The sequence below is a fragment of the Copadichromis virginalis genome, unplaced genomic scaffold, assembly GCF_057382275.1.
Source record: "Copadichromis virginalis isolate Kocher_CV1m ecotype Utaka unplaced genomic scaffold, C_Virginalis_male_GT1.1 unmapped_scaffold_1, whole genome shotgun sequence".
In the NCBI taxonomy this organism is placed as follows: Eukaryota; Metazoa; Chordata; class Actinopteri; order Cichliformes; family Cichlidae; genus Copadichromis; species Copadichromis virginalis.
The window spans coordinates 1437690-1509778 of NW_028188589.1; the positions used below are offsets into that span (position 1 = coordinate 1437690).

Sequence of the window (72089 nt, forward strand, 5' to 3'; positions counted from 1 at the left end):
TGTGCCAAGTGAGTTCTCCACATTTAAATGGACTCTGGAGAAAGCCACTTATTTGGGACAATTATTAAATGACAGTCCCAGTCCAAAAGGATTCAGCGATGTAATCCAAACTAAAGTTTTTCTTTTTCTTTTTGAAATGACGTCATTTTGCTGAGAGTGGAAACTAAATGCGACGATAGGTTCCACTATCAGCAAAGAAAGAAAGAATGAATCCACGAATGAGTGAGTGAAAGGAAAACAAACTGACTGACTGGTAAAAGCTGACAAGACTTTACTGATGTAACACGACTGTGTGAAGTTGACCCCTGCCTGGCAGGGGTGCAGATGAGTCTGTGTGTGCTTCCCTTTACAGAAGCAGTAAGATGACAGCAACACTCGAGGTTGCGTGATGATTTAACATTTTAAATGCCATTTTCTGTGTCTGTGAATTTACTATGTGTGTGTCATTCACTAGCTTGTGTGCTCACAGAGATAACTGTGACAAAGTATGCATACGCCTGCGCAAGCGCTAACATTTGCATTTTCCTTTTTACAGCATTACGGTTCTTCATGTGTTTGATCATGTGATTTATAGGAATACTGGCTAATGTTTCTCTACTACAAGATTTCTGGGTTTATGTGTGAAGAAAACTGTAGTTACAGGCTATATGTTGATGGAGAAATTAATATAGTTTGAGACATACTGTGATGAGACCAGTGTTACTTTTTCCACAGCGAGTGTTAACTTTATGGTGTTTTATGGCACCTCTGGAATGTGGATGGCCGACGCCTGCCCACCAGGATGGTCAATGTGTATTGCTAATGTTTGTTTTTCTGAGACTGCATTTAGAAGATTCAGCTGAAGCGGACAAGTAACATGAGTAAAACAAATAAGAGATTACGGTAATTATGGAATAGTTTATTATGGGCTCATTTGCTGGCCACTTTTGAGCCCATAGTAATATATAAGTGGAGTGACTTTGCTTAAGAGCAGTCACCGATTACATTAATGTTGCCTGAGTACATGGGATGATCCATGTCTGAGGCGACTTATGAAAATAATTGTAGTTTACTGATTTGAGAAAACCTGCACATGACACTTGTCTTGCTGATGTTGAATGCTTATTACTCTTATGATACAATTGTTTACAGGTATGAAGTTTGATTTCACTTCCAGATTTTGCTTTCCAGGCCGTGATGGTGTGTATGCAGGCTCCTGGGAGAGCCAGGTGTTAAGCAAACTTAATATGCAACACACGCTAACATCTTTTATTGCAGAGTTACGGAGCTACTCCGGAGGAGGTGCCCTGATGTTGCCTGGGACATGATCTAGCTAATCTTTTTCTTTAAGACAGGGATCCAGGTTTGGTGAGTTGACGCATGGGAATGTCCATGCGTCAAGAGGTGGAGTGCAAGGATTAACATTAAACAATGTTTACTATTATTGTTGCAGTGATTTGTGTGATTAGCCGTTTATTTACAAGTATTAAACCTATGCAAGTGGTGCACCCATGTTCAGATGAGGCTTTGATGGCCTATAAGTGAAGTTCACTGAACTAAAGAATGTGGTTTGATGATTGTTGACATGCTCTCCAAATAGAAGTTTTTCTTCTTAGCAAGGAAATACAGGTGCAGCAGTAATCTCCTGAGAAATCTTCAGAGGCCCAGTGAGAAGCGTGAACTATTCCAGGCATAGCTGACAGCCAGGCAGTGGTTGAGGTCAAAGGTCAAGCTGGTTGGGGCCCATCATGAGATCAGACCTTGGAGCCACAGCAAGGACCATGAAACTGCCTGCAAAATAGAGGAGAGGATCGTCCACAAGATGGGAGCTGAGGCCAGGAGAGAGGCTTCAGGAGGATCAGAGATCATCTTCAGCACAGCAGACATCACACAGAGAGCTGTGCTACTGAGCTTCCAGGAGATTTTAAATAAAATGAAAGATTCAATATTGACGCTGAGGAAGACAACTAAGGTGTACGACGTGCTCTGCCTTAAACCTTCAGCAGCGTTGGAACATGAAAACTCGTGGGATGAGGGGAGCGTGCCAAGCTCCATCGACAGCGCAGAAGGAGTTCGAGGATGACATCATGATTCTGTGAAAGCACAGGAACCAGAAGCTATGGTGGTGATGACAGCAGTTTCCTATGAACATCACCTAATGCTGTGCCACTATACTGTGCATACGATGACACTCTGAAGGCTGCTGGGATCATAACAGCAGTAAGACAACTGAACCCTGCACCCTTTCCACAGAGGTGTTTCTCTGCAGAGCGTGGACAATGAAGGAGTCATAAATATCCCCCTCGCAGGATGAAGGCCTGAAGTGAGGTGATGGGAGGCCATAAAACTAGAGTGCTGAGAGGTCTGCAGCTTTGGAAATAGCTGAGACCCATGTTGACAAACAACAAAACTAACTGGTATGTTTGAATGTTTATTCTACATACATTTGGACTCTGGTCCTATGGACAACGAAACAACTAGAAGAGACATTCATGACGCCCTGCAGAACTCAAACCACTCTGCAGAGAGACATGTGATTTGCACACCCGGAGGAAGCACCACCAAGCTGAGATGGTTTTGAAAATGTTATCTTCTTATTTTCACTATTAAATTAACAATTTGTTTGTTTGTTTGTAGGATGCAGTTTGCCATGAGATGAGATCAATGAGGAATGGGATAACCGCTAATACATTTGTTAAACTGTGTATTTTTTCAGTAATTTAGGGTGATTTGACATATGCTGAGTATAAAAAGGTTTGCATTGAAACTGTCAGACATGAGGTATTCATACCTGGGAACTTTTCAAGCATAAAGGTCAAAAAGGGGGGAAATGTTAGATTTGTATTGTTGATTGTCATTTATGCTTAGAAATATTTACTTATATATGCTTAGAGTTTTGTAATTAGTTGTAGATTGGTAGAGGTTTTGATCCTTGATAGTCTGCAAACTTTGTGTGTATTAGACAGCACTTTGGGAGCATGAGAGGTCATACCGTGTCTTATTGTTTTATGGTAGGATTAACGTAGTTGCGTCTGTTCTAGTCTAAGTGCTCTTTGTTTAGATGAACTGCAGGACTTCCTCACCGTGTTATCTAGGATGAACCATCTAGGGTGAGGGGGAGGCTACCCTCTTCCTGACCAAGGATGTTTGACCCTTTGATCAGCAGTCCACACACACACACACACACACACACACACACACACACAGGCAAGGTACTCTTTGTTTGTATGTAGACGTCGTATGTTAATTAACCTATGCATATTCATGTAACCTCAATAAAAGGACAGTGTTACGGGAGGATGGACGAGAGCTACTGGGGTCAAGCGAAGGAACGGCGTTTGTCTGGTTCTCTCCCGTGCACGAGTACCATGAAGAACTTTGCCTATTTGTGTCTTGCTTAGCAGTGTAATTATATTGTTTTCAACGTTCCAGCGGATGGGTTCAAGCTACAAACCTATCACGCCCGACGGGTGATCGACGTAGTGCGGAGAAAAGGATCCCAGGCTCGGCTCTGATCGCCGCTCTCTGCGAGGTGGATCTTTCACAGGAGCTGCAGCTTATGTGATGCACTGCCAGATGTTCTCCATCAGACTCACAGGTCAGCACTCACAGGAAAGCAAATTATGACTCACCCAGAAGAAGCTTACACCTTTCAATATTCAATTGTCCAATCCACTTACAGAGTGGAAACATGAGCGCTGGCTCATCTATTTGGTTTTGCGTTTTCACATCAAAGGTTTTCACAGAGACGATTTTCGATTTTATTTTATTGCTTTATACAAACAAAGATGTTCCAAACAGCAGAACATGGCAGAGTTTCAGCAGGTTTCAGGACTGAAGTGCTCCAGAAATTAGGTCTTGAGTCAAACCTGAACAGTGAGCTCTGTGAAAAAGTCCAACAGAAACCAACAGATTAATGGAAATTTTGGTTGCTTTCATGTTGTTGAAGTAAAACGTGTCAGAGAGCAGAGGATCGGACTGTTTTGTGTGTTTCTTTCTGTAACTCTGATCAACGTGAAAATAAAAGATGAGTTCAGTGTTGGGTAAGTTACTTTAAAATAGTAACTTAGTTACATTACTAGTTACTTCTCTCAAAAGTAACTCAGTTACTTCAAGTTACTCGTTACTTTCAAAGTAACTAGTTACTAGGGAAAGTAACTTTGGTTTTACTCAGAATTCTCTTGTTAATGTGTTGCTTCCATAACTTTGCCAGTCTTCTAGCTTGTTTACTTGCCACAAGTGCACTGTGCCACCTACCAATAGACAGGAAAAGATAATGTGCATATTTCCACGAGAGAAATCCCACACCTGGACCGTCATTGACTGCTGCCATGATTGTAGCCTACGTCAAAGCGTCATGTGCTCCTTTTACATCCAACACAAAAACTGCAGTCGTGGTGCTTTCGATTGTACTCAGAACTCGGAAATTCTGCCTTCTGAATAGGAAGATGTAGGTAACACCAGACTGCAGATGAGCTGCATACATGGCTGGACTGGGACAGAAAATTGGCCCGGGCATTTTGACTAGAGACCGGCCGCCATTATAGGAAAAATTATAAAGCCTTTGAATGAAAACAAACACTGTTGTGACAGTGATGTTCACTGTTTTGATGGTATATATGCATTAATCTATCAATCGTTTGTTGTAAGATTCAGATAATTATTTATTAAAAGTGAGACATTTTAAATGAGAACAAGAAAGAAAAGTATTTCTTTGTGCCCCCCTCTCCCTGTTAATGCCCTACCTGCCCCCCTGGCAACACTTTGCTAGACCCGCCCCTGCACAGTTACCAGCTGTCAGCTACACAAAAAAGGATCCTGGTGTTATTTGTCTCTCAGAAACAGTTCATAACTTCAACTCATTTTTGTTTTGTCATGTTTTGTTCTTTACATTGTCTTTCTTCTATATAATTGTTAAACATTTAATAAATATGTCTACAAAAAGATTTTAAAAATCAGACATTTCACACAGACACCCAAATGATTTCTGACTGATGAAGGGGGCTGAAGGTGCCCTGCTCTTGCCCAGCTTCTGCTGCTCTCTCCCTGCTCACTGTCAGCAGCTGGCAGCCTCGGTCCTGCCTGAGACTCTTCATCTATCAGTGCCAAAGAATATGGGAAATAGCAACGCACAACATGCACATTACAAAACAAGCACATGAATCAGCATTACATTCATTAGTGAAGTGCTGACGTTCGTTCCTAAACTTTGGGCCTTAATTAACATCACTGTGAACTAATGTTTGCTTTGCTTCTTAACCAGTGAAGCAGCGAGGGGCTTTCTGAGGTTCCTGCTCGTAAATGCCCAAAATGAGTCGAGTATTTCTCTGCAACTACAAACTCTGTTTTCATCAGAGGTGTAAATATTACAGCACTGTGTCAGAGTCACTGAGGCTGGAACACAGAAAAAGGAAGTAGATGTATTTATTTTTAGACTTTATTGCCTGGAACCACTTTAAAAATACGCTTTGGGTCACAATTAACTGCAGAAAACCAGGAATCCACATATGAACATTATCTGTGCAGAGATTTATGCTTCTGAAGGTAAACAGTGAAAACTTGCAGCACTAAATGCACAGATAGCCAGGCGTTTCACATTTTGGGACCATCTGCCAGTTTTCATTTCTTAGGTATTGAAGAGCAGAAATGATTGAATTTTATTTACATGCTTAAAAATGTTTGCTTTTGAATATTATTTGAAGAATTACCCACACACTCAGGCACTGTGGGCCTGTTTCCCTTTGCACAACCGAGTGTTGGAAACGGGCCTTTTCTCTTTAAACTCTGAGGGGCTGTAACTTTGGCTTCTATTGGCAGATTTGCATGATTGACCCTCTTTTTAAAATAGTTTTAGCCAAGAGAATCAAGCTAACATCACTGTTTTTACGTCAGCTCACGTCACACGAGCTGTTTCAAGAAAAGTCCTCCTGTCACACAGCAATGCCTACATGAATCACACCACTCTGCTTAAATAATAATAATAATGTTTAGTGAAGCAGGTGAAGCAAAGGGCTGCTTTTAATAGGCTGGGAGACCCAGGTGTGCTGCTTTAGCTGCTGAGCCTCTCATGCTAGCCTCCATCTATAAGCTGGGATCACAGGAGCACTGCAGTCCTGACTAGATCAAGGATTGTTATTCATGCAGGTGACAAAAGTTTACATTCACAGAGTCATAGGATTGAGCCTGGTTTGAAAAGCAGCTGTTTAATGCAGCTGCTTAGAGTTCACACACAGTAGAAGAATCAGACTTGAGTCACATTTCAAACACTGGAAAAATACTCAGCAAGTAACAATGAAAACAGCACAGACTCAGTATATCCTGTTCAGTCCTGTGTTTGATATGAATGTGCTGTTCAGAGAGGATCTCATGTCCTCTTTTACAAAGCCTTTGTTTCATGATGTTTGTGTATAAATGAATGTAGGTGTGTTTCTAAGTGTGAAGGAGCCCTGGGAGAAAAGACTGAAGCTTGTGCCAAAGAACAAACAGGAAAGAAAGATCAGCATTAATGAAGACGAGCACAGAAGGAGCCCAAGCACGTGTTGCTTTTTCAGATTTCTCTAAAAGTGTGTGTTCATTTGTTCCATCCTTCACAACAAACAACAGCTGACAGACACACATGCACTCTGTGTCACTTCACAGGGGCTGATGAAAGTGGACACAGTAAAGGGAGAGCTGGACCTGCTCTACACATCCTGCACTCTGTTAACAGACTTTATTCTGCAGCATCAACAGATAAAAATATATGAAGATATAGAAACGTTTAACATTGTGACTGTTCACATTAGTGAAGCTGTTACTTTGCTGCCAGGTGGGAAAAGAAGCCTAAAGCTGAGTCTGATTAAACATCTGCTGCACCAGAGAGTTTCATGGCCCTGCTTTATCCTGTGCTTGCTGACCACCTCGTCCTGAAACCTCTTCATCATCCTCACAGTTGTGTGAAGAAAGAGGGAAGCAGGTGGAAACCATCTGTGCTGCTGTGTTCACTTGTGTGTGTGCGTCTATGGTCATATCTAATGTGTACCTACAGACAAACACAAACACCTGGCATTGCACAAGAGTCTCTATGGAGCAACCTGCAGATGTCAGAGATGTGATTAGAGGGTAAAGTGGACTAGTGAGAGCATCTATGTTGTTGTTGTCTGCTGGGGGACAGCATCAGCTCCAGAGATGCATCAGGATCAGCAAACTAATCTGCAAGGCTGCAAGTGTCACTGAAGGAGTTTGAGTCAGTGAGGGACTCAAACTCACACAGCTGGTCAAGAAGGCTCAGCAGCTGCTGTATTTCCTGAGGAGGCTGAGGAAATTTGGTATGTTGGCCAAGATCCTCAGCAGGTTCTACAGCTGCACTGTGGAGAGCAGCCTGACAGCTGCATCACTGCATGGTACGGCAGCACTACTGCAAACCGCAAACGCCTGCAGAGAGTGATAACAACTGTGGAGAAGATCATCAGGACCCCGCTGCCCTCTCTGCAGAGCAGCTACCATCACAGAGTCCAGAGGAGAGACACACCTCTGCCCTCGAGACGAAGGTTCAGAAGTGTGAAATGTAGAACATCCAGACTCAACAACTCCATCTTCCCCACTGCTATCAGACTCCTGAACAGCTGACCGACCTCAAACTGCAGTTTGCACATCAGGTCACTTTGCACACTAAGTTCATTTTGCACATTAAACTCCATGTACATCCATGTACATCGACATCTGCAGACCACACGTGTCTTCAGTTACTTATTTGTACTTATTTGCAGTTATTTATCTTTTTATTTTATTTTTTAAGTTATTTCTTATCCTTATTTTATCTTTTTATTTATTCTTATCTTGTTCTTTTAACCCTTATCTAACTTGGCATTGTGCACGGTGTGTTTAGATTCAGTTTAAATTCAGGGACACGGAGCCCCTGTTGATCCTCTACCTAATCACACGAGCCACGGTGTGAGAACGGGTGTGGGTCTCAATCAGCCAAGGTTTTGGGTGAACCCATTGTGAGATCTAGCCCCACACTATCATGTGATTTCCTGTGATCAAATGTCCCAGGATGTGAGTGGGTGTTAAGACGTCCATGTCCCTCTTCAAGCAACTTAAAGAAGTCCAGACGCTTTTCTTTCCAAGCTCCTTCAACAACATCATTCATAGAACAGCTTCCAGCTTCTTTTGCTCGGCTACAGTTTGGATGGATTTGCAGATGCAACAAGACTAAAATGGTTAGGGTCAGGAGGTCAAAGGTCAGAGCTCCTGTGGGTCTGAGGGCGGCCTCACGCTGGAGAAGGATGAAGGAGTCTGACCTGAGCCAGTGTTTGACATGAACACATCAGCACTGCTGTCAGTGAGCCTAACGACAGCCGTTAGCATCATTTCAGTGTTTCAGTCATAAAAACACTTCCTGTCTCTGTGGTGGTTACAGTGACATCATGCAGTTTGTGCTTTGACCTCCAGAGGGCGACAAATCAGCACAGACAGAGAGCTCCATTCAAACTTTGCTGCCATCAGGAATAATTCTTCAAATATAATCATCAGTGTTTGAGCAGTTATGATATCAGGGACAATCTAGACATGTGTGACAATACTGAACATGTCACATGACACACCTCAAACATCATGTGATCCACTCTCAGTCTGCACTTTCATTCATGACTTCAACAGGTTGAAATGAGCTTTGAAGAAACATTCAGTGAAATAAATCTTTCATGGATTCATGTGAGCAGCAGATGAACTTTGTACCAACAACATCTTCAATAACAGAGTCTGAATGAAGCTCAGGTGTTGATGCTGCTCACTGATTGGACGCTTGCTTTCAGCTCTGCTCTCAGTCTTTACTGCACAGGTGAAGGTAGAAAGTGTGACTGGATCTATAGACTGGAAACAGAGAAACATGCTGAACATTTGAAGCTTTGCAGCAGAAATGTTTATGTTACAAATACAGCAGAGCTGATCTGGGATCAGTGTGTTCACACCTGCAGCTACAACAAGGTTTCATGTCTCCACACGTCAGCATGTGAACTTTACTCTGACTCAGTCTGAGCAGTCAGACGGCATATTTTTAAAGTTAACACATCAGCACACACAGAGCTGAGCCCCTCCCACCTGTGCTGAGTTTCAGGTGGAGCCCCGCCTCCTTCCAGGAAGCAGCTCACCTGTGTGTCCGTGTTTAGTGTCCAGGTGTGGAGTGGAGCTTGTTGTTGGTGTGTGAAGAAACTGTAAGTTTGCTTTGTTTCCTCCTTTAACAGTTTGTCTTTAGGAACTTTACTGTTTGTTCAGCTCGTGTTTGATTTCTTCACACAACAAACTGTGTGTGTTTGTATTTCCGGTCTCTCCATTAAAGTCAGTGTGTAATGTTTCCTGGCTAACATCAGCTGTGTGCAGCTTAGTTCAGCACAAATCTGCCGCTCCATAGTTCACGGTAACGGACTCACAGCTGGACCAACGAGGCCGAGTGTGTCCGCCACTCTGAGCTACGTTCGTGTTTGTGTACTTGTAGTTTGTACTTTGAGTTCACTCAGAGCCCACAGAGGACGCAGCGTACGTGATGACGTCACAGCCCTTTACCTCCTTTACTGTCACTGTGATTAATGTTTACACAGGAGACACCTGCAGAGCTCTGACGCTGAGCTAGCACACAGCATGCTAACACTAAGCTAACACTAAGCTAACACTAAGCTAACGCTAAGCTAACGCTAAGCTAGCCAAGAACCCAGAGTGACGTAAAGCTGAGTAAACACTGACCCCAGACCAGCACCGTGATAAAGTGAGCTGCTGCTGCTGAACTTGAACAGGTAACAAAGTGATGAGCAGTCAGGCTGCAGGTTTCTACCTGTTCATGTTTCTACAGTAGAATCACTTTGAAGTGTCTTTGTGCTGTTTCATCTTTGATTTGTGTTCATAAACACTCAGAGAAACATCACGTGACCTCATCAGGATCTGTGTTGGTGTGTGGGGCTGTACCTCAGCTTTATGTTGTTACATGCTCATTTGTTCATTTTACACAGTAACATCAAAGTAATGTTATGAGGAGTAATGAAGTAACGTACTCCATTACTTTTAATCAAAGTGTTCTGTGTAATATGTGTAATAATGACTGTTTTGAGTAATGACCAACACTGATCACAACAAAGAGGAAATGCCTCCAACATGCACAAACATTTGAGCCACAACATGCAGTTAATGTGCACAAATGTCTTTGATATGCTGCTCAGTGATGGTGGTGACTGTCAGAGCAGAGCTACTGAGAATCAATAAGTAATATCAATGATGGGATCAGAATCACTAAATTCTTCTCATCCCTGTCAGTATCATACATGTGCTGTATAATGTGATAAATGTAGAGGTGCTGGCTGTTCTCTCACTCTGCTGTTTAGCTGTAAAGGACGCCTCCCTGCCTTTGTCTCATTCATGACCTTTAATAGTCTCTTCTAACATGCAGAGATCTGTATGATCTGTTTCATAGAGTCTAACCAGCCTGTACAGGTAACAACAACAGTCACTGCATCACCGACACACAAACGTCATCTCTGTCAATAACAACATTCATACATGGAATAAAAACACATCAGTGGATCATTGCTGGAGCTGATGTTTGTGCTCCTGGTGCAAAGGCTCTCAGTTTCCTCCTTGAAATAACATCAGTGGTGGGTCAGCGACATGCTTTCTTTCCCTCTCAGGTTTAAATATCTGGGACTCTCCACCGTTTGGTTTTAGAGCTGAAGAAGCTTCTCAGATGAAACGTCTTCCAGAAACTTAAAGACGTCTCTTTTCTCTCCAAGCTCCTTAGATCACATGACCTGGATGACTGAACCTACAGACATGTTGACCTGGTTTCATGGTCACATGACAGGTCAGAGGTCAGCGACTGTAACTCAGTTCCTCCTGTTAATGTGAACTCACTGAGTGTTTGTGGTTTACCTCTCAGACTGACTGAAGATGATGATGGAGGAAGAGGAGGACAGAGCAGAGTCTGCAGGGTCCAGCTGTCCGTCTGTGAGGAGTGACCGGTCCAAAGAACGACCTCCAGACTTCAGTGGTGAACCTGGAGCAACGAGGTCAGAGAGCTGAACTCACTGAGTAACAGAAATAATTCTGCACTGACATTATAATCAGTGTTGACTCTGGTTGATTGTCTGACTGTGTTTGTGAGCTGAGAGGAAATGAAAATGAGTTTGTAACAAAAATCAGTTTTGTCCAGTTTTCCTGTAAAAAGCTGAACTCTAATCTAAGAGGATGTTACTGACAGGAAACAGCTGCATTATCTGCAGTCTGTGTGATCACAGCTGCTTCAATCATGTTTGTGTCTGCAGAGGTCAGAGGTCACAGTCTGCAGGGTCCAGCTGTCCGTCTGTGAGGAGTGACCGGTCCAAAGGCGACGTTCCACACTTCAGTGGTGAACCTGGAGCAACGAGGTCAGAGAGCTGTGATGACTCCTTTACATGTTTGTGTTTCCTGGATAAATATGACCTGAAACATCCTCAGATTGTTACAAAGATTCATTAAAAAGAAAACAATGAAAGAGAAAAGATCCAAATGTTCGACTTGGTCATTTGCTGTTTGAGGACAGTGATGCTCATATCTGTGGGGAAAGTGTGACCTGAGTGGGTTCATGTTTGTCTTTAAAGAACAGAGCTGCTCTGATTCTCTTTGTGTCTGATCTGTTAAACAGTCTGAGAGGTCACACAGAGACCCAGCAGCTAAAGCCTGGATCATACTGGCTGCTGTTACTCCATCAGGACAACACTGAACCACAGTGGTGTGGATGTAGTGGATAAATCCCACCATACTGATGCTCAGAGTTAACCACAGGGAACAAAACCAGATGTTACCTTCAGATTGTGACCTTTGGAGTGGACGATGCAGATTTCAATAGAGAATAAATGTTGTTGTTTTTCAGCTGTGAAGAAAGAATCAAATTTTCTGAACTTAAGAATTTATGATGCTGGAAACAACATGGAGACTATAACACAACATTTCCACTGTGTTCATAGAATGAATGTAAAACTGTCAGACATTCATTAAATGTGCAAAATGTCTACAGAAGCATCAGAGCGTCAGACGTGAAGCACTCAGTGATTTTGATCAAATGACTCATCAGTTATTGATCTGTACTACACTGATCTACCACGTTAGTAAAGCTGGTGTTCTGGTGGTGGAGGGAGACTCGGATCATGTTCTGGTTTTGGAGCAGTGATCTGCTGATGGTTCAGTTTGATGAGCTTCTTCAAAATCATCCCTGACATCACCACTGAAAGGACGTCCATGAAAACAGACTGAAAATTACTGATATGTTCACAATCTGAGAGTTTAAAACTTGACAGACTTGATTCAGATGAAGTTATTTGAGCAGAAACTCCTGGATCTTTATCCTGTGTTGATCTGATCCTTCATGGTTCCTCCACAGAGTGGAGCAGCAGAGCTCAGAGGTTCCCAGTGGTCAGTCTGCCCAGCAGCATCAAACACAGCTGGACGCCATATTTATGGTCTGTACATGTACAACAACTACTGTTACATCTGTTCTGTTCACAGTCATCTCCATGCTGCTCTTTGTAGACCAGTGGATCGTCAGTGTGTCCAACATGGATCTGATGTTTGGCTCCATGATTTCAGTCTGATTGGCTCATTCATAAATATTCTGTTCCAGCTGCTGGAGGACAACATCATCACTTTTGTGAAGAACGAGCTGAAGAAGATCCAGAAGGTTCTGAGTCCAGATTACCCAGAATGCTTAGAGAGTCAGAGGAGCAGCAGCAGAGAGGCATTTGTGAAGATCACAGTGGACTTCCTGAGGAGAATGAAGCAGGAGGAGCTGGCTGACCGTCTGCAGAGCAGTAAGAGGATTTATCTAAAGATTTAAGCTGCTGGATAAATGAACATTTTCCAGAGATGGAAGATGGAGCAACATGTTTTAAAGATTAGTTCTTTTTGGAATTGAGTGTTTATTTTTCTTCTCATTCAGAGCTTCAAGCTGCAGTTTGTCATCGTAACCTTAAATCCACCCTGAAGAAGAAGTTCCAGTGTGTGTTTGAGGGCATCGCTAAAGCAGGAAACCCAACCCTCCTGAATCAGATCTACACAGAGCTCTACATCACAGAGGGAGGGACTGCAGAGGTCAATGATGAACATGAGGTCAGACAGATTGAAACAGCATCCAGGAAACCAGACAGACCAGAAACAACCATCAGACAAGAAGACATCTTTAAAGCCTCACCTGGAAGAGATGAACCAATCAGAACAGTGCTGACAAAGGGAGTGGCTGGCATTGGGAAAACAGTCTTAACACAGAAACACAGCCTGGACTGGGCTGAAGACAAAGCCAACCAGGACATCCAGTTCATGTTTCCATTCACTTTCAGAGAGCTGAATGTGCTGAAAGAGGAAAAGTTCAGCTTGGTGGGACTTGTTCATCACTTCTTTACTGAAACCAAAGAAGCAGGAATCTGCAGCTTTGAAGACTTCCAGGTTGTGTTCATCTTTGATGGTCTGGATGAGTGTCGACTTCCTCTGGACTTCCACAAAACTACAATCCTAACTGACCCTAGAAAGTCCACCTCAGTGGATGTGCTGCTGATAAACCTCATCAAGGGGAAACTGCTTCCCTCTGCTCACCTCTGGATAACCACACGACCTGCAGCAGCCAATCAGATCCCTCCTGACTGTGTTGGCATGGTGACAGAGGTCAGAGGGTTCACTGACCCACAGAAGGAGGAGTACTTCAGGAAGAGATTCAGAGATAAGAAGCAGGCCAGCAGGATCATCTCCCACATCAAGACATCACGAAGCCTCCACATCATGTGTCACATCCCAGTCTTCTGCTGGATCACTGCTACAGTTCTGGAGGATGTGCTGGAAACCAGAGAGGGAGGACAGCTGCCCAACACCCTGACTGAGATGTACATCCACTTCCTGGTGGTTCAGGCCAAAGTGAAGAAGGTCAAGTATGATGGAGGAGCTGAGACAGATCCACACTGGAGTCCAGAGAGCAGGAAGATGATGGAGTCTCTGGGAAAACTGGCTTTTGATCAGCTGCAGAAAGGAAACCTGATCTTCTATGAATCAGACCTGACAGAGTGTGGCATCGATATCAGAGAAGCCTCAGTGTACTCAGGAGTGTTCACACAGATCTTTAAAGAGGAGAGAGGACTGTACCAGGACAAGGTGTTCTGCTTCATCCATCTGAGTGTTCAGGAGTTGCTGGCTGCTCTTCATGTCCTTCTGACCTTCATCAACTCTGGACTCAATCTGCTGGAACAACAACAAACAACATCCAAGAAGTCTGAAACAGGAGAATCTGCAGAGACACACTTCTACCAGAGTGCTGTGAACAAGGCCTTACAGAGTCCAAATGGACACCTGGACTTGTTCCTCCGCTTCCTCCTGGGTCTTTCACTGCAGACCAATCAGACTCTCCTACGAGCCCTGATGACACAAACAGGAAGTAACTCACAGACCAATCAGGAAACAGTCCAGTACATCAAGAAGAAGCTCAGTGAGAATCTGTCTGCAGAGAAAAGCATCAATCTGATCCACTGTCTGAATGAACTGGATGATCGTTCTCTAGTGGAGGAGATCCAACAATACAGGACTTCAGGAAGTCTCTCCACAGGTAAACTGTCTCCTGCTCAGTGCTCAGCTCTGACCTTCATCTTACTGTCATCAGAAGAAGATCTGGATGAGTTTGACTTCAAGAAATACTCTGCTTCAGAGGAGGCTCTTCTGAGGCTGCTGCCAGTGGTCAAAGCCTCCAACAAAGCTCTGTGAGTAAACATGTTGTCATCGCTTCATTGTTAAAATCATGGGAAATAAATCAGAAATGCTGAGTTCAAAGAGCACTGTAACATTTTTTTTAAAATAGTGAATTAAATGATCATCAGTCACTCGGTAAATATATGGTAGTTTTAATGTTTCACTCCAGCATTTCTAAAACACACTTTGTTCTGTAACTCTTATCAAAGGACAATCCAGACCCAGCCTATAAGAACATGAGCTCTGATGCTTCAGCCCCTCTGACAGGTTTATTATCCTCAGCTTGTTCATTTGTCTCCAACTCCAGGAGTTTGGTTGTTTTATTCTAAAGCACAAACTTCACCTGCCAGACTTCACCTACATCTTTTTCTGATGTTCATAATTTAAGTTCAAGTTTGTATCTCACTTTCAGTGCACACTCTCCCTTTTTAAATATAAATCTCTGCTGTGCTGTCATGTTTTCATCCTGTATGGAGGGAGAAACTCGGTCTTCATTACTGAAATTGCCTCTAAGGTCGTGTTTCTTGTCAGTAACCATATGTAACTGTAAGGCTTCCATAACCAGTGTTATCACAGAATTACAGTGGGTTCACTCTGGGTCCTCTACAGTTTCTTCCCACTGTCCACAGACATGCAGTTAGGTTACCTGGTGATCTAAACTTCATGCAGGTGTGAGTGAGAGTGGTTGTCTGTCCCTCTGTGGGCTTAGTGGAAGAGACTGGATGGATCTCTGCTTTGTCTTTGATATATGCTGACAGCAAACATTCTCCATGAAGTCTGCATTTCAGCTCATCTCCTTTATACACACCTTTAACAGGAAGAGTTTTATACAGCTAGTGTTTAAAATCAAGTGTTATTCACAATACACAGGTAATGAGCATGATTATTGAATTACTAAAATTTTCTAAAATAATTGTTTTAGTTAATATTGTATGACAGTGTACACAGAATTATTAGCTCAGTAGGCAGAGTGGTCGCCCCATGATCATAAGGTCAGGGGTCGAATCCACCGAATAGCTACCTTGTGGTACCCCTGAGCAAGGTACCATCAAGGTACCAATCATGTGCACTGGACTGGTAGCACTCATAGTCTCATAGGTTTAAATAAATTTAAAAAAAAAAGGGTTCAACATATAAACAAATTTAATTTGATCACATATATTGTTTGTTTTTTTTGTTTTTGTTTTTCCTTTCTCTCTCAGACTGAGCAGCTGTAACGTCTCAGAGAAAGGCTGTGAAAATTTGTTGTCAGTGGTCAGCTCCCAGTCCTGTAGTCTGAGAGAGCTGGACCTGAGTACCAACAGCCTGAAGGCTTCAGCAGTAAAGCTTCTGTCTGCTGCAGTGGAGAGTCCACATGCCAAACTGAATGTTCTGAGGTCAGATCAATTTGTATTCTGTTTAGTTCTGTTTGTTTATGTGTTTGATGTTTGTTTTTGTTTATGTCTTTATCCAGTTATCCTTGTTTCATAGCATTTTTATTCATTTCAAAGTTAAACAGAAGTTTTACTAACCTGCTCAGCACAAGACAATAAGCTATTGCACTCTGATTACACTTTAACAACAATCTTTATTCATGTTTTTATCTTCAGACTTAACATCTGTGAACTCTCAGAGGAAAACTGTGAAGCTCTGTCCTCAGTTCTCAGCTCGCAGTCCTCTAGTCTGACAGAGCTGGACCTGAGTATCAGAAAGCTGCAGGATTCAGGAGTGAAGCTTCTGTCTGCTGGACTACAACGTTTAAACTGTAAACTGAATACTCTGAGGTCAGATCAGAAAACATTTAGTTTTTAGAATTATTAATTAAAGTTCATACATATGATGTTGTATCTTAGTATGTTTATGTTTCCTTTAAAAATAGAAAGTCAACATTTAATGTTGTGAAATGTATTAACAAACTCTACATGAGTACTTGTTTTATAGATTGTCTTTTATTTTTCAGACTGAGTGGCTGTAACCTGTCAGAGAGAAGCTGTGAAGCTCTGTCCTCAGTCCTCAGCTCCCAGTCCTCCAGTCTGAGAGAGCTGGACCTGAGTAACTCTGACCTGCAGGATTCAGGAGTGAAGCTTCTGTCCGCTGGACTAAAGAGTTCACAGTGTGCAGTGGAAACTCTCAGGTCAGGATTCAAACTTTTCCACAGATGATCATTTGAAATGTGATTTATATTATTGTATAAACAGGTAACTTTTACAGCTGTCAAGTGAACTTTTATTTACATTTGAGTGGATAATTGGACTCTGAATTACTAAAAGTTGTTATAGTCATGTCTCTGTTTATTTAAAAAAATACTTCATGCACTGCCTAATTTAAAGATTTAGGCTCCTTTGGGCCCATAATATATATATTTGATTTCTTTGTGAATGAAATTAGGAGGATATTGGCGACTGCTGATTGGCTCGCTGTTTGTTTTTTATTCACAGTACTTAATTTTAAAGGCTGATTTCTCAAAATGAGATGTTTATCTTTTCTTCTACAACACGTGGAGCCACCAAATCTTCTTCCTTGATTTATTCATTACAGTTTGATTTAAAGAATATTAGACTCGTAACATAATAAATATATTTATTTCACTTCTTCTTGAGAGAAAGAAAGGGATGACTGGGTGAGCTCCAGTGGTTCATCCCAGCAGAGAGAGCGGCACACTGGGCTGCAAATGATCACAGTAGTAATGGCCATAGTTTGATAAAACAGGCAGTCTTACCCTGTAGATAATACAGGGTTCTGGTGCCGATGTGGGGGAGGGGAGTCGCCCGGTACTAACTACATACTACTAACTACCTCATCCAGATGTCTTCCCTACTAAACCTGATAAGAAGTAACTGCAGTAGCCTTATAGGTCAAATCAGTTTCACCTGTTAAAGTTAGCTCCACTATTAATTAGGGGTGGGGGAAAAAATCGATACTGTGTAGTATCGTGATATTTTGTTTGCTAATAATGTATCGATACAGGGACAGCAGAAATCGATATTTTGTTACAAACAATTTTTTTCTCTGAAGTCAACATGCTCTGGAGTCAGAGCATGTTGACTTCAGAGCATGTTGATCCTTTTTCTGAGCAACAATCCTGACATTCCTTCACTGTCCAAATGTGTTTAACTTTTTTTTTGGCAGCAATAAACATGACAGTTTACTTATTTTAATTTAAGACATGTTTAATTTTAATTAAGTTTGAAACTTTTTTATTTAATGTAAAATTATATATTTTTTTAAATTTACTTTCAAATTCTTCAGTTGCTGAAGGGGCTGCATAGTTTTCATAAATTGCATAGTTCAGAATAGCTATAATTGTACCAGATGGTTGCATTCAGTTAAGTTGGACTAGACTGTAATACAAACCGTTCAGTTTGTCAACAATAAAACTGACTGAAATGAGAGAAAGACTGAGTGTGAGACTTTGATATTAGATAAAATGAATATTGATAAAGTTTACCTTTATGTGCAGAATTTAAATATCGCAAAATATTTTAAAAAATCGCAATAATATCGTATCGTGCGTTAAGTATTGTGATAATATCGTATCGCGAGTTGTATGGTGATTCCCACCTCTACTATTAATGGTGTCACTTGTTATTTCTGGGATGAGTTTAGTAGCCTGAACAGCTGCTTAAAGGAAAGTAATTAAATAATAAAAATAACCTAAGTCCGGGGGAACCTGCAAGAGCTGTTTGCACAAAGAATAATGCTCAGACTTTGAGGTTTTATCGTTTTACACAAGGTTTAAAAATGAATGTCCACAATTGAATTGCAGAAATTGTTATTGAGCTAATACTGATGTAGTTGTTATCTTTGGTAAGGAGAGGTTGGAGGAAGGATGAGCACAGTCAGGCCTAAAGATGCTCTTAATAATAATAATGGATTGCATTTATATAGCGCTTTTCGAGACCCTCAAAGACCCTTTACAATCCCACTACAGGGAGTGCAGAATTATTAGGCAAGTTGTATTTTTGAGGAATAATTTTATTATTGAACAACAACCATGTTCTCAATGAACCCAAAAAACTCATTAATATCAAAGCTGAATGTTTTTGGAAGTAGTTTTTAGTTTGTTTTTAGTTTTAGCTATTTTAGGGGGATATCTGTGTGTGCAGGTGACTATTACTGTGCAGAATTATTAGGCAACTTAACAAAAAACAAATATATACCCATTTCATTTATTTATTTTTACCAGTGACACCAATATAACATCTCCACATTCACAAATATACATTTCTGACATTCAAAAACAAAAACAAATCAGCGACCAATATAGCCACCTTTCTTTGCAAGGACACTCAAAAGCCTGCCATCCATGGATTCTGTCAGTGTTTTGATCTGTTCACCATCAACATTGTGTGCAGCAGCAACCACAGCCTCCCAGACACTGTTCAGAGAGGTGTACTGTTTTCCCTCCTTGTAAATCTCACATTTGATGATGGACCACAGGTTCTCAATGGGGTTCAGATCAGGTGAACAAGGAGGCCATGTCATTAGTTTTTCTTCTTTTATACCCTTTCTTGCCAGCCACGCTGTGGAGTACTTGGACGCGTGTGATGGAGCATTGTCCTGCATGAAAATCATGTTTTTCTTGAAGGATGCAGACTTCTTCCTGTACCACTGCTTGAAGAAGGTGTCTTCCAGAAACTGGCAGTAGGACTGGGAGTTGAGCTTGACTCCATCCTCAACCCGAAAAGGCCCCACAAGCTCATCTTTGATGATACCAGCCCAAACCAGTACTCCACCTCCACCTTGCTGGCGTCTGAGTCGGACTGGAGCTCTCTGCCCTTTACCAATCCAGCCACGGGCCCATCCATCTGGCCCATCAAGACTCACTCTCATTTCATCAGTCCATAAAACCTTAGAAAAACCAGTCTTGAGATATTTCTTGGCCCAGTCTTGACGTTTCAGCTTGTGTGTCTTGTTCAGTGGTGGTCGTCTTTCAGCCTTTCTTACCTTGGCCATGTCTCTGAGTATTGCACACCTTGTGCTCTTGGGCACTCCAGTGATGTTGCAGCTCCAAAATATGGCCAAACTGGTGGCAAGTGGCATCTTGGCAGCTGCACGCTTGACTTTTCTCAGTTCATGGGCAGTTATTTTGCACCTTGGTTTTTCCACACGCTTCTTGCGACCCTGTTGACTATTTTGAATGAAACGCTTGATTGTTCGATGATCACGCTTCAGAAGCTTTGCAATTTTGAGACTGCTGCATCCCTCTGCAAGATATCTCACTATTTTTGACTTTTCTGAGCCTGTCAAGTCCTTCTTTTGACCCATTTTGCCAAAGGAAAGGACGTTGCCTAATAATTATGCAAACCTGATATAGGGTGTTGATGTCATTAGACCACACCCCTTCTCATTACAGAGATGCACATCACCTAATATGCTTAATTGGTAGTAGGCTTTCGAGCCTATACAGCTTGGAGTAAGACAACATGCATGAAGAGGATGATGTGGACAAAATACTCATTTGCCTAATAATTCTGCACTCCCTGTATTCATTCACTCTCACATTCACACACTGGTGGAGGTAAGCTACAGTTGTAGTGGTAGGTTAGGTTTTGCCCAAGGACAAAATGACCAAGACAGAGAGAGCTGGCTCATCAGACAGACAAGCTCATCTTGTAACCTACTGGTTCGCTGGTCAGCACACCAGCTGACTAGCGAACCGGCTAACTAGCACACCAGCTAACTAGCACACCGGCTAAATAGCAAATCAGCTAACTAGCAGACCAGCTAACGGCAGCCACAAGCTGAAGGACGATTAAATGTAGTGGAGATATCAGAGATGACACTGGTGTGTCCGATTCACTCTTTAGCACTCTGGTCACTCCGGTGTGTCAGCCAGAACACCACTGAAGGCCAAATGATCCCAGCATGTGGAATAAAGAGCTTAAGGTTTGGTTTGAGACACTTTATTCTTTCACTGATTGATTCTTGCGGCTGTGATCATGTGTGTGGTTTCTTACAAAAAGGAAGTACACAATACAAATACATGACAAATAAGATGAATAGATAAGTTACATATCCAGTTATATGTACGTACATCAGTATAGCTAATATAGCCATATATAAGGACAAAGATCACAGTACTATAATGCAGTAATGTTAAACACAAAGGTGTATATCTACATAAATCTGTCCTATCAGTGATCAGGGTACTGTAGTATACTTCCACTACATAAACTATAGAAACTAAACGACATTAGTGTGACTTTAAGTTACCATCAGTACAGACGAACTGATGGTAGTTGTACAAAATAAAGGCATTGCAATTATTGTGAAGGGCTTCCGGTTAAACTAAGATCAGCTGATTACCTCATAACAAATTGTTTGCTATAGAACGCAGCTCCCACTCTTCATTAATATCATGTACTGTAACTCCCAAGTAACCATGGTTACCCAGCCACGCCCAGTAGTCTCCAGAGAGACCAACAGCTGGTGCACGTTGTAACGCCGTGGCTTTCATAGTCTCTCCTTTTTCTACAGCTCATGTGTTCTTCTTGTGATGGTGCGTCTTGAGGGAGGCTCATACATGCCGTCATTTGTTGATCCTAAGAACGTTCCTCAGACCGACTTCTTCAACAACACTAATCGGCCTGCAGTTTGTAGCTACTCACTTCACTGTGGTGTTTGTTAGCTTGTCTTTCTTTGGTTTTATCCTGACTCCTCCCACAAGCTGATCCTACGTAGTCTGCCCAAGCCTCCCACCTCTGTTTGTTTGGGTGGTTTGTTTGCTGCCATCAACAGCGTGTAATGCATTTAAGTGATACTTCAGACATGAAGTACTGCGACAATAAAAAACTCAACTTTGCTTAAAAATAACTTTAGTTGTATCAACACTGCCCTCTGGAATAATTAGACTTTGGTGACAAACTGATGTGATCTCCATGTTTCCTTTGTTGGACTGTGGGCGAGTGTCAGAACTGAATGTACTGAGTAACATGTGGAGTTTAAATATGTGTCAGTTCCAGTTTTAGAGCTCTAAAGTGCAGCTATCATGTTAGGAATATGTTAGGAATAGACAGGAACACTGAGCACACTGAGGTCAAATCTTTATTTATCCAGTTCATCTGTAGGCTGAGCTCAGTCCATCCATTTAGTGAAATGATGTTTAAAGGTCTCCTTGTTCTGTGAGCGTGCACAGATCCTGAAGCAGAAAGCCTGGGTTAACAGAGAAATGATCATCACTGTGATGATGCTCACCATCTCTGACTGGGATTTGAGGTTTTGTCAAAGCAGCAAAGAAAGCCTGGCTATGTTGGACTGGGTGTGGAAGCAGCTCCCAGTTTGAGTTCAGGAGACAGACACCCTCTCTACTTTGACGATCAGCTTCAAACTTTCCTTTTTGATAAAACTTATAGTTAGAGCTGGATCAGGTGACCCTGAACCATCACTTAGTTATGCTGCTATAGAGATGGATAACAGATGGATTGTTGTTTTGTGTGTCTGCAGTCTGTCAGGCTGTCTGATCACAGAGGAAGGCTGTACTTCTCTGGCCTCAGCTCTGACCTCCAACCCCTCCCATCTGAGAGAGCTGGACCTGAGCTACAATCATCCAGGTCCCTCAGGAATGAAGCTGCTGTCGGCTGGACTGAAGGATCCAGGCTGGAGACTGGACACTCTCAGGTATGGAGAGAATGTCTGATATAGGAGGAAGAGCTGGAATCATTTCCTGTGTCTTTCACTCACTTCCTGTTTGTTTCCTGCAGATGAGACATGAACAATCACACATGCAGGAATATTTTCAGGGACAGACACACTAGTCTAGCTGGATAGTACATGGATATTTATGTAGGGGGTCTTCAAGGAGTCTGTTTGCAGGAACATTAATGATAACTGATAAGTCATGTTGAGAGTTTCATTAAAAGTAGACTTACAGTTAGGTAATATTTGGACAGAGACAACATTTTGTAACTTTAGATACAAGTATCAGCCATGTGTGTGTTTCCCATGCTGTATGTCCACAGTCACAGTGACAGTCAGTGACACTGACAGAAGGATGAAACAAGGCTGTGAATCATTTCAGTCTGTGTGTGTGACAAAGAGGCAGACAGGAGCAGCTAACATTTGGAAATGGAAGCTTACTGGAAACACTACATTCACGGCTGAATTCACAATAGATTTGTTCTCAAGTGCACATTTAGCAGCTAATGCTAATACTGTTTTCCCTTTGCTTTCTACAGCAGCTATTGCTAAGTAGGCCACTTTGCTCCGCTAAGGATTTGTGTGACCATGATGGAGACTCTGATAAGCTAATGCTGCTAAGCTAATGCTGTTTATGGGCCCTGTTAGAATCAATATTTCATTCTCATTCTGTTGTTTGAGAACAATATTAACGTTTCACATTATTATAACACAAGAGAAAAGGGTATTGGCATTAGCTACTAGTGCTTATTCACCTCAAATTACCTTTAGCTGCTAATGGCAGCCTACTTAGCATTAACTCCTCACTAATATAATGCTAATTTACATCAAATTAGCATTAACTGCTCATATTGTTATAAGGAAAGAGAAAACGGTATTAGCATTTGCTGCTAATAATTATTCACCCCTAATTAGAATAAGCCGCTAAAAGCAGCCAACTTAGCATTAATTCCTCACTTTGTTGTTACCCAACGGAAAAGAGTATTAGTATTAGCTACTATCATTTTTAATAAGTAAGAGAAAACAGTATTAGCAGTAGCGCATAATGCTAATTCACGTCAACGTAGTATTAGTTAATAATGGCAGCCTACTTAGCATTAACTGCTCACTAATATAATGCTAATTCGCATCAAATTAGCATTAGCTGCTCAAGTTGTTATAATGCAAGGGAAAAGAGTTGGCAAAAACAGTGTTAGCATTAGTGGATAATGCTAATTCACCTAAATTAGCATTAGCTAACAATGGCTACGTACTTAGCATTACCTACTAATATTGATATAAAGCAAGAAAATATGGTATTAGCATTAGCTTCTAATGCTTTCTCATCTAAAATTAAAATTAGCCACTAATGGCATCCTATTTAGCATTAACTCTTCACATCGCAAGGGAAAAATTAGAATTGAATAAAAAAAAAAGTGTTCATATTAGCTACTTGTATTGTTAAAAAGTAAGAAAAAACATTGTTAGCATAAGGGGATAATGCTAATTCACCTCAAAGTAGTATTAGCTAATAACGGCAACCTACATAGCATTAGCTGGTCACATTGTTATAAAGCAAGAAAATATGGTATTAGCATTAGCTGCCAATTCCTATTCACCTAAAATTAGCATTACCTGCTAATGGCAGTCTACTTAGCATTAACTCCTCACTAATGTGATGCTAATTCACATTAAATTAGCTTTAGCATTAGCTGCTAGCATCAGCCTACCTAGCACTAGCTGCTCACATTGTTAAAAGGGAAGAGAATACGATATTAGCATTAGCTGGTAATATTTATTCACCCCTAATTAGAATTAGCCACTAATGACAGCATACTTAGCGTTAACTCCTCACATCGTTGTAATGCAAATGAGGCTAACTTGCATTAAATTAGACTGCTGTTATTAGCTAATGCTATTTAGCAGTAGCTGCTCACATTGTTATAAAGCAAAGGAAAACGATATGAGCATTAGGTTCTAATGCGTATTTGCCTTAAATTAGACGTAGGTGCTAATGGCAGCCTACTTAGCATTAGCAGCTCAGATGTTGTAATGCTAGGAAAAAGAGTGTTAGCATTAGCCGTTCACATTGTTATAAAGTTAAGGGAAATAGTGTTAGCATTAGCTACTCACATTGTTAAAAAAAAGTAAGTGTTAGCATTAGTGCATAATGCTAATTCACATCAAATTAGCATTAGTTAATAACGGCAGCCTATTTAGCATTAGCAGATAATGTTGACCTTGGCCCACTGGAAAAGTTCAGAACTAAAGATTTAGGAGTGTTTCTCGATAGCTCTTTCTCGTTTGAGAAACAAATGAATTCTGTTATTAAAACCAGCTGTAAGGTTTATATTGTTGACTGTCATTTATGCTTAGAAATATTTACTCATATATGCTTAGAGTTGTATAATCGATTGCATAATGATAGAGGTTTGATCCTGAGTAGTCTGTAAAGACTCTGTGTGCCTTCCAGAGTGCTCTGGCATGCACACACCACTTGGGGCCATGAGAGAGGTCGTACCCTCTCTTACTGATTTATGGTGTAGGACAGGGGTCTCAAACTCAATTTAGCTGGGGGCCGCTGCAGGCAGAGTCTGGGTGAGGCTGGGCCGCATTAGGTTTTCCACAAGAAAGGCATGGTTAAAAAATTCCAATCTTCTCAAATCTCTTTATTTTTATTTTTAACACAAAATATGAAAAATAAATAAACAAATTAAGAATTAATAAGAAAATAAATCAATCTGTAATACATAAATAAAATAATAATAAGATATTTTTAGTCAGTGAACTTGTGTGTATCTTTCAGTCTTCTATATCTGCTGTATTTAGATTGAAATGTCTGTATTAACAGTTCTATAACCTTCTTCTGAACATGAATGGAACACTGTAGAAAATGAACTGTTCTTCTGAACATGGCTTCTCTTGCCTACTCCTTGCTGCTAGAGACCTGGCAGCGTTTCCTCTCGCATAGCCGAGCCAGATTTGGCCTGAGGGAGGAAGCAGTTGCGACCCTCAGTATGTCTTGAAGATGATCATCCGTAAGTCTGGACCTGTACTTGGACTTATTGAAGTTCAAAGTGGAGAAGAGCTTTTGGCACAAGTATGTGCTACCAAAAAGGCACATGGTCCGCTTGAACATTCGGGAAAGCCGAGGGAAACTAGGGCTCAAGTCTCTCAAAAATTGTCCAAGCTTGTCTGCTTTTCCACTCACCTCCCTGAACTTTGCTTTGAGTTCAGAGTTGCACTGCAGCTCAATGAGCTCCATGTGAAGCACAGAAGGGGCATCTTGCACATCAAAGGAGAAGGGGTCCGCAAAAATGTGAAAGGTGGCTCTGTGTGTCTTGAAGTCAGCAAATCTGTGATCAAATTCCTCCTGTAGCCTCAAAATGACATCAACATACTCGTCAGCACTGAATGGTGTGCCTGCATCCACGAGAGCCTTGCATGCTGGGAAATGGCAAAGGTTTGTCTGAGAGAGCTGAGCTTTCCAGAGCGCCAGTTTTGTGGAGAATGCTCTCACGTTGTCATAGGCAGCACTGACAAGTTGCCCCTGGCTTTGTAACGTCTTGTTCAGTACATTAAGCTCATGTGTCATATCAACAAGAAAAGCTGAGTCCATGAGCCATTTGGGATCAGTTAGCACAGGAACACTAACTCCATCCTTCTCCATGAAGGCTTCACTTCTGCTCTCAACTCAAAAAGTCTCTTTAATACATTTCCCCTGCTGAGCCAACGTACCTCAGTGAAGTCGAGCACATCCCCATATTCTGACTCCATTTCCTCTAAAAAAGCACAGAACCTTCGGTGCTTTAAGCCCCTGGATCTGATTTGGTTGATGCATTTCACAACAATAGACATCACATTGTCAAACTTCAGGCATTTGCTGCAAAGGACCTGCTGATGGATGATGCAGTGCAGAGCAATGGCCTCCTCCACGCCTTCCTCTTCCAGTTTGTTTTGTGCCACCAGTCCATGTTTCCTCCCTGTCATTGATGGCGCTCCATCTGTTGTTATTCCAACAAACCTCTTCCATGGCAAACCAACATTCTCAATGGCATCACACAGCTTGTAAATATCTGCTGAGCGGTGGTCTGGCCATGCATTGGAATTACTGTGAGCAGCTCCTCCATCACTTCAAAACTGTCATCAACACCACGGACATACATTGGGAGCTGGGCAGTGTCGGTGATGTCTGTGGTCTCATCAAGAGCGACTGAGTATACACTGAAACATTTGGCTTTCTCACACAGTTGGTCATAAATGTCACTTGACAGGTCAGAAATGCGATCTGCTGCGGTGTTGGCAGAAAGGCTGATGTTGCTAAACTGACCTTTCTTTCCCGGACAGACTTTATTTGCAGCCTGCAATATGCACTTTTAGACAAATGCACCTTCTGTGAATGGCTTCCCTGCTTTAGCAATCATCTCACTAACCACGTGGCTCCGACTGCTGCATTATTCTCTTTGGTTGCTTTCTTGGAGAAATCTTGCTGCCTCAGTAGATCTGTTTTAAGACTGGCAACCCGGTTCGCTCTCTCGTCTCCCTGGTATTTTGCATCCAGCTCAGCATGTCTAGTTGTGTAATGACGTTTCAAATTGTATTCCTTGTGCAGCGCAACTTTCTCTGTGCAAATAAGACAGGTCGGGGTGCCCCTGTGCTCAACAAAGAAATATTGCATTTCCCACTTTTCCTGAAATTGTCGGTGCTCATCACCAACCTTTCTCTTCACCGCAGGCTTTGAAAAAGACATGTTTGGGGCTATGTGACATTTATAATTCTACTTGGTGTCACTGTCGCATTGAAGTTTCAATCAAGCGTTTAGCCGACGGACGGGGAACGTCTCAACGCGTAGAGAACGTCATTTCTGCTTCTTTTTCTTGCAACCGTAGCACGGCGATCGGCAGATAAAAAGCCGGTAGCAGTCTCCTTTGTTTTTACGCTCGATGTTCATGTCTTTCATGACGACACGAACACCGTGGCGTTTGCAGATGGTAGAAAGTGCAGGGATAGCGAGCGCAAAACAGGCGACTGCTCACGGCGCCGGGCTGTTGTTACAGGAGAAAGAAGCGGAAATGACACCGTGACATATAACAAATAACATCAGCTGTTTCTGATGTTAGTTGTTTTGACTGCTTTTACATTATATTGAAATATATGTAATGTTCATGTTTGCTGCAATGCAAACGCAGTGATGCAAATAAAAACATCGAGCCACAAATTACGGTGCGACCCTATAATTAGTCCGGGTTACCGGGGACTGTTGTTGCCGATGAACAGGTGTCGCTATGTGACTGCAGACTAAATTGGGCTGCATTGAGTTCATGACTTTTCTTTTATCCCGCCGCCTACGCATCACTGTGAGAGTTAATATGAGATCTCTCTCTGTGGAAAAATAACTTTAAATCCCACTGACGTGTGTATAAATCTATATACGTATAATGTCCCGCTGGGCAGCAACTTAAAAAAACAACTTTTTTTGAAGTGTTGTGAACGCAGCGCGCTGGGGCGAATGTCGGCGTTTGCCCAATAGAAAGGAGGAAGCCAGCCAGGCACAGGAAAGAAAGAAACACTCCAGGGCAACGCTGCTGGAACTTTGACTCATTGAGAAATGTTTCCCTGCTTGCATCAAGCCCGGCTGGTGTCCCCCGAGATCCATATCCCACCCTGATTGGTGGGTTAATTCAGCTCCGCCCACAACACTGTAAAGTGTCATACATTATCAAACTAACATTACATTTTCATATTAAGGTGGGGCCAAAAACTATCGTCCTGCGGGCCGCAATTGGCCCGCGGGCCGCGAGTTTGAGACCCCTGGTGTAGGAGGACACCTACTCTGTGTCTGGTTAAGTATAAGAGCCCTTTGTTAGGGGGACCGCTGGACTCTTAGCACCAGCTTTGGGGTCACAGGGTCACATCTGGAACACACACAGACACAGACACAGACACACACACACACACACACACACACACACACACACACACACACACACACACACACACAGTCACTCACACACACACACACACACACAGTCACTCACACACACACACACACAGACACACACACACACAGACACAGACACACACGCACACACACACACACACAGACACAGTCACTCACACACACACACACACAGACACAGTCACTCACACACACACACACACAGACACAGACACACACGCACACACACACACACACACACAGTCACTCACACACACACACACACAGTCACTCACACACACACACACACAGACACAGACACACACGCACACACACACACAGTCACTCACACACAGACACACACACACAGACACACACACACACACACACACACACTATGCACAGACTGGTACTCTTTGTTCATACCTGTGTAAGACGTCATAATGAACTTGTGCATATTCATGTAAGCTCAATAAAGAGCAGTGTTACGAGGGAGCAGACGAGAGCGACTGAGGTCAAGTGAAGGAACGGCGCTGTCACAGTTCTCTCCCTCATCAATTGTCTGGTTCCAGCGGTGGGTCTGTGCTAGACGACCCATCACCAGCTTTTTCCACTGGTTACCAGTACGTGGTAGAATCCACTTCCAGATCTGGTTGTCTTTAAATCTGTGAATGGATTGGCTCCATCTTATCTCTCTTTAACAAAAGAATCCAAGTGGAGCCCTCAGGTCTGCAGATAAGCAGCTTCTGACCAGAACTAGACGTAAAAACAGAGGTGAGCTTTATCGATGGCTGCAGCCAAACTCTGGAACAGTCGCCCTTCACATCAGGTCGTCACCAACACTGGACATTTTTAAAAGCCGGTTGGAAACACATTTGTACTCTGTAGCTTTCAATCCTGACCAGTCTTTATAGTCATTACTGTGTATGTTTCCTATTTTCTCTCTACTCTGTGCAGCACTTTGGCTCAAGCTGTTTTTAAATGTGCTGATAAATAAATGTAGATTTCTTTGAATAAAACAGTGGAGCCGAGCTTTGAGCTCAGTGTGTAACAGTGTGTGTGTGAGAGCCATGTAATGTCCATGTGTGCATGCTGACTGTGCTGCTCTGACCCCCCTCCTCCTTTCAGGGTGGAGCCTGCTGGAGTCCGATGGTTGAGACCAGGTCTGAGGAAGTGTAAGTGTGTTTTTAATGGGATTCATGAAAACAAAGCAGCACACATTCAACCATCTTCATCATGTCAGGAGTCATCATCAAAGTGTCAATCAATGAACAGATGATGGATCAATAACTGCAGCTGGATTGTGTTTGTTCTCTCCATCAGATTCCTGTCAACTCACAATCGACACAAACACAGTGCACACAGAGCTCCAACTGTCCGACAACAACAGGAAGGTGACATATGTGGAGGAGGTTCAGTCATATCCTGATCATCCAGACAGATTTGATGTTTGTGAACAGCTGCTGTGTAGAAATGGTCTGACTGGTCGCTGTTACTGGGAGGTCGAGTGCAGAGGAGGCGTTTGTATATCAGTGAGTTACAGAAGCATCAGAAGGAAAGGAGGCAGTGATGACTGTTGGTTTGCATACAATGATCAGTCCTGGAGTCTGGTCTGCTCTGATGATGGTCCTCAGTTTGTCTGGCACAATAAGATACTAACATCCATCTCCTCCTCCTCCTCCTCCTCCTCTGTCTCTAACAGAGCAGCAGTGTATGTGGACTGTCCTGCTGGCACTCTGTCCTTCTACAGAGTCTCCTCTGACACTCTGATCCACCTCCACACCTTCAACACCACATTCACTCAAACTCTTTATCCTGGGTTTAGAGTCTGGTCTCCTGGTTCCTCAGTGTCCCTGTGCTGAGTGGAGTGTAAAGAGTGTCTCCTGTTACAGAAACACTCTGACTGTTGAACAGATAGTTCAGTCTGTACATGTCTGTCTCTTTCACTCACAAACACGTTTTCAGATTCATGGATTCAATCAGTTGATGTTTGAAACTCTTCTAAATGATTCCTTGTAAACTTCTTCAGTCACAAACAAACAGGAAGTGATGTCACATGTGTTCCTGTCCACACAGCAGAATGAGTCTATTGCTGACAGTGATGTACAAACAGAGTGAGCATTTCTGAGGCCCAAAATAAACTGAGTAGTTCACTGAATGAACAATGGACTGTGAGCTCAGTTCCTTCATCATTAGTATGGATTATATATGTATATGTATTATATTAGTATCATATATATCAGGTGCTGCTGCTTTCAGTCATTGTGCAAATGTGCTGTTTGTAAGCTTGTAAAGCTGCAGTCAGCTGAGACTGAAGAAGTCACCTGATCAGTGAGCAAACGTTTCTGAAAACGTCCAGATGAACAGAATCAACCTTTTGGGATCAGCCAGCAATGCAGCATCATTGTTGTTCAGCTTCAGAGGTTTGCAGGAATGAACTGATGACCAGAAACAGCTGCAAAGTCCAAGAAAATACCAGCTGGAGTTCAGCTGCATTTGAAGAAGTCAAAGAAAAGTAAGGATGGCAAAGGGCGACGTTTTCTTCCAAAGAGCTGCAAACATGGTCGACGCCTCATTAGAAGAATCATCTGGACATTTGTGAGGAACTCTAACCAAGAAAGCAACGTCACACAGATCCAACAGACAGTTTCCATGACTGCAAGTGTTGAGTGGAAAAATGCTACATTGCATTATTGCATCCTCTCACCACAGGAGGCGCTGTTGGCACCACTGATTGCTGATCAGCTGTTCTCTGATGATCTGATTGATACTGTGAATAACGGGACTCACTGAACTCTGTGACACAGTGAAGATTACAGAGTTTAACTTCACCCTTTAAGACTGACCACAGAACCAAGTCCGCCAGAGCTTTTGTTATATTTTTACATGCTGTGGAGCCATTTGTGGGAGCATTTCAAGTTGCTATACATCAATACAACTGTTATAGCCCTAATTTTAATAATATGTATGCATTCAGTCCATAGTAACTACATAAACTGCAAAAAAAGCCTCTGCTCATCCATCTCTGTGTGTATCAGGATACATTTGGTTCATAATACACAGAAAAATCAGCGTTATTACCTGTAATAAATGTGAAAGATTCCTGCAGTGATAACCAGGCAGGACTGAAACACATCCAAGCTGTCACCACGGTAACAGCACCGCCCATCCACAGGTGAGGGGAGGAGCAAAAAGAGGGACTTTGACCATTTTATACTAAAAACACTCAACTAATGTTTCTAATATGAAACAAATAAGCCCACATTAATGTGAGCGTTTATTAAATAATAATAATGATGATTTCCTCCTGATCTCATTTCCACAGCAGAGAAAACTGTGGTGTATATTGAGGTGGAGGGTGTGGTCTGTGGCTCAGGTGTAGAGTGAGGGTGGGGTGCACCACAGCAGCATGCTGGGACTGCTGAGGGTGGAGGAGGGAGTGATGATGACATCAGAGCTGCAGCACAGAGACCAGTGAACACACAGTCTGTTCATCTTTGCATAGATACAATATACAGCACAATATTGAATGACAGACACGCTGTGGGAGCTTCCACAGATACACTGACGTCAGCATCCAGAGTCCTCCTGCTGCTCCCCCCTCAGAGCCCCGTGATCAGCACCAACACATTCAGTTAGATGACAGAGTCCAGCTGCAGCTAGAATCAGCTCCCCTCTGTGAACAACAGCACAGCGTCAGTGTTTCACACTCAGTGAAAGGAGGAAACAGCAGAAGAACACCATGTGTGCTACGTTTCCCAGGACACACTACAAACTGCACAAATACAGAGCAGCACGTGGAAGGACCTGGAGCTGCATTTACAGAGCTGCAGACAGCGTGATGTCCTGTATGGACAGGTGGAAGGAACCAAGTCCTCAGCTGGAACACTCGTGTTTGTCCACAGACAGGAAACACAGCAGGAAACTTCCTCACAGAAGTGCAGCTCATGGATAACACACTTCCTGTCAGTCAGAATGAGGCTGCAGCCAAACACAGAAAGGTGTTTTTGTCCAGATGAGCCCAGAGAAGAAACACGAGTGTTCACAGACATCAGAAGCTCAGAGAGGTGAAACATGAGGTTGGAGTCCTCGTCAGCATCCAGAAGAGCTGCTGTGAAACCCTGAGTACTCATGACAGACTCTGATGGCACAAACACATCATGATTCAAACAGAAAGACAAACATGGAGCTCCTGATCCTCCTGCATGAGAACAAGCTGACATGAGCGCTGTGTCTGAGAGTGTCTCCCTGTCACAGTGACAATAACACAGCTGCTGCTCACAGTCATTAAACTGACCTGAGGTCAGCTGTGCTCCTTACATATGAACCATGTGACCTCACATCAGTGCTGTGGATGACTGTAGTCATAGAAGAGTAGAGCTGTAGCAGGTGGTGTGAGGAGGAGGTGGTGTATTGTAGTTAACGCAGTACTGAAACACTCCAGCAGAGGGCGCTGTTAAGTCCTTATTGTAACACAGTTACTGTGTGCAGTTAGACTTCATACATAATCTGCACTTATTTCCATCAGACATGCTGTCAGTAAATGATTGGTTTCTATTGATTCTACTTCCTGTTGACTCGTTTGATGACAGTGAAACAATCACAGCTGATTGTGTGATGATGTAAACTGTCACTGTTACATTCAGTGTGTGTGACATAATGTTAGTGCAGGCTGATAACAGCCTGGTTCTGTTAGAAACACATGAACGTGTCCATAGATCAGTGTGTGTTTAACATGAGAGCTTCAGCCCTGCTGATGTGTTAAATAAAGACATGCAGGAAAACTGATGAGACTCTGAAATAACTCTTTATATTTATAATGTAACTCTGCATCAAAAGAACAACAAAGGATCCCAGACAGGTTTCTGTGAACAAAGACCATTCTGATGTTTCTGTGTTTCTAACACTTTGACATTATTAGTAAACAGACTGCAGTGAGCAGCATTTATAAAGAGCTTCTATATAAAGATATGACAGCTGTTTGACAAGTTTATCACTCTGTGTTTGGACCTGATCAGTCCAGCTGTTTACTTGAAACATGTTCATTTACCTGTTCTGTTATATTCATGTTCTTGTCTCTGTTGAAAACACATTTTAATGTCCCTCAGATTTTTCTCCCAGATGAATAAATATAAAAATGACACAAACTGACTGCAGCTACTTTTTGTCCTTTCTGTCAAAAACCTTCATGTGACTCATGAGAGACACGTTTCAGCTGTTTGTGACAGATCAGAGGCCAACAAGTCATTTATAACACTTTCCATCATTGTTTAAAGTTCTCAGTGTTTCTGTGTTGCTGCGTATAGGATCTCCCAGCATCATCACTGTGCTGTCCAATCATTGTGTGCGAGGTTACCCTTATAGTGCGATGTGTGTTTGCACAAAGAGAAGCATGTGTGTCAAATATAAATAAGCACAGAACAGAAACAGCTGCTCGTTTCTTCTGTTTAGAGTCAAGTTAGTGTTTTGTGTCTTTGTTTGAGGCCTGATGTCGAGCAGAGGTGTGTGTAACTGCACTGCTCTGTTATATGTGTGAAGTGTGTGCTTCTCTTCAGCATCATCTTTGTCACTGCTGATTCCTTTGTGTCATCATGTGTTGAGAAGAGAGAACAGTTATAACGGAGGAGCAAAAGGAAGCCCTGAAATCTGCATCAACAAGGAAGTGTTGGCTCACCAGTGATCCCAGCAGAGCCACTGGTTTGGCTCCAGTTGTTCTAGATTCAATGATGTTGTTGCTACAGATACATGTCAGCATCTTTATTGAATTTAATATGAAGCAGAAATGGTGTCATCAGGAGAAGAAGAGGAGAACAAGTCCGGCGAGGAGGCAGCAGCTCTTAAAGATGAAACAGCAGCTCAGCCCTGAGCTCAGAGAGCTGCACATGAAAAAGCTCCTCAAGCAGATCCTGTCAGAGGTTTGTCATCAACAGGAGGAACTGTTCACATCATAGGATGAAGATGCTGTCAGCTGGATGAAGAAGGTTATTTAATGGCAAACGTTCACACTGAAGTCAAACTGTTGTCGTGTTGAACAGATTCATGTACTGATCGTCTCCAGAATGTTAGAAGAGCTTCAATGAATCATTAGAAACAACTTACAGCTGCACAGCTGTGTCAAACACATCTGTGTGTCATTGTGGGATTGTTGTGTTTCTACATGTGACACACGTCTAAAACATGCACACAATCTGAACACAAACAGGGACTCATGTGTTCCCACAGCCAGATGCTGAGAGCCATTTCCTTGTAGTCCTGTGTCTACATACATGAACCATTAGATGTTATTGGAATGATTGTCAGCTCTGATAGTTTCATGTGTGTTTAGCTGGACGCTGTTTGATCCTCGACATGTTTAAAGGTGTCCAGTCCTGAGACACTGGGGCTGGAAACAGCTGTGATGTCATTGGACTGTCACACAGACAGAAGTGCATGAAGTGAGCAGCCGAGGAGCCGCTGATGTTTTGGATTCAACAGCATTTGAAAGGTCGACACAGACACATTTGCACACAGAAAGCTGAATCTGTCATATGCCACAGTGAACTCACTGTTCAGTGTTTTTCAGGAAGCTTCTTAACTGCCTCTGCTGCCAAACAAGCAGCTGATGTCCTTGAGAAGAAGCTGAAGAAGTCTTCAACAACAAATACAGGAAGTGGACTTTCAAATACTAGATTCACTTTAGACTCACAGAGAAATGACTCAACCAGCTGTGTTTGACTATATGAAAGGTCAGTGTGTGTCTGCACACAGACTGTTGTGTTGGACTGTTATTCAGTTGTCTGCTGAATGTTTTCAAATGTCTGCATCTCAGCTGTGATGAGGCTGGGGGTCATGGGAGGCCACCGTGGCAGCCTCTTCAACATCATGACATCATCATAAATGCTGCTGGACTGTCTGATGGGCTGACGGTGAAAAAGCCGTCGGGAAGGAAACAGAAGACATTTCAGAGGCTGCAGCAGATTTCTTTGATTCGGGGCCTTTTTCAGCTTTATTGGACAGAGCAGTGAAGATAAGTGACAGCAAAGCAGAGAGAAAGGGGGCGTGGCCCGGGTCAAAGCCAGGCCAGCTGCTCTCCACCTCGTGGTCACCTGCTCATCCTAGTGAGCTCCACCAGCAGCCCTTTCACACACTTTACACTGTCAAACACTGTGTGTGGACCTCAGCTAACAACAGGCTGCATTTAAGTCTGGACTACATGCTTTTATATTGTTTTTATTCCATCAGCAGCTCAACATCATGAGCAGCTTTGACATAAAGACATCAAACTCAAGCTGACTTTAAACTACTTTTAATACAGGGGCTCAAAAACAACAACATCTTTATTATATATCAGGACACAAAGTCATTTCATCTCAAAGGGAAACAGCTTTATTTGGAATAACCAGCACTATCAACTGGTTTGGGATCTCCACCAGTTTCATGTCTTTGCAGCTTCTCCAACAAAGTTCCTGTAAAATCAGCATGTTTGTCTTTATTGGTTTGATAGTGATTGATTATTCAGTCCCAATCTGCTGTCATCTAAAGAACAAAATGATGTTTCTATGAGTCACAAAGCTCCAGATGTTGTCGGCTTCACAAAGAAAACAAAGAACTTAAACACAAAGTGTTTGGAGCCAAAATGTTCCCAAGCTGCTCTTTTTGAAATGGCAGAGGTACAGTGGTGTCTAACAGCACACTGTGGAAGGCAAACATGTTATTGTTGGATGAAACTTCATGAATCCTTTGTAGATTTGAGCTGTTGGAGCCTTTCTTTTCTCTTCAGGTGTACAGATGCTGAGGAGGCAGGTGAAGCAGGTGGAGCTGTTGTGATGCTGGCAGAGGGTGTGTCTTAGTAACTCTGTGAGGCAGAACTGGATCCAACATTGTGGATGTGTTGATGTTGGAGCCATTAAGAGTCTCTGGCCACACTGTAGGATTTCCCTTTGATCCACTGTGGGGGCATTTTGGAGTCTGTCAGTGAAACTCTTCATGTTTGTGTTTGACTCCAGTTTATAGAAACAGAGAAATGTGTCATGCTTTTGTTCGGCCTCCACAAATACACACATTTGTTCATTGGTTGGACTTTTTGGAAGGAGACACATTGAAAACCATGTTAATAAGATCTTGTTGTTTCCTGTGGATCCGACACAGAGAGTGGACTTCAGACAGAAAGCGTGGAAGAGATTTTAGAGGCCGTGTGTGGCAACAGGAAGTTTCTGTGTGTTTGCTGATCTTACATGTGGAAAACAACACGTGATGTTTGTGAAGTTCTACAATGATCATTGTTCTCACAGCATTTTGAGTGGGAACAGTTCAAACTGGGAGTAGTGGGAGTTATTTACTGATTGAAACAAGCTGAATGTTTCTGTGACGATGAAGATCAGCAGCTCAGCTGATCAATGAACTGACATCTATCAGTCGTTTCATGAGATGAAGTCATCAGCAGACATTTGTTCTGACTGTGTGATGAATGTCAGAACGTCAGGGCTCTGCTTTAGTCACTGCTTGATGATCATTGGCTCATTGTTGAATCCAGGGGCCCAGTCTGACCTCTGACCTTTGCTGCAGGTCTTCTGTGTTATCTCCACTTTCATGTCTGATCTTCTGCTGTATCGTCCAAAATAAACATCTGGATCATTTCCAACACTTCAGCAGATCTTTAGTTTGGGCAGTGCAGCACAGAATAACACATATTGTACTATACTGCCCACTTCCTGATCTTATTGGATCTGTGTGTGAGGTTGGTGAAGGAAACACATGTTTACTGAGTGAGTCGCTGCCATTAGGAACTAGTTTTTATATCACAGCCTGGAAATCACACAGGACCATTTCTGCAAGTGAAAAGTCGTCATTGGAGGAAAATGATTGTGTAGTTTGTGCGACTGAAGAATTGTCCCAACTACATGTGCCGCTGACCTTTGACCTTTCCTTTAGGTGCACAGAGGAGTCTGTGGAAACATCCAGAACTGAGGCAGTGCTACAGATGCTTCAAATAAAGTGGTGTATTATCCATGTTTTCTATGGATCACATCCAGTATCCTGATCTAACGAGCCCCCTTCTTGTGGATTTTAGAGCCTCCGACTTTTGCTGCGTCTCATTTCAAGCACAAGAGCAAGAAGTGGATGAAGAAATGGGGCGAGTGGGGTCAGTGTGGTGCACGTCAGCTGTGCTCACACATGCTTTCACAAAGAACATGTGTGTTCATCGGCAGCATTAAGGTGCACTTTAGTCTTCATAATAATAAAGTATTCTGACTTTATTCTTCTGAATCCTCACAGTCATGTTGCAGCTCTGCTTTGCTTTAAGAAAATGTTCTACCAGGATGTTACTTTCCTAAACGTGTTCTCCAAATGTTCCAAAGACTTTGTTCTAAGTAGTTCTACATGATGAAACATCCACACTAAGTTTAAGAAGGACACACAAACACCATCTGTCCTTTCATCATGTGTACAAACGTGTTCAGATGTCAAATGTACCGTGAATGGATGCAAATGTGGATCGTTCCAATAAAATGAGGCAGTTTTGTAAGTCGATCCCAGTTTGAAGTTCATTAAAACCTATAAGAACATGTTATTCAAACCAATTTTATCCAACAGGAAGAAGCATCAGGGGAACAGGAAACATTCAAACATGTTTACTGTAAGAACTGCACAAAGGAAGGGAACACAATCCTACACACGAGCACTTTAAAATGGACATTTAGCTTTTCAAACATCAGGGAGCTGCAATAACAACACTGTGCCCATTCTGATCAGACTGAAAGATTTATAGAGATTTATCCATGTGCTGGAAAAGGATTTGATATCAACATAGATGCAGATTAGCAGGAGCATTTTCTTCATATTGATTTAGAGTTCAGTACCAGGAATATGTAGAATTAACATCTGTGTGCATGACGAGTGATGAAAATTCAAAGTCAGGCTTTCAAAGGATGTCAGAATTGGTGTCTCTATCTGTGACTGTCCCAGAGGAACCTACCTGAGGGATTATTACAGATCTGTCTATATAGAAAGACTTGCATTGATTCACAGTGTACAATTCTTTCTAATCTATTAACATCTTCCTCCAAATCCTGTTTCTGCTGTTTAATGACATATGTCTGAATACAGACAGTGGAAAAATGTCAGTTTTAGTTTTACTGGATCTCAGTGCAGCATTTGATACAGTTGACCACAACATATTACTCAAACGACTGGAGAACTGGACAGGTCTTTCAGGAACTGTACTAAACTGGTTCAAAACATACTTAGAAAACAGGAAATACTTTGTATCAATAGGTAACTTCACATCTGAGCAGACAAGTATCACATGTGGAGTTCCCCAAGGTTCCATCTTGGGACCCTTTCTGTTTAACATTTACATGCTCCCACTGGCACAGATTATAAAGAACAACAAAATAAACTATCACAGCTATGCAGATGACACACAAATATATATCACAATGTCACCAGGAGACCAAGGCCCCGTACAATTTTCTCCAGCTAAACAAAAACAAAACTGAGGTAATAGTCTTTGGCGCCAAAGAAAAACGATTACAGGTCACCAGAGAACTTCAATCTATACATCTAAAAACCACAAACCAGGCGAGAAATGTGGGTGTAGTGATGGATGCAGACCTAAACTTAGAAAAACACATTAAGACAATAACAAAGTCAGCTTACTATCGCCTCAAGAATATTTCAAGGATAAAAGATCTGATGTCTCAACAGGACCTGGAAAAACTAGTCCATGCATTCATCTTTAGTAGGCTTGATTACTGTAACAGCATCTTTACAGGTCTACCTAAAACATCAGTCAGACAACTACAGCTCATTCAGAACTCTGCTGCTCGAGTCCTCACTAAGACCAAAAAAGTGGACATCCGTCCAGCTCTGAGGTCCTTACACTGGCTGCCTGTCCATCAGAGGATAGACTTTAAAGTTCTGATGCTGGTCTATAAAGCTCTGAATGGTTTAGGACCAAAATACATCAGTGACCTCCTGACCCAGTATGAACCTTCCAGATCCCTCAGGTCATCTGGATCCGGTCTTTTATCAGTTCCCAGAGTCAGAACCAGACACGGAGAAGCTGCATTCAGCTTTTATGCTCCTTATATCTGGAACAAACTCCCAGAAAGCCTCAGATCAGCTGAAACACTCAGTTTATTTAAATCCAGGTTGAAGACTCACCTGTTCTCAGCTGCATTTGAATAAAGCACCAAATCCACACTTTTAAGCTTAAATTTCAAAACTTACATTTAACTACTGATTTTATCTACTGTTCTGATCTGTTTTGATTTTATATACTGTTTTGTTTGTTTGTTTGTTAATTAGTTAGTTTGTTTGCTTGTTTTAATCAATTTTAAATCATGCTTTTTATTTGTTTTTGTTTCTAATGTCTCTGTAAAGCACTTTGAATCACCTTGTTGTTGAATTGTGCTATACAAATAAACTTGCCTTGCCTTGCCATCAGAAGGGCTCAAACCTCCTGCTGTTTCTACTGGACCATAAATTCTACTTTATGATCATCTTCAAAAATAAAAACGTGAGTTTATTTGTGAACTCTGTGAAATGTGTCTGATGTTTAGTTTGAACCAATCCTGTGTCAGCTGCAGCCACATCATTGCCACACATACAAATGGGTGCGTTCCTGTTTGGACCTGCTGGCTGTCAATAGGCTTCATTCCATTTGATTTCAGCCATTTCCGGTGGTCGGCTGTGATCTAAACTCAACATGGCTCCTGTGTTAGAAGAGCCTCTGATTTTAAACTTTGCACATTTAATAGTTTCTTTCCAACACTGTGGAGCTACCAGCCCAGTATATGTAGCCACAGTAGATGGAGTTATCAAGCTGACTGACAAACATCAGGACTCATGTGATCCCTACATGTGGACCTTTCACAGATGGATCCAAGTGCAGATTCAACTCTGCATTACATTTGACTTCAGCTGTTACACACTTTCTAGCTGTGTCACTTCCTGCTTTTTGGATCAGATAGTTTATTCATGTCCACAAATGTTTGGCTGCATGTTTTTATCATCTATATTTCCAGTCTTCATACAGCCGATATTTCATGTGAACTCCCAGCTGCCATCATGTTTTCAGGGTTCATTCAGTGTTGAAATGTAGGACAAACAGCAGCACATGTTCTCTAAATGTTTGCAGTCATTTTAAATGAAGCTGATACTACATGAGACATTTTCCATATTTACTGTCTTTGAACAGAGAATAATAAAGCCATCAAACATATACAGGCTGTGCAAATACAAACTTCTGTGGTGCATTTGATGACCTGCAGAGGAGAACAAGTCGGGCTTTTCAGCCCTAACACAACCTCTTTGTTCTCAATACTACAAAACCTTCAAAGGCTGATATGCAAGTTTGCATGAATCACCAACACAGTTGTATTTGTTTCTAGTATAATTATAAATAAGCTGATCAAATATCTGCTGACTGATTAGATCCAGCATCTATTACAGATGAACAGGATATCACAGCGCATGTTGTTAATCCGTCATATCAAACTAAACCGTGTTGCTGGTGTAAATATCCTCCAATAAAGTCAGATGAGGGCTGCTGTTGCCAGGTAACGATGATGTCACACAGGATCTTCTGATCTTTAGCATCGTAGCGCTCGGAGTCTGATGTTGGCTCATGTGTTGTTAAACACCAACATGACGTTCTACTAGTCAAGGCCTCAGCTTAACCCACTGATGTTGATCACACAGACCCACTAATAGAACTGTTTTATCAGGGTTTGATGCAGCGTCAGCATTAATGTCACATTTAATCAGACACATTTACATTACAAGCCCACTACAACCATATGGAACTCCAAAGTGTTCAAAATTAAATAAATAAATAAGTCATGATGAAATAAATAACTATGTGAATAAATAAGACACAGATATGTAATGTGAGAATGATATTGTGAAATAATTGAACACATTTTGAAAAAAAGCTCATTATTGTGAAATATATTGCATTCTGCTATATAAATTTACTTATTATTGTGAAATATTATTTCATGATCATTATTTTTCACAATAACAGAGATTATTCCTGAGGCATTTTATTTATTCCCAGCCATTTTTAATCCAAAATGTCCTTTTTTTCAAAGTCAGTCTTTATTTCAAAATCCCGTTTTTCCCAATGGCCTATTTATTTCATTATTATTACACATTATTTGACCACGAGCAATCTTTTCTGGTTTGACGCCGTCTTTGTAGCCAGAAACCAGCTCTCTCCTCGGCTTCCTCCACTACACGCTTCCCCCACGCCAGTCTCCTCCGTCACTATAAAGGGGAGAGTCATGAGCTCCATCACCCTCACCTGTGCCGTCCAACGTCCCGCCACCAGCCTCCACTGCAGCAGGCCAGAGACCACACCCCTGCCACAATAAGTAAAAGTATATCCTTGCTGTACCCTTAATGCTAAATGTGCTAAATTAACCGCTGCCTTTGCCCCTTTGGGATTATTCTTATGTCACTGGGATGTTGACCTTTGACCTTCACATTAGAGAGATGGGCAGACATAATTAGTGTATGAATTTTAAAGTAACAGGTAATAAAGAGAGTGTAGTAAATGTAGTCAGGTTTATTACTCTGTATCACACATGAGTGCCCGAGGGAGGCGGGGCTGACTGGGGAGACACAGGAAACAGAGAGACAGGGCTGACTCGACATGAAACGATGAAACGTGGGACACGGGAACAGAAACTAAACACAGGCTGAAATGAACACTGAGGGAGGGAGAACTAAGATTACTGAGAGCCTGATAAATAAGAAGAACAAAAACCAAGAAAAACAAGAGTCAAAGAAAAGCAAAAACACAAAGCATTGGGCCAGGACCCACTGCTGTGACATTTATATGTGATAAAAACATTAAAAACTGCTCAGATGTTGAAATCTTTCTACGTATACTTTAGGTTCAGCTCTCCAGCCTGGCATTTGGTTAAGCATGATTCAAACATTTGATTTTGTTTAACTGGTTTTAATTATAGTTACTTTTTGTGAACATTTGTTGCAGCATTTAAAAATACATCATTTATTTTCAAACTTTTATTTGATTTAGAGCATCATATTTGACCAACGTAAATGTTTTAATTTCATATAAAATAACTGAAACAGTGAACTAAATATCTGAAATCTTTCCTTCCTTAAAAGTTATAATCCTACTTAAGTTATAGTGCAAACGCTTAAGCAACAAATATACTTGATGCTAATTAATTAATATTTCCCTTTGATGTTGCAACTATGCGGTCACTTCTGTCTTTAAACAAAATAATATTTTCCAGTTACAGAAATCATAAAGTCCAAACTACACTGAAAAAAATATGTTGTTGGATTTACTTAATTCAATGGTGGACATTTGTTGCACACAGATGTTTTGCTTTGGCAGCAACTTAAACAATTGAGTTAAATTAACACAATTTATTCATGTTCAATAAGCCTGTGCAATTTGTGTTGATAAAATGTGACTTAAACATGTTTTGATGAAGTAATTTGAGCTCTTGAAATATTTTAATCCTTCACAATTTTCTCACTTTATCCCAACACCATTCGATAACTTTTACCCAATACTACTTGGTCACTTAAATACTACATGTTATCTTCAAATTACATTTTGCTATTATATTCTAGTATCAAATACACAATTTTCAAATGGAGGCCTTATAACAGATTATATTGTTCTCTTCCAAGATGGTTGCTGGCATCCACCAGTAACCTTTCAAAACAAAATGTCTAATTTCACTGCATTGACAGTAGGTAAAGAATTAAACTGACATTACTCCTCCACTGAATCTACATAAATCAACAGTTAAATAATGTCAGTTCTTCCGTGTTCTCTGGAATCAATCACAGCAAAGAAATTAGACTGTTTCTTTTGAAAAATGTTGGGAAAGAACAAATCAAGATCAAAAATCAAGATTCAGTTAAACAACAATTATAACTAAACAATTTGAGATAATGTTAGTTTCCATTAACATTAAATTAGGTTACTGAATTGGCAAACACCTTCCTATTAACATTACCCATTTTACCCCAATAACTAACTATTTTACCCCAATAGTTCTTTACTTCAACTGAATGAAACTGAAAACACCATTTCACTCGACCCATATGGGATATTTAGACTGTATAACTGTTCACGCTACATCTCTTCACTAGTAAAAGAAAGAAAAAATACAAAGAGAAATTTAAAAATGCTGCCAAAGTGCTGCACAGAGCAAAAGGAAAAACAAACAACAACAAAAAAATGGCCCTGACCTCATGGCAGTTGCAGTGTATATAAAAATGAACCCTGCGATCTGTTCCTCCAGCTTCAAAAATGCAGCAGAACAAGTGTGAGATTTAAATGTCTTCTCACCTAGAGCTGATCACCTTGCATGCATAACAGTGAGCTTTCCTTGCAGGAGCAGTTTTGTCTTAGTTGTGAGCTTTTCTTGTACCGGACTCTGCGCCCCAATTTTAGTGTCAGACCACACCTTCAGAGTATTCCATCAGAACCAACCACGACGCAAGAGGAACACTGATGACGTGCAACCCCATGACCCAATCTGGGGCAGTGATGTACCAGCGGAGTTCAAGTTGTGGACCACCGGACAGAAGGTCCTGCACTCACTGTTCCCATGGGTCGGAACTGGAAAAAACACGTTAAGAATTGAGACTCTTGACTACCGATTTGGACTTTTCCTGAACAGCTCAACAAAGATAAATAAGGCTCAGAATGAGGAAATCGACGCGATCAGAATAGTGGTCATGCAACACAGGGTCGCCCTGGACATGATTCTCGCTGAGAGAGGGGGCCTCTGTGTCTTATTCAACACCACTTGTAGCACCTATATCCCGGACAACGTGCACTCCTTGACCATGACCACCGCCCTAGACAAGTTGCGACAACTGAGTAATGCGCAGCAACAAGACTATGTCACGAACAATGAGGACTGGCTGACCTGGCTGCTGAGTGGCAGCTGGAAGACCCTCGTGATAAAAGGACTCGTACTGATAGGAGTTCTGCTTCTATTATTGTGCTTGTTTTCTACATGTATCCTACCATGCATAAGATCCATGATTGACAAAATGGTACAGGCCACAGTAATTACCTATGTTGGACTGCCACTAGAAGATGAACCGGATGAAGAAGATTTAGTATAGAAACACACACACACATACTGAATGATGCTACAATTGAAAATGTTATAAGCAAGTGATTGTTGGCTGATAATAAAGTATGATTAAGTGAAAAATATTAACATCAGGAGGGGATGTTAAAGAAGAAACGCTTTAATGAGTTTTATGTTGCATTAAAGTACATGTTCATATTTTACTCTTAATAGGAAAAGAACAAAATGTACTACTCGCTCTGTTTATAGAAAGAGGAAGTTCACCCTATGACATTTATACGAACACACACACACACACACACATATATGCAAAATTAGAGGAAACTGCTATGCTTGTTTCACCCTACTATAAATAATAAACGACTACTGCAGCCCGGTGTGAGTCCTCTCTGAGCCCTCACCCGTGCAGCACCTTAACTGTCTCCAAGTGTCTCAGTGTTGTTTATTCACCTGTTTGATAACTGTAAATCTCTGACAAGAGTTTATTTATACCATCTTCACGTGAACACATTCAAGAACATCACAGATGAAGAAACATTAAAAACTTCCACACTACATGAAGCAAGAAAAATAGTTTATTCCTTTATGTAGAAAAAACAGAAACATCAAACATCTCCAAGACTCTCTTTGAAAGAACTAAAAACCTTTGTTCTCATGGTCCAATCATGAGTGAACTCCCCGATGAAGCCTTGTGTGCTAAAACATGTCAGAGTTTTAAAGGTTAAACATGAGTTTCCAAAACGTTTTGCTGGAGAACAATGAACTATTTGACTGAGTTTCAATCATTTACAGACGAGCAAAACCAGGACAGAGAAAAAAGGACAAAACTGACTCAGTAAAAAACAGAAAAGAAGATCCCATGTAGATCTGTATTATGTAGAAGTTCAGCCCAGCAACCAGTTCAGTTCAACACAAGTTTAAATGATTCTATCTGAACTCTGTGGAGCCTGATCTCAAGCTTTTTGAGTCTGACACAGAAACCAGAGGATCTTTCTGTGTCTTCAGATTCACTGTGATCCAGTGATGGGAGTGATTTCAGCCCTGAGTGATCGCGCTGATGTTTGCACAGAGCAGACAATGAGGTGAATGTTTGGGCACATTGGTAACAGTGAAACAGTTTATTAGTAACGTGGGATCGTTTGTGTTCAGAGTATGATCTGAGATTCCTGAAGCTCTTGTCACACTGGTCACAGCTGTAGTTTCCTTCCATGTGTCCACGTTCATGAATGTTATGATTACCTGAATGTGAGAAGCTTCTCTCACAGTGTCTGCACTTGTGTGGTTTCTCTCCTGTGTGGACTCGTTTGTGAGATTTAAGCTTCCATGCAGTGGTGAAGGATGACCCACACTGATCACAGAGGTGCTTTTTAACCCCACTGTGAATCAGTTCATGTTGTTTTAAATCACTTGGTGTGGTGAAGCTTCTCCCACATTCTTTGCAGTATTTCCGTTTGTCTCCAGTGTGTCTACGTTGATGTACTTTTAGGGTCTTTTGCCGACTGAAAGTTTTTCCACAGAGGTCACAATGAAAGTCTTTCCCACCACCACAGTGATGACAGGGTTGAGAACTGGATCCATCTGTGTCGCTCTGCTTCTAAACAAAGACACAAAGACAGTGTAAGTCAGTCCTTCAACATTTGTATCCTGAACGTCACCTGAAATAAAGAGCATCTCTGCAGACGTCCAACTACATTTGACTGTTTCAGTTAACACACTCAGTTTACTGGGCTGCAATAACTACAATACTACCACCATAATACTACAGTAATACTAAAATCATAACTGAAAGGAAAATCTGAATAATCACTCAGAGCTGCTTTTCCAGGCAGTAGAATTGCTAACATGCTAACACAGTTTAATGAGCAGAGTTGTTCCAAACAGTCAGGCTAAAATGACAAGATAACAATATAAATACATACCTCACAGTAGCTGCACTTGTAGAGTCTCTTTCTGGTGTGGATCTGTTGGTGTCGTCTCAGGTGATGTGGAGTTTTAAAAGTCTTCTCACACAGGTCACATTGATAAGGTCTCTCCTCAGTGTGGGTAAACATGTGTTGTTGTAACTGTGCGTCTGTTGTAAACTCTTTGCCACACTGTTCACAGCAGTACACATCATGTCTGGTGTGAATGCGTAGGTGTGTATTTCGGCTCCTTCTCTGGCTGAAAGTTTTTCCACAGATGTCACAGCTGTATGCCTTAATTCCAGAGTGGGTAACTAGATGCTTCTGTAAGCTGCTACTGTGAGTAAAAGCTCTGCCACACTGATCACAGCTGTACGCTTTAACTCCACTGTGGATGAGTTGGTGTTTTTTTAGGGAACCCTTCAAGGAAAAAGACTTTCCACACAAGTCACAGCTGAACGGTCTCTCTCCAGTGTGGATGACCTGATGCTGTTTTAGTGAAGCCTTCAGAGTAAACTCCATCCCACACTCGTCACAGGTGTATGCCTTAATTCCAGAGTGGGTAACTAGATGACTCTGTAAGTGGCTACTGCGAGTAAAAGCTCTGCCACACTGATCACAGCTGTACGCTTTAACTCCACTGTGGATGAGTTGGTGTGTTTTTAGGGAACCCTTCAAGGAAAAAGACTTTCCACACAAGTCACAGCTGAACGGTCTCTCTCCAGTGTGGATGACCTGATGCTGTTTTAGTTTAGCCCTCACAGTAAAACCCTTCCCACACTCGTCACAGGTGTGTTTTTTCTCTCCCTTTCTTCTGTGAGGTTTGTCGGCCTCCTGAGAGCGCTGACTTCTGCCTCCATGTTGGTCCTGCAGTGACAGAGATACAAACAGAGGCAGTGAGTGAAATGCAGTCGTGGAACAAACTCAACCTTCAAACTCCATTAACACTAGTTTTAAACCTGAAGGTGGAGCGTGGCACCAAACACCTTAAAGGTCTCTTATCCCCACCTGCTGGTAGTTCTAACACATTACATCCAACCTGCTGTTAAAGATAATTCATGACTGTTCAAACACTAAAATCATGCACACACACACACACACACACACACACACACACACACACACACACACACACACACACACATTATTTTATAATTTAGATTATTTTGTTGTTTCCTATTACATATTTCTATAATTTGTATAGATTTATACAGAATTATTCAGTGATAATAAATCCTATGTTTGTTTATTCTAAAGGAACCCCGTTAGCTTCCACAACAGATGTTGCTCGTCTTCCGTCAAATACTCACATAAAATATTACACAATAAAGTGGATTCAAGATATCCACATAATTTCACTCTTACATCCACAGTGAGGTTTCACAATTGTTCAAATATAAGCAATCAATAATAAAAATAATAATATCAATAACATTGAGGCACATTACACAAATTTCAAAAACAAATCATGTCTTACAATATTTACAACAACTAAAAGCTCTGTAAATCGGCTTTTAAGTGTTCATTGAAGTTTTGAATAATTCTCTAATTTTTTAAGGCAACTTATTCCACTTAAAAGTTGCTCTAAATGTAACAGTTTTACAAAACGTTACTTTTAACTCGAGCATTTACTAAATTGCAGTTTGTTGAAAACTGTGTAATATGATGATGTATTTCATCTGGATACTGCAGCTGAGCAGAATAAATGTGGTGTGTTTAACAGAATTGCTTTCTTTAGAACTACAAGTAAGCCATAGAATATTTTAGCCTGTACAGGAAGCCAAGAAAGGTTATTATGCATTTTATCAATATTAGTATAGTATGAACATCTTCACACTAATCTGGACGCCTTATTCTGGACTAACTGAAGTCTGTTAAGATCTGTCTTATTAGCTGCTGACCAAATGATTGAACAATACTCCAGATGAGACATTACTAGTGCATTAATGACATCTTTCATAATGAAGAAGTGATACACAAAGAGCATTTCATAGCCATAGCTATGCCTTGTCGGCAGAGTTATGTGACATTAGTGATGTTTGTACTTTCAGCGTTAACTTGGTTTTAAAGCCTTTAAAATATACGCCGTTCAATAGTCGACCTTAATCTGACAGAGAATGTGATGATTTTGTGGATAATTAAAGTCAGTCATATATCCACAAACACAACAAGCTGAAAGTCAGTGATGCTGCTCGGTTTGCAGTCCTGAACATCACGGCACAAGCAGGATCCACTGCACTGTTAATGTTAGCTGTGTTATATTGCTGCCTCTGTTCGGTGGTGTCGAGCCAAACGCACTTTAACGTGTGTTTGAACGAGCTGACGGTTCACTCGTTAAGCTGAAAGAAAGATGCTTTAATCACAGCAGTCACACATGTGTCCACTGCACCATCTGGAACTCTTCTTGTTTACACTCGTAATAACACAAACACTAAATCCTGCTTCTCTGCTGCTGTTGTGTAGCAGTGTGTACACCTGAGACTGTCACCTGTCTGTCTGTCCTGCACTCTCTCTCTGTTTCTTTCTCTCTGATTGTGGAATAAAAGTATGAACGTGTGTTTATAAGTTACACTTGTGTTTGAATCCTGCAGCTTATCACACATTTGATTTCCATGTGTGACGACTGCAAGTGTCCAGAGTGAGGACAGACTGAGGGAGCCACTGCTGCACATCATCTGTGAGGCTTTGCAGCCCTGATGATCCACCAGGACAAACTCAGCAGTGTTTAGGAAGAGGAGGAGGAAGAGCCAGCAGCAGCTGACAGATGGAGAGAATAGACAGACTGTTCCCTGTTTGTGAAGGACGGCTAGGAAAGTTTAACATAACTGTCTGTGCTGAATCAGTCTTATTAGGTAATGTTCAAATAATGTGATCATCCCAGTGTTTCCAGTGTGGGAGAAAGTACTCAGGGCCTTCAAGTTACACACTATGAAAGGCAGCAACAAGTTTAATGTTCAGAAACCTAAAGTCTGTATCAGCAGCAGGATGGAGCTAAAAATAAATGTTGGTTTCAGTTCTATGAAGCTTTGAGTATTTTGGATCAGTAGCTGCTGTGTTTGTTGCATCATATTGCTGTAACTGTTTATATGCTTTATATATTCTGAGCTAAGTTGATCTATAGTGTTACATCATATTCTATAAGGATGTTATGTGTTTGTAGACTTTCTGCCCAGTTTGACCCATTTAGCAGAAGTCAGCCTGTTTAAGGCTCTGATATCTATTCTGTGTGACTTACAGCAGTTATGACATGGTCTGATTTTCTCACCCAATAAAGGAATATTTCATATATCAGTCTACTCTTCATTCTATCAGACACAGTTATCACAGCTCGTACATTTGCTTTTTACACATATATGTAAGCACTGAGCCAAATGTAATAATGCCAACATACTGAAGTAACAACATTTGTCTCTTATATATGATACATCTATATACACACTGTCACAGATACTTGTCTGAGAGTGAAGTGATTAATATAATAACTATAATATTGGCCATATTATATTTACATTACCACAGTGAGATGACTTTAGTCTCATGAACAACATCAGCTAATTGTTATTTACAGCTAATCTTAAACGACTGTTCAGCACAGGAATGAAGCCCAACAATCATGTTTCACAGTCCTGTGGTCTCAGCCTCAGATACTCATCAAATCACACAGAGCTCATGTAGAAACAAATGAACTAAATATGTTCTCCTTCATTTCTGTCAAACAAAGCTGTATGAAACGTTTCCAGCTGTTAGTATCATGGTTGCTAGGCAACCTGGGCAGCGCGACGGAGGCTAGACGTCCCATTTCACGAGCCTACGAGCCTCGCACTTCGGCCTTAGCGGTCTTTGAGTACGCGGCCCTTGAGGACTTTAAAGCTGCAGAACCTGAATCGGGATACAGCCATGATGATCTCCAGCCTCGTGCTCGCCAACATTCTCACCTGAGTTAAGAAGACGATGACTGAAATGGTCTCAGCAGGTCCTTTGATGACAGCAATGAAATGCAGTGGTAAGGCTTTTTGGGGATTAAGTTCGTTTTCATGGCAAAGAAGGACGATGCAGTTCATCTGATCACTCCTCATAACATTCTGGAGTGCAGGCAAAATGCTATTATAAAAACTTAAGCAGCAACTTCTCCAGGTTCCAATATTTATGCAATTCTCAAACCTTTTGGCCACGACTGTATAACCTCTTCTGAAGTTTAGTGGATATTATACATGGTTATGCTCAGGATGTGTCGGCCAGTTTCCACTGGAAACGCCTTTTGGTTAAACTGTCAGCGAGGAATTTGCATTTGCACTGTTACATTTTTATATAACTTTAATGCACATAAACAACAGCTGCTTGTTTCAGTGAAAATACATTGATGGCTTTTTAATAAAGTTGTGCAGCTGTAAAGTATTTTGTCTGCTGTCAATTCTATCGTCAGCTACATCGTTATGGCAAATGTTCAAATGTATATGGTGATAAATATCTTTGGTCATATGGTCCTGCTCTGTCTGTCACCTTCTGTGTTGAGCTCATTGTTTCCTCTGTAGTGGCTGAGCTGAGTCCAAGTAGCTGAAAATGTTCCTCTGCTGCTCCGTCAGACTCTCCTCCTCCTGCTGATCAGCTGGGACACAAAACAGATCTTTGTTAGGCTCCACACTGCACTGAAGAGTCAAAGTGTCTCATATGTTCATCTGACAAGTAAAAGAACACATTTTTGTTTCCCGAGGTGGGCAACTTGTTGGAAACAAACACAAAAGCTTTGAGCACTGATACCTGCCATTGCTGCCATTGAAAGATGCAACGCCAGCAATGTGGATTGTCAAGACTCAAACCAATCATCAAGCAAAGACAACAGGGATCATTTGTTTCTCTTTATTTAGCATTCACAGCATTTGTAGTTGCCTTCTGTGCAGGGGAAGTCCACGCACACTGTGTGGTACCGCCATCCGCAGAAGGTGCATTCAACCTCTGTAAGAGAAATGAGGTTGTCTGAGACTGAAATGATATTCACTAAAGAAGTGGTGATTTGTAAAACTTCAAGTGTATGATAAGGTGAAAACAAATACACAACTGCATGTCATGTAGTTGAAGGTTTTTTTTCTTTTGGAAGACCGGAAAACACTGAAAGTTATAAATTAGTCCTTTACTTATCCAGGTAAAAAAAAATCTCATTGAGATTAAAAATCTCATTTCCAAGAGAGACCTGGCGTCATGGCAACACAAGTCACATACCACACAGGTATATAACATTTATAACAAACACAATATCCCAACATGTGTAACAAATGTATTGTGCTTGAAACAAATTCAGAATAGGTGATAAAGCAGCTGCACATGTGTGTCACGAGTAAATCTGGCTGTATAACAAACAGAAACAAGTGATCCTGCTGTCTTTGCTCAACGGTTGGTTTGAGTCTTGACAATCCACATTGCTGCCATCTTTCAATATGTTGAATGCACCAGTGTAAGTGCAGCCACTCAGACTCAATGTGTTCATAGAAACAGGTGCAGATGTGTCACGAGTTCATCCAGCAGTAGCTATGGCACTTGGCCACAGGGGGCAGCAGTGGACTGACCTGCATTCGAGACTGCTCCAGCTGCTCTGTGACAGTCAGTAGATCTGCTACAAATTGCAGATCATATGCAAGTTTTGGAAATGACATTATAAATATTCTTAACTTAGCCACGGCAGCATTGTTGATGTATTACCTATATACTACAAATTATTCCACCTGCTGAAAAGTGGATCTAATGTGGGCGGACTCACACTTAGCAAATAAACCTGTGATGTGAGAATGTAATCAAACTGTTGATCAGAGGCAAAGTAATTTAAAGTTTATGATGCTATCGTCTAATGTTAGCTGACATGATGTTAGCTTGTAAACTTATGTTGTTGTCTGGGTCTCATGTCTGATCTGATGATAATAACTGTGACAACACAGAGATTAAATAAAGGACGTTGGTGGGACTTCTTATGTTAGAACTATAACTTCAGTTAAGGAGTGAGACGTAAGGTGACAAGGAGAATGAAGAGAATGAGAAAGAAGTAACTGGGAAGAGAAAATGAAAACACAAATTTGAAATGATCAAATTTGTGTTAACAGATGATGGTGATTTTAAAAATTCAAGTAATTTAAAGGTTTTATCCTATTTGTTGTTGTTTTTTTCATATTCTTCTATTTGCAAGAGGTTATTAATAAAACAGGTTCTCTTTCTGGTTTCTCTTTTTGGACGCACTCTCTACAGCTTATCACATCCAAAATGGCGGATGTCAAGTACAAAACCTCGACAGAAACAATCAGCAAGAATTTTAGCATCAGTCCAAAATAAAACTGTCCAACTACAGAGTTTTAAAATCCAACTAAACTATGAACAGAGATCTTTTACAAATAGGCTATTGATGAGATGACAGTGGTAACAAAAATGTACACATCCGCGCACACAGACAAAATGGCGGGAGAGCGTTTAACGGTCGACCTCATGAGTCCGTTACCGTGAACTATGGAGCGGCAGATTTGTGCTGGAACTGAGCTGCACACAGCTGATGTTAGCCAGGAAACATTACACACTGCTAACGTTACCTTCACACGGAGCTCCACACGGAGACGAGCAGCGTCAGGCACAAACACCAAGTTCAGAAAAGAGGAACTTTGAGCAGGAAGGAAAGAGTCAGAGAGGCGTTTGAGGACACGTTTACAACCACGAACATCAGAATCTGTCTGTGCTGCATTCAAGTGCAAGTTGGAAACTCACTAATCTCTGTCATGTTGTCCAAAGATGATTTATTTCTGCTGGTTTTCCTGTTTGAAACACAAACATGTGTCAGCACTTTGTTGATTCTTCACCCTGCAGCATTTGAATATTTCAGGAGTAAACTGATCATAAATTCATGAAGTCATGACTGAAAGTGCAGACTGAGAGTGGATCACATGATGTTTGAGGTGTGTCATGTGACATGTTCAGTATTGTCACACATGTCTAGATTGTCCCTGATATCATAACTGCTCAAACACTGATGATTATATTTGAAGAATTATTCCTGATGGCAGCAAAGTTTGAATGGAGCTCTCTGTCTGTGCTGATTTGTCGCCCTCTGGAGGTCAAAGCACAAACTGCATGATGTCACTGTAACCACCACAGTGACACGAAGTGTTTTTAAATGATGAAACATGTCAGTGATGCTGATAGTGTGTTCATCACAGACGTTCAGGCTTCGTGTTGACATGAATCAAAGTTAATGTCATTATGGACCAAGGACAGTACTCTGGGTCTCCTGCAGAACAACTCGAGCTGTGATACCTGAATGAAGAGCCTCTGCTGCTTTAAAGAAGGAGGCTCGAGGCAGAGGTGAGGTGCAGACCAACCAGCTTTTATTCAGCAACTTTAACAGAAGGATCAGAAAAATAAAACTATACAGCACAGTGATGCTGACTGAAGCCACAGCATTAAACTAAACAAGCATCGGATCATCTTTAACAACATCTAATAAATAATGACAACTATTTAATCCTGTATTTCCTACAATAAAGCCTGTTCAGATATTTGTTGCTGATGGAAATGTAAAAGGCTCCCAGGAACCAAAGGACAAAAACAGAGGCAACAGTCACAGCTGCAAAGGATCCCCTAACACATAAACTGGTTCGAAGATATTTTCTAGCTCTGCAGAGGAGCTTGATTGCACGGACAGTAAAAAGTGGATTCAATAACAGCAGCGAGCGCTGAGTGATATAACGGTGCTGCGAGCAGCAGTGCAAAGGCTCACACAGAGACAGCAGCTACACTGTGTGTGGATGTGATCCACAGTCACAGCTGTGGGTTTCAGTCAGTGTGTCTCTAACTTCATGGTCACATTTCAAAGCTTATTGGAGCCAGAAGATGTTCAAGTAAAAGATTTATTGCTGTACTCGTCTACCAGGATAACAGGAGGTTCATAAAGCTGTGTAATACTTCAGCTTTACATCATGGAGTAGTAGTTGTGTCCCTTTGTGTTTATTAGTGTGTTCACACGTCTACTTTAACTTCACTCTGTAATGAAAGGATTCAAATCACTGATAAATACATACATGCTGACTCTGAGTCTCAGTGAAGGAGGAAAGGATGGATGAAGGCAGCCTAGTGTGGGTCATGTGTGTCCAGCAGTCATCCAGGGCCTGGATCCATCTGTAACAGGAAGACAAAGTCCAGCCTGTAATCATCCTATCAGGCACAGCGTTTCCATCCAGCATCCTGACGACGCTAACAACCCGTCAAACGTCTCCTCTGGTCCACAGAAGTCACACTTCCTGTGTCATGTTTACCTTTTTAAGTGTGCTGTTCAAGCCTGTGTGACCAACTCTGACTCTCCAGATTCCATCCTGGTCTCTGCTGCAGCTTCTTCTACACGACTGTTTTCTGTATAATAATATCTGCCTTTCCCGTCTCTGTCCCAGTGTGCCTGCCACTCGTCCTTCATCTTTACCTTCATTATACTCTTCACCTCACTTTCACTGTATTTTATAGTCAAACCTGCACGACTTCTTCTTGCTGCACCTTTTTAAACTTATCGTCCTGTTCATTGCATCAACACCGATATTCACAGGGAGCCATAAGAAATCCACTTCTATCCCTCTGTGTTTGATTCTATACAGTAAATGAAGTATATCAAAAACAATATGTTGCCTAGAGTCTGAAGACATATCACCTGTGCTCACTAGCACGCTGCTAGAGTCCCAGCAAACCACATACCTCCATATTAGTGCGTCCTCCACCCAGTTCAAGCCAGTAACATGACTACCAGCTCCCAGTATAAACTGCCACATCATCTGTAATTCTTTTACTCATCACCAAACTTATTTGTGGGAGAACAAATGCAGCAGCCGTTCTTTTATCTGACAGTGTTGACGCATCAGTAAATATCCTCACATGACCTGAGGACTTTCCCACTATATGAACCTGCTTTTAGTCGCCCCTCCTCCCTCGCCACAAGCTTCCTTTACAACATAACTTATAAAAAACAACTTTATTGACAATCAGCAATAACAATTACAGACAGTCTAGAAGAAGAATCACATGATCAAGGAGCAGAAGTTTATGGTTTTAATAGCTTTTTCATTTTGGGAAAGTTTTAAAAACATTGTTTGGTTTTCTTTCTAAAGCGTTGAAAGGACGGCTTTGCATCAGAAAAGTAAGATCAGCAAATGAATCCATTAAAGTTCTTTTGCCTTGTTTGCAAAAGAAGCCAAACAACATTTGTGTTACAAAGAGAGACTTCAGAACAGATCAAAGATCACAAACATCAGGCACTGATGGAAACAGCCAAACACAGAAACAGAGGCACCAGCAGGTGAAGGAGGCCTGTTGTAGAAATGACTCTGAGTGCTCAGGTAGAAACGCATGAAGAACCAGTGCGTCTAATATTTGGAAACCAGTCTGTGTTTGAGCGTCCTGGATGAAACACAGATCATGTTGCAGAGCGAGGACGTCGTCTTTCCTCCCGAGTGTGTAACTACAGGACGTGTGCAGAAGGTTTAATCGTCCTCCTGACAGTTACTGATGAACGAGTCCTTCAGGGAGGCTCCAGGATCACTGTGGCTTTTACCAGCTGCTGCTAAACTGAGAGGTGTTGCTGCTTCATGTGTGAAGATGTTTGCATGGCTTTAACAGTGCAGACGTTCCTCATGTGCACCCATTTCATATGTTTTATTGTGATGTTTAGTAACATCTGCTTCCCTCCTTCAGGCAGACGATAAAGTGAGCTCAGCCTTAAACATGTGGAGAGAACGTTTGACCGACAGTCCTGGGACGACTGCAGAACAATGGTTTGTTTTTAATGATAAAGTTTCATAATGGAAATAAATGCTGAGCCTGTTTCATGATGTTGGCCCTGCAGCATCAGGCAGGATCAATACTGTAACAAACGTGTGTCACAGTTATAATGACTTTAAATGAAGACTTGGGTTGGATGGAGATGTCAGCTGGATTTGTGCTGACTGTCACTTTAAATGTTTTCAGTTCAGCTTCTAAATCTACTTTTGTATAATGTTTGCTGAGTTTTGCACTTCATGACGCTTTTAAGAAGAGCCAATAAATCCTGACTTTACACAAAAATAAAGGTTTAATGTGTTTAGTGTGACAGTGGAGGAGAGCGCACATAATAAGAGTCATTAACAGAATGGTGACAATTATAATCTGTCTCATTTTAGGAGCAGCTCACAGGCACAACAGACTACAGAGCAATCAAAGCACCAGTTAAACGTCCATGTGACCGGCTTACAGCCAATGAACAATCAGTCCCCACTGTCCCCACCAACATCACTGTACTGGAAAGACTGTGCTGCCATGGTCAGAGATGAACTGGTACTAAAATGTAAGGCAGCTGATGTGTGTGGCCTTAGCAGCACAAATGCATCACGGCTGCAACGCTGCAGTGTGTTTAAACATTTGAACATTTCTGTGGCTTCAAACCAGCAGCTGTTCTGTACTCAGTCGTGTTTGTGTGTCTGTCAAAGTGATTGTTGTCTTTAAAAAGCCTTTTGTGTTGAGTTTTGTGAGCAGTGCCGAGCTTCTCTGTAGTCTAAGCCGAGTCGATATATTTGATTCCATGTTTGGTGTGATTTTCAAAGTCAGCAGCAGCAAACCCATACGGTAAAAAAATACATTTTTCCTGGCCAAAATATATTTCAAATATATGGTAAATATATTTTGTATTTGTGATGCTCCAAAAAAATATATTTTTGAAATTGAAAATATATTTCTTTCAAACCAAAATACATTTCAAAACATATTTTAGGGTGAAGAAAATACATTTCCAACCTTACAGTAGAATGTATATCAAAGTATCCTTTATTTAAAATATATTTAGTGCAATAATGATGATAATGATAACAATACTAAAAGTAACATGTTTTATGCACATCTGCAAAAAACAGTTGGATTCAAACAAAACAGAGTCAAAGGTCTATCACGAATTAGGTTGTTTATTCATTTGCTTACAGTATTTCACATTACACAATATCTCACTATAATGTAGCGTTCATTGACTTTGAAATTATCTGTCAGTGATACAGTAAACAAGATACAACAACTGCTATGTACACTTTAGTTTTTGACAATATATACAATTTAGTACTTAAAGGAACACACTCCACTGTTTTGGAAATAGGCTCATTCTCCATCTCCCTCAGAGTTAAAAATGCAGCGTCTTCTTTCTAGATCCGTACGTTAATAGGGCTCTGGAGCGTGATCTTACGGGATGGGGCGTAGCCACGATTTTTGGTCAAGGCGCCATATTAGCAGGCCAAACAAATGCTTGCTGTGTGGTCGGTTGTAATGTTAGATTGCACTACCGACAAAGGAATAAGCTTGAAAACAGGCTCTCTTTTCATTGTTTCCTCACCTGGAAACATCATGAGGGAGCTTATGTGTTGGATGTTACCAAAAGAAGGCGTCTAGCCTGGATAGCAGCTGCGAGACGAGCTGATATTCAGTTCTCTACCAGCCACAGATATCTGTTGGTGTGCTCCAGTATTTTCATTCAGGTAAGTTCTAAATAAGTTCATATTATTATTTATAGCCTGTTAATTTTATTTTCAATGCGCTCTGAGATCATAGCACAAACTTAGAACAAACATGCAGAACTACCTTCTATTTATAGAGTTGCTAATTATTTGGCATTATTGCAGCAAACCAGCCTATGAAATGAATGAAACAAATCCTGACTGGGTTCCAACACTACACATGGGGCACTACGAAATCCCTGCTTCAAACTACATGCTACATACCACCATGCCAATCAGATTACTTCTTCCATGTGTGGGTAAAAAGGTGACCTTCCTGGATAAGATGGCAAAGGTTTGCTGCCTTTTGGTGAACATGTGCCCCAGTGTGGTAGTAAAACCACAGAAAAAAGGTTTTGTTAAATACTCTTAAGTCTTGTGCTGTTTATGTAGTGATAAGTTTTCAAAAGAGACAGTAAATTACAGAATGCTAGTAGTGGGTGATATTATACAAATGCTGTCATGATTTTATGTGAACATTTTGTCATTTGTAAACTATACATAACATTTTTTCTACATTGTAACTGATGTGATGTTCTACAAAGTGCTTTTAATTAAAAATAGGCAAACATTTCTTTGTTTCTTTATTCAACTTTTGAACAGTGGTATTTAGTAAGTACATATTCAGTAAATGCAAAGTATTTACATGGCCCCCTAAATTAAAACATTATGGGTTATTCAGAACAGAACTATGCTTGGAAAAATATTGTCCCATCAGTTGATCCAACTCCTCCACAGTAGCAGGTGGAACTTTTCTTTTTTGAGGATGGCTTCTTTTACCTGTCACAACGAATGGTCTGTTTATGTTTTGATCAAGAACCTTTTTTTTGGGCAGCTGAAGAGGAGAAGTCTATCTTATGGCCAACCTCTGGCTGTATCTTGGTCATATTACCCAGCAAAACCCAGTATGCAGGTTCATCTGTAACAGTCCTTGTGCCACAGATCCTCACTGTTGCTTCTACATTAAACAGAAGAGCAGTGACGTGGGTGCAGGTCTCCACGACTCTAGCCATACAGCTGCAGTGGGCGGCTTCAACCTTCCCTGTGATGCTCACAATGACCTGTGGCTGCAATGCTGCAATTCAGTCTTTAAGAGTGCAGGACCTAAAACACACACAGACAAAGTTCATTTAAAGACAAGAACTTTAATAAGCCAAGTCCGACACAAATGTGTTTTATTTACTTTCAAATCCATTTATCATAAATGTAACAAATAAAGTGTTTTTATGTATCCATCTATAGAACGCTGCATGTTATATTCTAAATCTGCATGTTTCTTTTTAGAAACCTATCACCAAAAAATGAACCTAAAGTATGTAATGAATGTATTTTTAGTGACACAGGACACAAACAAGGAAGCAAATCAAATCACAAATCACAAATCAAATCACTTTTTATTGTCACATCACATGTGCAGGTACATTGGTACAGCACATGTGAGTGAAATTCTTGTGTGCAAGATGTGTAATTAGGATTATTTATAATAAATATGAATTAATTAGGGCAATTTCTTTAACCATAAAGAATAACTAAATCCTTCAGGACAATGTCACATCAATGCACTGAACTCACTATGTTATCCCTCTAACAGAGCCTCTACATGTTCTCACTGTAATTTCCCCCTCACGAATGAATTTTTGCTAGCACTAATTTGAATGTTGGGGGGAATCAAACGCATTTTACTCGCAGTACTCAAGCTGACTTACCTTTGCTTGAATGACGGCGTACTCACAACGTGGAGGCTTAAAAATAGCCAAATCTTGTACCCAGTCCTTGGTGAATTGGATGTGCGCCTCCAGAGATTTATAATTGCGAAATTGGTGCGCCATGTATGCTCTGACTCCACAGACAAGGTATGAGAGTAGATCATGCTAAGTCAATAGCGGTTTGGTCTTCAGGGTTTCTACTCCACGGCTATATTTCATACGGGTCCACATTTCAACAATCAAGTACCGTCTCTTTGCATCTGGACAGAATCTGTCTCTATACCGTCATTTTCTTTTGAGCTACGTTTCAGAATGGTTCGTAGCAAACTTGTTTTGATTCGTGACCTGCCAAGATGGTGCTGCGCTCCCACAATGCATTGCGACATTACGTCAACTCCAAAGCCCTTTGCGTGCAGGAGTGTATGCGCATGCGCATTGCCACGGTGGTTTAAAAAATAAAGATATAATGAAAAGTAATTAATAAAAATTAAATATTTAAACATTCCCACAAATGTGCAATGAACGTGCAAAAACTCTCTTTAGTAGTTGTTGCTGTTTCTTTCTTTCTTTCTTTCTTTTTTTTTTTTTTTTTTTGAAAAATAACGACGTCTCTGAGGCGCGAAATCTGACAGCGAGAGGAACGGCCGGATACAGGAGACGGGAAGAAACAAGCCGATTATGTTCGCGTTAATTAAGTGGTTGGAAGATGTAAAATTCTCAATTCTGCCAACTGAACATATACGAGATTTTAATGAGGATGAATAATTAGCCGGCATGGAGGAAACGGACCTTTATTTCGTGGAGTGGCGACAAGAAGCCAAGGCGGGTGGCCAGTCTAAGAAGCCTCCATCATCAAGCTAGCAGGTGCCTTTTCCCATATAATATTACTTTATTCTCGTGTATTTGGAACGGAAGCGTAGAGCTGCCACCCAGGCAAAAGAGAAATATAAGTATATCACGTTATAACGTGAAAAGTTTATCGTTCTAACAATATACTATCATGTTTGAACAACATGTTTGAACAACATTGTACGAAAAATGTACATAATTATCACGTCCGTACAATATTGTGCGAACGTGACAATTATGTATATTATAATAATGTGATATTATATTATACCAGTGGTTCTTAACCTGGGTTCGATCGAACCCTAGGGGTTTGGTGAGTTGGTCTCAGGGGTTCGGCAGAGCCTCCGCTGTGACGTGCACGGCTCATTTTGTGCACCAGTAAAAAACATATCTACGTCTAATTTGAAAAAAAAACACACTTTATTTTTCACTAAAGAGGGGTTCAATGAATGCGCATATGAAACTGGTGGGGTTCGGTACCTCCAACAAGGTTAAGAACCACTGTATTATACAAACATGAAAAGCATAATGTTAGAACAATAAACATTTCACGTCATAACGTGAAGCTCTATTTTTCTTTTGCCTGGGTGGCAGCTCCACGCTTCCATAATTTGGTAATCAAAATATGTAACTTAATTAATTATATTGTGACGTACTTTTGCCTTTTCTTATTATTCTGCCTTCTCAATAACTATCAAAGCCTATTCACATTTAATTTGGCTTTCACAGAAATCCTACCTCTCCTTCTGGCTACAGAGTACTTACCAAGGTTAGAAACAAAGAACAGTTATGCTTTATTAATGTTCGCTAATTACAATGTTCCACATTTCCTTGCTTTTTAAGTCATTTTTAGGCTTTTTAGAGTTTTTGTTTTTTATTTTTTTTAGCAGTAATGTTTCTGCCTATTTATTTCAGCCCATGAAATCGAATGCAGATCTTCCTAATGTGAGATTTACATAAATGTAAGTAATTTTGTTTGTCATTGTCATTAATGTTGTTGCTGTTGTTGTTTTTGTGCAGTTTGCAATCATATAAACCTAGCAAGCATCAGTCAGCACAGTGACTAACCTAAACAGATTCTTGCTTTATTCACATATATTATATGTAATTATATATACCTGCACATTGTACCTAGGGTTGCAGCCACTTGGCCCCACCCCATTGTTGTGACAGCCCTGATTGTACTTATACACTGGGAACAGTCTGCCACATTAATGTATTTTTAAGTGACTTGTTTGTAATACATGAATTTGTTTCTTACAGATGTCAAAGTCTCAACCTCATGCTGCCCTCCCCCATCCTCCTAAAGTAAGTATTTGTTGTTGTGGTTTTTTATGCGGTGTCTGTGTCACATGCTAATCATAATTATTGAAATAACTGTTTTCTAACAGATTTTCCAAAACACTAGTTATGTTTGTTGTCATTCAGACCAATACTACTGCTTAGACATTGTTTAGTGGTCATGCATGTTTGACAAGCTCGTTATGATACCAAAACAGTAGGCCTATCACAATAATCGATATATCGACTTAACACACAGTACATGTACATGACCTCAATAATTGTTGATGATGTAATTTATGTGCCATTATATTTACAAAAATAAAATATAATGATAACAAAACAATAACATTAAATAACATTGTTTTCTATTTGTTAGAAAACTTACTATTTATTCAAGTTTTTAAGGTATCTAATATTTTGATTCCTAATTTCAATGATCTAAATACTTTAAGAATTAGATGTCGGTTTGTCAATTGAAAGTGTGTAGATCTTGCATTATGGTGGTGTTATATTATGATTATACATTCAAAGATATAAAATGGTCTTAAAATGACAATGACATAACTTGTCGCAATTGTTTATGGGGCAATATACCGACCAACAAAAAGTCGTTATCGTAACAGGCCTTCAAAACACACAGTTTTATGATTGATAAATTCAAAAAATAAATACATTTAATTTCTCTGAGATTCTCTAATATTCAGTTACAGTTCACAACACAGCTACCCGTACATGCAGTATTATACTGTAAATATAAATCTCTGCATTTAGCATCCCACTAGAAGCGTCACAGTTACTGCCTCTTTTTTTTTTTTTACAAATACCTGTACTATCACTAACACATTTACTGTTTTACTTTTAGCCTGTGGATACAAATGCAGATTTCCTTAATGTAAGTTGTGCATTTTAATTACATCATGTTCTTTTTATTATTATTTATTTATTTATTTTATTTTACATTCAAATATTTCAAGCTTCTTGGTTAAAGAAGCTTGATTGCTAGTAGGTAAAGAATAGTTCACCTATAATTCATATTCCCAATTAATTTCTCACCTCTGATTGAATGCCTTTGTTTGTTTTCCTATAACAAAACATTTTTGCTGGATATATATGGTGAATTTATATGCATAGATACAGTCGTAGTGCTTGACACATGCAAACAGCAGTAGATGTACTAAAAAGGAAATAATTACAATCATGATGTTGATTGCTGATGTCAGTATATATATTTTAGAGGAATGTTTTGTTTTTCACCCAAAATAACTATATTGCTTCAGAAGAGATTTATTACCCTACCGGACTCTTATATATTGTTCTGTTTTTTGTTTGTTTTTGTTATTTTCAGGTTCAATGGTGCGTGTTCTTCTAATGGCCGCCTTCCCACTGGAGGTTTTGATCCACAGCAATTTAAAAGGTAATCAGCTTTGAAAGTCAGTTCAAATGGTTAGCTAATAGTACTTTAAAAAGCCTACAACTCTGTCACCAGTTTCTTTACCGAAAATTACCCATAAAAGTATCGCTCAATAGCATATATTGTAGTTCAAATGTTTAGTTGTACAAATATCAAATTTTTGGAAATCTAAAACTAGTCAAACACTCAAATGTTCATGCTTTTTATAGGAGGACAGAGCAAAACGGACATCGGCGCAGAGTGAAGAACTGCCCTTGATAAGGACACTATGACAGCCATATATAGTATGTGAAGACTTTCTGTGTATCTAAAATTGCATACACCACAAGTAACTTACTTTGCAACCATTAAAATAGGTTGTAAAGTAAGTTACCAATACAAATAGGTGATGATGCATTGTAGTGGTTGGTCTCAGACAAAGAAGGTCAACAGATTTATGAATGCTGGAAGGTAAGGAGAGACGACCAAAAGGGGTGTTAGCATTACTGTAATGTGAACTGGATAGACTTCCCATCTAGGAAAAAAAAAGAGGTAAATTATGCGTAAAATATATCTGTATTAATATCTGTATCTGTATAAACAGAAATATCTGTTTGCTAAATGAAGCCAGCTAACATAAATCACATTTTTATTTTAACTCTGACAAAAGTAATAGAACTGTGACTTTTGTTTGTTACAGTGGGGGTAAGGAAGGGGTTTCCCAGCGTGTCCAGAAGGGCTTTGAGGATTGCAGTGAAAGCTGGGGGAACTGAGACTGTGTGTGTATATATATATATATATATATATATATATATATACACACATATATGTATATGTGTGTATATATATATATATATATATATATACACACATATATGTATATGTGTGTGTGTTTCTTTCAGAATGTTTAAGTATGTAATGAGAATAAACTTATAAAATGAATATTCCTTGCTTGATTGATATGCTATATGTATGTTTTAAACATCAAATAAAGATTTCTTTCAGATGTTACATGTGAATGTGTTTTCTTAAAAATATATGAAGGGTTAAATTTATATTTTTTTGAATGATTTTAAATACATTTAAATTGTATTTTGAAATATATTTTATTAATATATTTCAAAATATACAAAAAATGGCCAAAAAATATATGTGCTAAAATACATTTTAAATATATAAATATATTTTAAAATGTATTTTAAAATATATTTTTTTACCGTATGGGCAAAGCTACACCAGAGGGTTGTGCTGTGTAACAGGTTGGTGCAGGTGGTGTTATCTACATTTGAACATTAGGCAACAGTCTCATGAAGACACTTTCTATTGTTCACTAAAGACCAACAATAACAGAGACAAAGGGAGAGCAGCAGAACTAGTGCTAACAATTAGCACTGCTAGCCTGCCCACCAACACCAGCTAATGTTCTAAAAACGATGATCAATGATTTTGCTGTAACGGCTCCAGCTGTCTGTGTCAGGGACACGTTGGAGATGAAGTGAGTGATCCAGTGACAAAGGTTTGGAAAGCTGCAGTCAGCTGAGACTAAAGGAGTCACCTGACCGAGAGACCAAATGTTTCACTGAGAACGTCCAGATGAACAGAATCAACCTTTGGGATAATCTGTTCCACACATCCATGTTTCACTTACTGCATTATATTTCCTCATTGCTGTGCACACAGGCCTGTGGCTTATAACCAACTCCAAGTTCAGACTCAGAGGCTGCTGAAGCTGTTTTCTGGAACAGAGACGTGTTGGATATAAAAGCAACTCTTCTTTATGTGTCAGCACTGAGGAAAGGAGCAGCTTCGTTTCTAAGTGTATGAAGGACTGTAGCAGTGTGTGTGTGAGCTTTATTTCACAGACAGAACCATGTCAAAAACACAACTTCAGGTAAAAACAATACAAAATCAAAGAGTCTGATCAGAAGGATTAAACAGAGGAGTGTGGGACTGTTTTTAACAGACAGCAGGTTAAGCCAGGCTGGAGGAGTAAACTGAGCCTCGGTGTGAGCAGCAGTGTGTTTGACAGGAAGCTGAGATAAACAGTCTGGAGCCCATTTAGTGCTTCATATGAAAGTGTGAGGATTTGAAAGCAAATCTAAAATCAAGCAGGAGTCAGTGTGAGAATGATTTGTGCTTTTCCTCAGTCAGATGCTGGGAGTTTCAGTTCATCCATGTTCAGCGTGCTGTGCTTTGTGTAACAGGAGAATATGACAGTATAAATCAAGTCTTCATGTCACTGAAAGCCTCCACAGTCTGCTATGGAGGTGCATCAGTTTGGATTTACAAGAAGAACATTTCTTAAACCTGCCACAAGATGGCGCTCCAACAGAAGGGATGTCCACAGTGTAACACAGACACACACATACTGTGTGAATGTGTGAGTGAATGGGCTTTCAACACAAGGCTTCTGCTGCTACCTTTAATGACATAATTAGCTAACAAGAACAAACTGTTAATTACCACCAAAGAACGGCTCCAGATTTTAGCTGCTGACCATTTTGTGAAACGTTGATTACATCAGCTTATTGTTGATTTTTCAACCTTAATATCAGCTGCTTTAAAGGAGCCTCGTTCTCTGGCAGTAACACTTTTCTTCACTAGATGCAGTGCAGGCACAGTCTGTGTTTCTAAACTACACACTAATGTTCATTGTTGTGCAGCTAAATCCTCCCTCTGGATGGGAAGAATCCCTGTCAGGCTTCAAACACCTGGCTTGGTGTTCTGGAGCTAATGTGTCACCTGTGAGGACTCTGAGATGAACACACAGCAGACACTTCAGTTCTCCGTCTGTGTGTCCTCAGTTTCCCAGCATGCCTTGGCTGTGGTGGTGGAGGTGAATGAGGGGGAACATGCTGCTCTGTCAGCACTCAGGTTTCATACCTGGTGATCTCAGAGGACAAAGCGGCGTTACAGCAGCGCACGTTGATGAGACCTGATGCTCTGAACAGTTCAGACTTCAGCCTCACTCTGAGAAAACAAACGACTGACTGTCAGCAGCAACTACACCTGCTCCATCAGTGACGGAGAGAAGAACTGAGACTGAGAGACATACAGCTGCAGGTCAAAGGTCAGAAACGCCCGCTCTTTGTACGGGTCAGGAGTTAGTACTGCAGAGGTCAGAGGTCAGCTTGCTGACAAACCATTTGAAACAGTTTGGAGCTAAAAGCACAACAGCAGAGGAAAGAAGAGACACTGCAGAGATGATGCAAAATATTGTGTTTTGTTCTCAGCTGTCAAAAAGTGTAACACACGTGTTCCAGCACAGCCTTTGTGTACTTTCACTTTTTGATTTCAGTCCATGTGTCCAAAGCAAACTTCTGTCCCACACTTTCTCTGCTGACTCTTCACCGATGCTCAGATGATCTCAGATGATTTCACCAGAACTCATCAAAATTCGGGCTCCACAGAAACCCAGACGTCACTAAACAAGCGTAACAAGCAAAGTGAAAACTGGTCGTTCAGCTTTATTGACCAAAGATAAGCTCACATGTCACCTCATGACACAGACACTTATTTCCACAGCATGCACGAGGACTGACAATAAGTGTCTATAAAGCCACTTCTAGCTGCCACACCTGTGCTTCTGTCATGGTTGCTCTCCTCTCACTCTGTCATTTATCCACAGTCTGCCTCCCTCTGCTCCGTCAGCTGACGTCCTCTCTACACCACCTGCTGTGTTTTATCCTGCAAAAACACATTTAAGAAGCGTTGCACCGAGTAACGGGAGGAACTGCTATAAAATCCATTTAAAGGAGGTGGTGCTGAGTGCTGTGACTGGGGTCCCACCACTGACATCACGGGTGGAGGACATGTTGGAAAACTGCTACAAAGTGCTGTGCAGCCAGCAGAGCTTACAGTCTGTCCTGTGTGTCATACAGGCTCTCACACTTAGTGTTTCTGTGACACATTGAAGAGAAGTTTGTGTTGTTCACAGTTGTGCTTGTACTGAGTGACAGCTGACATGACCTAACAGGAATAATGTGTCTGTGCTGAATGAGAAGTAACACACAATGAAGTCTTGATGCATCTCAATCATCCAGGAAAGTGAGTCTGTTGCTTCTGTTCATCTGGACGCAGCGTTTTGTGGGAGAAACGTGTCGTCATCATCAGGTGACGTCTTCAGTCTCAGCTGCAGGTTTCAGTCTTACAAACAGGACATTTGCATAAAGACTGAAAGCAGCTGCAGGAACGATGGGCTGGGAGCTCCGTTCCTTCATCTTAATTATGCAGATTCTCAGGACCATTGATCAACAACCACTGATCCATGTCCATGAGTCCCATTCACAGAGATGTGGGAATGGCTGCAGTCACAGCATGTAAGATGGAAATAAATGAGAAGTATTTAGCTGAAGTGGATTTGATTTATCTTAGTTCTTTTTTAACTTGTAGTTCTACATTGGAAGATTATTGTGATATTGAAATATAAAAATACATTTATATTCTATTATTTTCTCAAAATAAGCGTCACACTCGTGGAAGCCGGTGTAGCCGCCGAAACGCCTGCATTTATGGAGACTTTCAGCCCCAGGTAGGCCAGTTATGGATCTTCGGATCCACATTATGTCAGCAGCTGTTCTCCACCGTGAACTGTGTTCAAACAAACACGCTCACGCCTCACAGACGACAGCTTACAGTCCTGTAGAGATAAAGTGACTTCGTACAGCCCCGTCTTCAGTCTTGTGGAGATGATCTCGATGCTTTGGTGGATGTTACTAGCTCCTGTGCAGTATTTTGTAAAGACATGATTATACCCCGTAAGCGTGTTAAAATTTACGCTAACAATAAGCCATGGGTCACTAAAAGTGTCAAATCCTGTTTAAGGAAAAAGAGACAGGCCTTTAAAGAGGGGCTGTTACCGATTTTCAGACAGCTACCAAGGAAATGAAAATCGAGATGTTGAAAGCAAAACAGACAAAAACCTTCTTGAAAGCAAATTTGCTGCAAAAACTTTTGGGTCTGCCTGGACTTGTATGAAAACCATAGCAGGGTTTCAAAATCCCCAGAGCAGCAGTCAGGTCATTTTAGATGTTTTAATTCAGACAGAGATTTTCAAATGCTTTAAACATGTTTTCTGCTCGTTTTAGTTCTTCTGATTTCAGCGAGGATATTTGGGAACTGAAACAGAAACTGAGAGATACTCAGCACTTTATCATTGAACTCAGCGATGTTAAAAAGGCCTTTCATACAGTCAATGTGAACAAGAGCCAGGTCCTGATAATATTAGTGGCCGCCTAATTAAATCTTGTGCTGATGAACTCAGTCCTATATTTCAGGTTATTTTTAACAAATCCTTGCAAACACAACATGTGCCCTCTCTTTGCAAAGAAGCAGTCGTGGTTCCTGTCCCTAAATCTAAACGACTTCAGGCCTGTTGCCTCACTTCAGTTGTCATGAAAGTCTTTGAAAAAATCCTCAGAAATGTGATTATGAAGAGACTGAAGGTCAGCTGGATCCAATGCAGTTTGCATACAGGCCCAACAGAGGAGTGGAGGACGCACTTTTGACTTTACTAAATCTGATTCTTAAACATGTAGAGAGTAAAGGGACTTTTGCAAGACTTCTTTTCATTGATTTTTCTTCGGCTTTTAATACAACACAGCCCCATATTTTAATTAAAAGACTTTTAGAACAGTTTGAAATCAGGAAAAACCTGCTGGGCTGGATTTTAGATTTTCTAACTGACAGATCACAAAGAGTGAGAATAAATGGGGTTCTGTCTGACCCAGTGTTCTCCTCCACAGGTTCTCCTCAAGGCTGCGTCCTATCGCCCTTATTATTCACTCTCTATACAAACATGTGTCAGGGCAGACATGAAAACAGGGTCATTATTAAATATGCAGATGACTCTGTTATTGTCAGCTTACTGAAAGAGGGTGAAACTAACCACGGCCCAGTCATTGATGACTTTGTTCAGTGGTGGGAGGAGTCTTATCTCCAGCTGAACATATCTAAAACAAAAGACATGGTTGTTGATTTTAGGAAACAACAAAATGGGCACGGAGTCACTTTAATTAAAGGTCAGAAAATAGAGCAAGTACAATCATATAAATATCTTGGGACCATAATCAATGAAAAACTGAACTTGTGTGAGTGTGTGATGGGTGGATGACTGGATGTGTAAAGCACTTTGGGGTCCTTAGGGACGAGTAGAAAAGCATTTGATTAATTTCTTCTTATGCTGTTTTTATAGTTTTATTGTCTTACATTGTTTTATTTACTGTTATATTGTTTTATATTCCCATTTTCTGTGTTGTAAAGCACTTTGTGATTTTTATCTGTGAAAAGCGCTATATAAATAAATTTTACTTACTTACTTACTTACTTAAAGCGCTCTACAAATACAGGCCATGTAATGGCAGAAACATTCTCTAGTGTAAATCCTGACTAGTTCATTAACTACAGATCAGTTTCAGTGAACATTATTCACAGAGGGATCTGAGTTCCTTATACCAGACTCTACAGAAACTGTAACACTGTGCAGCTCTGCGACTCAACAATATGAGAACAATGTAACACACACTAGAATCATCAAATAAAGCCCCACTAACCACTAGAACTAGAACTAACTAACTAGCACTGGACACTTGCATATTAGAGATTTCTACCACCATAGGAGGCGAGATATCATCCTTGAACCAGAGCATCCAGCCCTCAATTTCGGACATAAAAAGCGACGTGGCCAGGCATGATAACACTTTGACTGAACTGCAGGACTGTGCCTCGAACCACTCTGACACCATCGCCACTCTCCAGGCCACTGTGGAGCGTTTGTCTGCGGAGGTAAAGAAGTTAGATGAGAGATGTGGAGCTCTTGAGGCGCTCCAGGAGGAATAATTTAAGAACTGCAGGAATACCAGAAGGCACAGAGGGACCCAAGATGACTGAGTTGGTTCACACCTGTTGGCGGAGGCGCTATCTCTCGAGGAGAAGCCACTCATCGATCGAGCACATAGAGAGAATCGCCAGCGTCCCAAACAAAGTCATCTTCCTCGGCCCATCATCTTGAGATTGCACTACTACCACATTGGTGAGGAAATTCTGCTGAAAGCTGCAGAGAACAAGAACCTGATGTATAAGGGTTTTTAAAATAAACATCCTCCCAGATTTCCCTCCCTCTGTTGGAAACGCAGAGCCGCATTTGCAAATATGAGAGGAAGACTACGTGGGATGACCGGCGTCAGGTACAGACTGCTATACCCTGCAAAGCTGTTAGTGACCCATGGTGATGTGAGGAAAAGCTTTAGCGATCCCAAAGAGACCGTAGACTACGCGGAGAAGCACCTCTCCCACCCACCTTCAAATGTATTAAAAGCAAGGATATATCTATATGTCTAACGCTGACACAGCACTGTGTTTCTTCTTTTCCCTTTATATTCCATGTAAAGGTGAATATGGAGCGTTTATGGCGATTTTCTGAATCTCGGGCAGATGAACTTCCCTGAAGTGTTTCCAGCTGGGCGTCGAGTGTTTGACCGACGCATGAAACGACACGTTTGTGAGTCTTTGTGAGTATTTATCACACGGCGTGCTGCGGGGAAAAGCCTGTTGTAACATTCATGTTTTAGCCCCTGACGGCTCTTTTTGGCTTTTCATCCCTAAACTCTCTGCATGCTCTTTCATGTTTTATTTTGAAAAGTCTCAATAGGATCTTGAGCTTTATTGTGAAAGGTTTATGTGGAAAATAAAGAAGCGGACGGCGGAGCCACGCGATGGTTTTACCGGCGTTGTTGCTAACGAGCGTCCGTAGTGTGGTTATATTAAATATAAGAGAAAGAGAGAACTTTAATACAGACACTACAGTGAGCATCACAACCATGTAACATATTTTACACCATGAAACAAACGATGTTTCATATCATCATCTGATATATATGTTATATGGAACAGGCCCAGCTCAGGCTGCCTGTGATGCAGCACAGCGCCACCCTGTGGTCATCACTGCACTGGTGACACTACAAACAACAAGTATACAGGATGGACGGTGGCCCTGAGAGCTCACACACACTGCTGCTTCTAAAACACCATGAAACAGGAAAATGCTGTGAAAGCACAAAATAATCACAGTTCAAAGAGACAATAGTGACAGAAACAGAGGCTTCACTGGTGCTGAGGGAGAAATCCCAGAGAAGCTTCCTTCCTGCCAGTATACGAGCCCACCAACAGAGACAGGACCAGTTCATCCTCCATCACTTACTGTGGCTCACGTTGCTCTTCTGTTGCTTTGCATCACAGACGCGTCTTTACTGGCTTCTTCTTCTAATTGCACTTAGAAACATGTTGTCTTTAACCTGTCACAGCTGCCCAGATGTTGCTGCTGAGAACATGTGGAGCTGATTCATGTAGTCATGTGTCTGTGAACAGCCAATCACAGGAAGACTTTCAGAAGAAACTCAGAGGAACAGCTGAGATGTGCTGAGTGACACAAGAACTGACAACAAATGTTAAAGTTCAAATGGTGGTTTTGTTTGCAGGGACTGTGAGTGGATGGAGATCCTGGTCCTCCTCAGCTGTGAGTTCTTCCTCTGTCATGAGAACCTCAGGGGGAGAACATGTGCTCACTCTCAGCTGCTTTAACAGGAAAGAAGCTCTTTTAGATCAAAGCTGAGAAACTGTTTGTAACAGCGAACTCTGTCACCTTTCTCTCCTCAGCCTGCTGCTGGACAGGCCCATGAAGCTCTGCTGTAAAGGCTTCCATGTCCCAGGCTTCACCTTTACCTGCTGACCAAAACAGCGATGGGGAGTGGAGCAGCAGGTAGCAGAGGTGAGCCTCTTGTATGCAGCCTGTTATCTGTGGGACCAGGGAGGACGTGACACAGATGTTGCTGATTCAACATCTGTGTGACAGCTGGAGCAGCACAGTCTGCAGGAAACATCTGTACATGTAGGAGACACCAAGGTTTACATGGTGGAAGCAGACGACTGACTCAAGCAGCCTCACATCACAGGCTGCTGGCTACAAGCACATGACCACAGTGACTGGTTTCACTGGTGTCTGTCCCAGTCTGTGGCAGAGATACAGGAAGTCACAGACAGCCTGCACACAGCGTTTCCTCTGGAGTGTGTTTCACACCCTGTTTGTGTTTCTCACTAACATGTTGTAGTTCTTCCTGCACACAGC

The 72089-nt window shown here is 41.1% G+C and overlaps 2 protein-coding genes and 1 long non-coding RNA gene across 3 annotated transcripts; all 3 read left to right on the forward strand.

Moving 5' to 3' along the window:
- Positions 1 to 12936: 12936 nt before the first annotated feature.
- Positions 12937 to 14795, forward strand: LOC146679489 (protein NLRC3-like; the record flags this gene model as incomplete). The annotated part of the gene is made up of 1 exon (XM_085450282.1): positions 12937 to 14795. A coding segment is annotated over one exon (1782 nt), but the record flags the coding sequence as incomplete, so codon positions are not given.
- Positions 14796 to 15684: 889 nt separating this feature from the next.
- On the forward strand, positions 15685 to 31607 carry LOC146679490 (stonustoxin subunit beta-like). The gene is made up of 5 exons (XM_085450382.1): positions 15685 to 15695; positions 15906 to 16079; positions 22129 to 22302; positions 29366 to 29412; positions 29561 to 31607. The coding sequence occupies exons 1-5, from the start codon at positions 15685 to 15687 to the stop codon at positions 30097 to 30099; spliced, it is 945 nt and encodes a 314-aa protein (XP_085306508.1). The 3' UTR covers positions 30100 to 31607.
- Positions 31608 to 60054: 28447 nt separating this feature from the next.
- On the forward strand, positions 60055 to 63267 carry LOC146679491 (uncharacterized). Its single transcript, XR_014918610.1, has 7 exons — positions 60055 to 60309; positions 61024 to 61063; positions 61210 to 61256; positions 61558 to 61602; positions 62441 to 62470; positions 62924 to 62992; positions 63199 to 63267. It is a non-coding gene; the product is annotated as an uncharacterized LOC146679491 (long non-coding RNA).
- The last annotated feature ends 8822 nt before the right edge of the window (positions 63268 to 72089 follow it).

Coding starts and splice junctions, on each gene's coding strand:
- LOC146679490 (XM_085450382.1), top strand. Junction 16,080..22,128: donor GCCAAACTGAATGTTCTGAG/GTCAGATCAATT, acceptor GTGTGTCTGCAG/TCTGTCAGGCTGTCTGATCA. Junction 29,413..29,560: donor GAGACCAGGTCTGAGGAAGT/GTAAGTGTGTTT, acceptor TCTCTCCATCAG/ATTCCTGTCAACTCACAATC.